The 72,089-nt window shown below is 42.7% G+C and overlaps 1 protein-coding gene across 3 annotated transcripts; it reads left to right on the top strand.

The window, feature by feature from the left end:
* The first annotated feature begins 12,531 nt into the window (after positions 1-12,531).
* On the top strand, positions 12,532-57,596 carry slc5a3b (solute carrier family 5 member 3b). Of its 3 annotated transcripts, none has more exons than XM_034186907.1 (2): positions 12,532-12,724; positions 53,830-57,596. In XM_034186907.1, the coding sequence occupies exon 2, from the start codon at positions 54,122-54,124 to the stop codon at positions 56,234-56,236; it is 2,115 nt and encodes a 704-aa protein (XP_034042798.1). In that variant the 5' UTR covers positions 12,532-12,724; positions 53,830-54,121; the 3' UTR covers positions 56,237-57,596. The 3 variants fall into 3 exon arrangements, with proteins under 3 accessions (XP_034042798.1, XP_034042800.1, XP_034042799.1); XM_034186909.1 differs by lacking the exon at positions 12,532-12,724 and adding an exon at positions 21,838-22,255; XM_034186908.1 differs by lacking the exon at positions 12,532-12,724 and adding an exon at positions 22,228-22,359.
* Positions 57,597-72,089: the final 14,493 nt, after the last annotated feature.

Below are 72,089 nucleotides of genomic sequence, written 5' to 3' on the forward strand. Positions count from 1 at the left end.
TCCGATTGAGGGAATCCAGATATAGTTTAAGAGGTTGTGCAATTTTTATGAAACCACCAGTAAGAACAAATGTAAAGGGTTTTTGTGTGTCTGTGGTTGGGGTGAGGAAATGGAACAAATGTTCAACAGAGGTTAGAATGAGTAGTACCTTAGTAAGATTTAAGAAACTACTCAAAAAGAACATTATGTCTAAGTATCATAAAGAAGCAAATATAATTTGATTTATATGGAATGTTCAATTTATAAGTGGGACTTATTGTATATTTGAATGTGTGGGTATGTATATGCGTATGTAGATATATAGATATGGGTAGGTGTATATGTATATGTATATAAGTGACTGTGTATATGTATGTATATATTTATGTTTGTAAAGTATATACGTATGTATATAGGTATATATGGCACAGCCCAAGTAGAGGGTCACCCCCAAGAGCCTGGTCTGCTTGAGGTTTCTTCCTTATAGGGAGTTTTTCCTCACCACAGTTGCCTAGTGCTCGCTCTGGGGGTTGGTAAGGTTAGTCCTTACTGGCGTAAAGTGCCTTGATTCGACTTTCTTGTGATCTGGTACTATATAAATATAATTATAAGTGAATAGTATATTGATGTGTATGTCTGTGTGTCGACATGTAGTAGTGAATTTATATTTATGTAAATATGACTGATTAGAATTGTTGGACTTGTACTAGAAGGGGTGGGCGCTAATAAGCTTTGCTTCAGCCCACACCCTTTCGGACTCACTAGTTTTGTCTGTGTTTGTTTGTCTGGAATTGTTCATTTGTTTCTATTTGAATATTTTGTGTGCCGAATAAAAAACTTTGTCACTTTGTCACTTTAAAAAAGATCTATGTTTAAATCCTGGAGGCAGAAATCTAGTTAAAACATGTCCATGCACCATGGCAACTTTAAAGGTAAAATAGATGGGTGGGCTGCCAAATGAATATAAACAAGGCCAAAAGGTATGGTTCGTATTAGCCATATCCAGCTAATGCCAGTTCCACATTTCAGTTGAATTATTTTAGCCATAGTGGAATAATCTGTATCGCTTCTGGGATACTTCATTATAAAGTGTGTTATTTACAAGGAATTACCTGCGCAAACTAATATTATTGACCCAAATTTATAAATAAAAAATTAAGATTATAACAAACAGCTGATTTATTATAATTAAACATGTGTAGATCTGTAACAGAACAAAACAGATTATTTAAAAAACACAATGCAAAAACTGGAGATTTTTACGCTATCTTTGTTACAGCAAACTTATATATTCAATTTTTTTTTTTTTTCCAAACAGAATGATTTAAAGTTACATCAGTAAATGATTAGTGCTTTAAAAACATATATGAACATTTTTGTCCATTTCAAATAGCCCAAGTGTGGGGAAATCTTACCCAGATGGTCAAATGTCCAGCAAGTTTATAATTAAAAGTTGCCCTGCTGGCATGTGTCTGATCAATGTCAGAAGCTTATCCATCGTAGCACTCCCCATTGCATTTGCATAGCTGGGTGCAAGTATTTTTAGTTTTGAATGTCTTAAAACATTTGCAATTGCCTGTGCAAGACTTTGTGCAGCCGCATGCAACAAGCTCCATGCATGCCTTCTGAGCCACTGGTAATGTGGTCCAAAATGGTTGATAACCTCCATTTGCAGATTTTTGCCAACCCCAGTCTGTTGGTTGTGGGAGTTTTTTTTTTTTTTTTTTTTTTTCTTGATTCAAAACCTGAAAACATAGAGAAAACATGAATACCCAGAAAATTATACTAATTCTTTCAAAAAGCCACAAAAACATTCAAAATTATAACATCACATGTGATAGATGACAAACACCATACTGGCTCAATTTGGCTCATATGGCACCCCTTATACTATGCTCATATGGCACCCCATATACCATGAAGCAGCTTGCCAAACATCATGAAATGCATTAAAGATAAGCATTATTAAGCAAACAAGAGATAAAGAATTTAAATAGGATTTTAAGTTGCACTTTTGCTTTGGAAATTTAGCACTGTCTTAACTGTAATCTCTGATGTATTGGGCAGCTTGGCAGCATAAAATAGTGCCATAGCATCCATATAGGTGTTTTTATTATTACATAACACTGGTATAAGAACCTCAAGACGCTTTGAGATTGACTTTCATTGATATTTACTGATTTTAGAACCAAAAATACTAAACTTTGATCAACTTCTTTCCCTGCATTACTGTCATTTTTAAGAAAAGCAAAGAAAAGTAAAAAACAAGGCAGCCATCTTGAAATCCAATATGGCTGCCACATGACTAGATTCAGAACTTCATTGAAATATACCCTGATATTGAAAACAGTGATAGATGCTGTAATTACTGTCCTTTGCATATCATAAATAAGCTAAGGCTTATAGTTAGGGCTGGATCGGGTGACCCTGGACCATCCCTTGGTTATGCTGCTTTAGACGTAGATTGTGGGGGGGTTCCCATGATGCACTGTTTCTTTCTCTTTTTGCTCCGTATGCATCACTCTGCATTTAATCATTAGTGATCGATCTCTGCCCCCCTTCACGGCATGTCTTTTTCCTGTTTTTTTCCCTCAGCCCCAACCAGTCTCAGCAGAAGACTGCCCCTCCCTGAGCCTGGTTCTGCTGGAGGTTTCTTCCTGTTAAAAGGGAGTTTTTCCTTCCCACTGTGGCCAAGTGCTTGCTCATAGGGGGTCGTTTTGACCGTTGGGGTTTTTCATAATTATTGTATGGCCTTGCCTTACAATATGGAGCGCCTTGGGGCAACTGTTTGTTGTGATTTGGCGCTATATAAGAAAAAAGTTGATTGATTGATAAATTGAAATAATATTAAAAATGGGTTAATTTCAGTGGCCATTTTAAAATTCAATATGGCAGCCAACAGGGGGCGCAATTTTTGGGGGTCTATTTTTTTCATGGTCCTTAGGTCCCATAGTATCCCTGTGCAAAGTTTCATGCTTTCTTCAAAAACTGAACGATTCTTGTGAAAAGTTGGCCTTAACTCTACTATCTTTTTTGAAATACGGACTTTGATTTTTTTTTTAGGAAAGACGTCTTTTTTCAGCCTAAACACCTCTCCTCTTTCTGTCAGATCCTCTTTGGGATGTGTGTGTGTGTGTGTGTGTGTGTGGCAGCGTGCCGCCTGTATGCCTGGACTAAGCTATTGTACAACTGTGCAGGGGTGGGAAGGGCCCTCAGAGATCTTTCAATATTATTGTTAGAAGCAGAATTATCTTTCGCAACATTTATACATTCATTCTAATTATATTCTTTTACAACATGAATTGTATGGACATTAATAACATGCAACACAAAAATGTATTTAATGCCAGTTTTTTATGGAGCTCCCCCATGCTCTGACCCCCCCCCCCCCCACGCCCATGCACCAGAACCAGGGCGTGGCCAGAGAGAAAGAGAGAAACACCCATCACCAAGAATCAAGAGAGAGACAAGAGCAACAGAGAGAGACAGACCCAAGCATAAAAAAAACAGCAAGAGAATAAACAAACCAAGACCAATGAAATGCAAAAATAACAGCGCAGTGAAGACATTAGTCAAATTTTCGTGTTTTTTTTAAAACTCACTATTACTAACCCTACTCCTACCCCCAACCCTAACCTTAACCATAACCTAATCCTACTCCTTCCCCCCATTCTAACCATAACCACCCCTGACCCCCCACCCCCGCTTCACTTTTAATTTCGTGCAGCCATCACGGAATGAATTAGAAAGAATTATTGCACTTTTCGTCACAATAGCACAAACCAATAGATTAATGTATATTTCGTGCTGCTGAATCATGACTTGCCATGAGACTGGGTTGAAAATAACTAACAGAACAAAATAAAACAGAAAACCAAACCAAAACTCAAACCCTGACAATGAAATTCAAAAGCAGTTTTTAAATAAGTTAACATTGTCATACTATTAAACTAATTATTTCTGTAGAATTTAAAAGCAGTTAGTTATTGTGCATTGTAAGTAAATCATATGCCCCAAGGCCCAAGGGGATGGTGCTTATCTCCAGTTTCTGTGGAGTGAAGCGGATGAGATTTTATGAATCCCCCTGGACGGGACGCCAGTCCATCACAGATTTCTTCCCAGCCAAGGGTGGTACCTATTTTACAACTGGATAGACTGAGATAATGCAAATTAAGTGCCTTGTCCAAGGACATAAATAGGTAGCACCAGTGAGATTTTAACCCAGGTCTACGGTAGGTTTGCTCCTGATCCACTCCACTACCTGTTCTTCTGTACACAGGGTCCCACTTAATAAGAATTTGTAGTGTTCCTCCTGGAATGAGTTTAGGAAGAGCCCTGGTGGATCTGAACATCTTCCATTTAAGGATGGTGGAGGCCACTGTGCTCAATGGGACCTTCAAAGCAGCAAAAATGGTAATTGTACTGCAATTATATAGCGCTTTTCCATCTGCATCAGATGCTCAAAGCGCTTTACAACAATAATGCCTCACATTCACCTTGATGTGAGGCTGCTGCCATGCAAAGTGCCCACAACACACCAGGAGCAACTAGGGGATTAAGGACCTTGCCCAAGGGCCCTTAGTGATTTTCCAGTCAGGCTGGGCAGAAATATTTCTGCACCCATCCCCAGATTTGTGCCTTGTCTCAGAGGTATACAGACAATTCTTTTGACTTGATGCTTGGTTTGTGCTCTGACATGCACTGTCAACTGTGGGACCTTATATGTAGACAGGTGTCTGCCTTTACAAATCATGTCCAATCAAGTGAATTTACCCCAAGTGGACTCCAGTTAAGCTGTAGAAACATCTCAAGGATAATTAGTGGAAACAGGATGCACCTGAGCTCAATTTAGAACTTCATAGCAAAGACCGTGAATACTTATGTACATGTGATTTCTCAGGTTTTTAAAATATTTTTAATACATTTGCAAAAATCTCAAAAACAAAAAACAAACCTTTTCAGATTGTCATTGTGGAGTATTGTGTGTACAATTTTGAGGAAAAAAAATGATTTCATCCATTTTGGAATAAGGCTGTAACATAATAAAATGTGGAAAAAGTGCAGTGCTGTGGATACTTTCTGGATGCACTGTATGTGTGTGTATATGTGTGGAAAAGCTATACATCTCCATGCACAGTAAGGTAGTGTGGAGGTGGAAGGATTTTCAGGCTGTCTGTGGAAAGAAACAGTCAAGACATTGACTGTTTCTCAAATAACAGGCTCTTTAATACGAAGCTTCGGATACTGTGTCACTCAGGGTGTTCTGATTGGAACAGTGTAAAGTGTGGCTTTCTGAGCTCTGCTTTTATCCATGTGTCAAGGCAGGGGGCATGTGGGCAGTTACAGTGTCTAAAGAATGCATTTGTCAAACATAAAAAAATAAAACACAGGTTGTTAAAACAGAGTACAAGAATGAGGGATTTTATTACAGTGTTTGAGGTTCACAGTGCTATGATAATCAAAGAGTCCCTTTCATCTGAGAGAATGTCTTTTCCATCATGGTGAGGATCAGAGGTCACTTGGAGGTTGTGAACAATATCCCACTGTGAAAGCTGTCTTTATTTAAGACAGAGTCTTTTCTTGCAATGTAATTGATCAGAGTTGCTTGCAGTGTCACTCAGAGGTCATTGTGTGATAAGGCTCAAGGAATGTTTTAGCAGATGTGCTGCAAGGCTGAAGGAATGTCTTATCAGATGCCTTTCACAGTGAGCATGAGGTTACAGTGGTCAAACTGAACATTTGGTTAACGGAAAGGTTACAAGCGGTCACACAGAACATTTAGTTAACAGAAAAGCAATATTTATCATTTTGGTTTCACAGTAGGTATAATGAGGTGTATGATATCATGAGTCCAGCCTGGAAAGGTTGCTAAATGCACTGGGAAGATGCTGTGATCGACTTTACAACTGCACAGACGGACTGCAGTCAGTAGCATTTGGGTAACATTTTGTGTGGATCCTCGGAAGTGAGTGACCACAATTATTACGTGTGCAGGTTAATGGAAAGAGGCCTTAGGTACACTGTGTGGATTTTTGAGATCAAATTGTGGATGTGGATTTTTAATATTTCTAGCTTGTATTTTGTGTGGATACAGATTTTTCAGTTGTGCAGAAGCATATATACATTTACACAGATGCAGATTTTGTGGTACACGGAACTTCTCCACGTACAACAAACTTCCCAATCTGGTCATGAGCCATGAATGATTATGAAGAGTTGCTTTTGCCATATAGACTCCAAACTTCCACTACAGGCCTATGGGCGTGTAGGGGACCCCAGAGCCACACCAGTGCCACAGGGTGCAAACGCTCCTGTCACAGTGGGAGGTGAGACAACAAGTGACAACATGGATTACAGAGCAGTTCCTCAACAAGAGGGAGCGATATAGGACACAACCCCCAGCTCCACAAACCCACAAACAAGGTGTGAACTCCTCCTCCTGCACCGGGGTTGACCAATCAAGGTGTGAGCTGGCATTACCCTGAAGCACCGCTGCACCACCTGGGACAGAGCCCCCTGCTCCGGTGATAGAATACGCCTTAGGGAGGTATCTAACTCTCCAAGATTCTGTGCTGCTGTCTTTACATATTAACTGATGTCTGTGTTGAATTGCCATGGTGTCATGCTCCAAGGCCTCCTGTAATGCAAGTTCAGTCTTGTGCAGGTAAATGTTGCTGAGCAACCGCTCTGTGCAAGTCAGGAAAACTCTGTGTCCATTAAAAAGTTGTTAAACTGTATGTCTATCTACATACATACTGTGTATACATATAAGCAAGAGGCTTTATCACAAAAAAAGGTTAAAAATTATGCTCTTTAGTCTCACATGTAAAACAAATCTCAAAAATAAGATGATTTAAAATAAATAAGAACATAAAATACAAACTAATGGATTCACCTCGCTCTCACCTTCTCCCTTATTTTTCTACTTGGGGTCATTACAGCAGATCGGAGGTGGATCTGCATGTTGATTTGTTGCAAGTTTTACATCAGATGCCCTTCCTGATGCAACTTCACAGATATTTATAAGTATGTGAATTCTTCAATATGAGGACAAATATATTATCACATTTTTACGCCTGTTTTAGACAACTTACAGGATGAATACCTTACCATTAATCATTAAAAAATACAAACAATAAAATCTGTCTAGAACATACTGGCCACAAAAATCAAGTGAGCAAGCATGAAGGAAAATAGAGAAGGAATCCACCAAGATACCTGTGAGAACAAGAAATAAGTTAAAAAAGACTTTTGAAACTTGTAGCTTTCATGTATTGATTCACTAGTCACAGCTATTAAAATAAACAAACAAAAAAGTTAAAACCTAGACCTATTAATCAATCCCATGTGCCTTCTGGCAAACTGCAGCTAAAACTTCACAAATTATTTTAAATGGTCAAATGCAAAATATGCAGTGACTTTGATCTCGATAAAGCCCCTAGGCAACTTATTCAAAGTTTTGCCTGGTTATAACTGTAGCTATTTGCTAAACTGGCAACAACAAACCTTAATCCAAAACATCATACTCAAGGGAGGAGTTTATAATTCATGTGATAAAAAAGTGGTAAATTGTGAGATCTTATCACAGTCAGTGTAGATTTGTTCTGAGTTCCTGCAGCTATATTTTAAACTAGCTGGTGTACCCGGCGCTGCCCGGGTTAAGCTGTTTTAGACATAAGCCAGATGCCAATCATTTTAAACAAAACAATTGCCCAACATTTGTTTTTGTAATGCTGATGTCTTATAAATATAATAGTTAATGGGCTAAAGTTTGTCCAGCAGAACTATAAGAGGTGGACTCCCCAAACTAAGTGGAAATACTTGGTTAAAAGACAAACACATTTGAAGTCCTTCATGCAGACTTTGTTTTGCAATCAAATTTATAACAAAATTACACACAAAAGGTAGGTAACAGTAAATGTACGAGGGCTGTCAATAAAGTATAGGTCCTTTTTATTTTTTTCAAAAACTATATGGATTTCATTCATATGTTTTTATGTCAGACATGCTTGAACCCTCGTGCGCATGCGTGAGTTTTTCCACGCCTGTCGGTGACGTCATTCGCCTGTGAGCACTCCTTGTGGGAGGAGTCGTCCAGCCCCTCGTCGGAATTCCTTTGTCTGAGAAGTTGCTGAGAGACTGGCGCTTTGTTTGATCAAAATGTTTTCTAAACCTGTGAGACACATCGAAGTGGACATGGTTCGAAAAATTAAGCTGGTTTTCAGTGAAAATTTTAACGGCTGATGAGAGATTTTGAGGTGATACTGTTGCTTTAAGGACTTCCCACGGAGCGAGACGTCGCGCAGTGCTCTCAGGCGCCGTCGTCAGCCTGTTTCAAGCTGAAAACCTCCACATTTCAGGCTCTATTGATCCAGGACGTCGTGAGAGAACAGAGAAGTTTCAGAAGAAGTCGGTTTCAGCATTTTATCCAGATATTCCACTGTTAAAGGAGATTTGTTTTAATGAAAGACGTGCGGACGGGTCAGAGCGTCGGGACTCAGGAAAAACACCTCCGTGTTGATAATCATTTGTAAAATCCAGGTGGCTTTTGATGGCTTTCAGTGGAGTGAGTATATGAGAAATTGTTTAACAGCTGGACATGTTCCAACTTGTCCTTAAGGCTTCCAATGGAGGTGTTTTTCCTGTGGCGGAGCGTCGCGGCGGCTGCGAGCTGACGCTGCAATCCGTCCTTTAACAGTGGAATATCCGGATAAAATGCTGAAACCGACTTCTTCTGAAACTTCTCTGTTCTCTCACGACGTCCTGGATCAATAGAGCCTGAAATGTGGAGGTTTTCAGCTTGAAACAGGCTGACGACGGCGCCTGAGAGCGCTGCACGATGTCTCGCACCGTGGGAAGTCCTTAAAGCGACAGAATCACCTCAAAATCTCTCATCAGCTGTTAAAATTTTCACCGAAAACCAGCTTAATTTTTCGAACCGTGTCCACTTCGATGTGTCTCACAGGTTTAGAAAAAATTTTGATCAAACAAAGCGCCAGTCTCTCAGCAACTTCTCAGACAAAGGAATTCCGACAAGGGGCTGGACGACTCCTCCCACAAGGAGTGCTCAAAGGCAAATGACGTCACCGACAGGCGTGGAAAAACTCACGCATGCGCACGAGGGTTCAAGCATGTCTGACATAAAAACATATGAATGAAATCCATATAGTTTTTGAAAAAAATAAAAAGGACCTATACTTTATTGACAGACAACGTAAATATCAATGAATCAAAACTGAGGTGGTGTATTTCACAGTTTTTACATTGCAATTTTACATACATAAAATGAATGTATTCAGACAGGAAGGCAAACTGGGTTGTGCAGGACAGTCAGGTGCTTAACAGGTGAGAACATAAAGTAGCTGAAGAAAGGGATTAAATAAACAGAGATGGCCAACACATATACAGGGCTGGAAATTTGAATCTGCTTGGTCATACCCACAGCCAGCTATTTTGGGGGTAATTTTCAGTTCAACTTTTAAAAAAAAAGTACCAGTTTGTTCCCCATGTCACAAGGATTCAGAATATATATAGTTTTTAGGGCTACATATTATAGCTTGGGAGTTTATGAAAGTGAAATGTTGCATATTGACTTATTTCATGCAGAGTGAAGTCTCACCCACTGGCTGCACTATGGGGGCGGGGGGAGTAATACGTCAAGATGCCAGCTCTGTTCCTTTAATTTGAAAGAGTGATGTACTATGTGTTGTCGCTCACATGCAGGTCGCTTGCTCTCAGTCGCTCAACAACACATGCATGTGAGGGTGTTGCTGGGAAATGTAGTTTCTTTTGTGAAATGGAATTTTCCAACCTGTCCAGAAGAGAGAGTGGAAATTTACTAAGTTGCCCTCCCCCTCTAATACGCACAACTGTGCCTGCATGCAGGATGTTTTTGTCGAATGTCAGTACTCTGTTAACCTTTTTTTTTTTTACTCCTCTCTCCTCTCTTACATATACGAGGTATGATTGTGGTGGATAATGATAGTAATATTGTTGTTATTAATGCATATCTGTAGGAGTAGACGTAATAACATGGGGAGGAGTGCTTGGTGAAGAAATTATGCTCTGTGTGTCTCTCTTCCACCAATACACAAAAACAAAAGCTCAAATGAAATGAATAAATCAGTCTGTTATTAAGTCTAATGGTCTGATAGTTTGCACATGCAAACTTAAAGCTGCAAATGCAAAGTGCCCAAAGAAGCCAGGAAGCAGCTGGTTTAATATATTTCATGGTGTGATGAAATGAACATTCTGAGGTTACAAAGCAGCTTTGGTGCAGGATACTATGAAGCAACATTATCTATATAAGCCAATATGTGATAAGATAAAATGCTTCGTGAGGGTCTGAATGTGAAGTCACACCTGCAGCATAGAGAAATACATGTGCTTATTTTACAGTGCACACATTTATAGTTCAATAGGTCAATTAGTATTAAAGCAGAGATATAATAATGTGGAGCGATGGCATCATATACATTTTGTGTTGTATATGATACAAGACTTTAGGTGCTGTTGGGGTTTGTTTTCTGTTGCTTTTGAATGATGGCTATTTCCTCTTGATCTCGAGCCCGATGCTTTTTGATGAATAGCGTCTTCTGTGCCAGGTCTGTTGTAAAATGAAAACATGTGTTTCTTGCAGTAGTGAGTACCCTTAACTTAATGCTTAAGGCTATTATTGGCCAATGGGGTAAGATTCCATGGATGTTGTCCAGAAAAAATGTGAAGCAATAAAATCTAAATTAAAAACTTGAAAATTCCCAGATTTTTATTGAAGCTTGCCTCATTTTAGTGATTTCCACATTATTCTAGCCCTTCACTTTTTCCACATTTTATGTTACAGCGTTATTCCAAAATGGATGAAATTATTTTTTTTCCTCAAGATTCTACACACATTACCCCATAATGACATAATGATGAAAAAGATTTTTTTTTTTACATTTCTGTAAATTTATTAAAAAACAAAGAATGCCCCCCCCCCCAAGAAATCACTTGCACATAAGTATTCACAGCCTTTGGCATGAAGCCCAAAAGTGAGACCTCTCAGACAGGATTGTCTTGAGGCACAAATCTGGGGAAGGGTACAGAAACATTCTGCTGCTTTGAAGGTCCCAATAAGCACAGCGGCCTCCATCATCTATAAATTGAAGAGTTCGGATCCACCAGGACTCTTCCTAGAGCTGCCCACCCGTCTAAACTGAGTGATCAAGGGAGAAGGCCTTAGTCAGGGAGGTGACCAAGAACTCAATGGTCACTCTGTCAAAGCTACAGCATTCCTCTGTGGAGAGAGGAGAACCTTCCAGAAGAACAACCATCTCTGCAGCAATCCACCAATCAGTCCTGTATGGTACAGTGGCCAGACAGAAGCCACTCCTTAGTAAAAGGCACATAGCAGCCCACCTGGAATTTGCCAAAAGGCACCTGAAAGACTCTCAGACCATCAGAAACAAAATTCTCTGGTCTGATGAGACAAAGATTGAACTCTTTGGCATGAATGCCAGGTGTCATGTTTGAAGGAAACCAGGCACCATCCCTACAGTGAAGCATGGTGGTGGCAGCATCATGCTGTGGGGATGTTTTTCAGTGGTAGGAACTGGGAGACTAGTCAGGATTGAGGGAAAGATGAATGCAGCAATGTACAGAGACATCCTGGATGAAAACCTGCTCCAGAGTGCTCTTGACCTCGGACTGGGGCTACGGTTCATCTTTCAGCAGGACAATGACCCTAAGCACACAGCCAAGATATCAAAGGAGTGGCTTCAGGACAACTCTGTGAATGTCCTTGAGTGGCCCAGCCAGAGCCCAGACCTGAATCTGATTGAACATCTCTGGAGAGATGTGAAAATGGCTGTGCACTGACGCTCCCCATCCAACCTGATGGAGCTTGAGAGGTGCTGCAAAGAGGAATGGGCAAAAGCTTGTGGCAACCTATTCAAGAAGACTTGAGGCTGTCATTGCTGCCAAAGGTGCATCAACAAAGTATTGAGCAAACCGTATGAATACTTATGTACAGGTGATGTCTTAGTTTTTTATTTTTAACAAATTTGCAAAAATTTCACAAAAACCTTTTTCATGTTGTCATTATGGATGTTGAATGTTGAGCAAAAAAATGAATTTACTCCATTGTGGAATAAAGCTGTAACATAATGCGATAAAGTGAAGCGCTGTGAAAACTTGCCAGATGCATCATATAATAGTATATTCTGGTCACATTTTGTGGAAACGACACAGATCAGTTCAGCAAATTTAGGTAGTTATCCATATTTGTGTCATAGTTTTTCTTTGCATGAACTTAAACAGGTTTTCCTTTCATCTAATTCCTCAGCGTTTTTGTATGACATTTTTTAACAGCTTTATGACATCTCAAAACGCAACAGCATAGACTATGCACGACTTATACTCTGTGTTAAATGCATAACAAAAACATCTGGGGTCATTTCTGAAAGAAGACAGTCTAATTATTGATTATTGTAAACGTTTAAGTCGCGTCGTGGCTTATTAAGTATAATTTCCGTTTAGAGTTTTTGCACCCAAACGCGTCACGGGTGTAATCCACGTGTGGGGCGTGGAGCCGAGCTGATGCTTATAAAGGAGGAGAAGCAACATTGTCTATCGTGCATGTGCGTGGATCACAGCTCCTTTGAAAAATATCTATACTGGCGAAACGGACACAAAAAGCGGCAACTAACATCTAATTAACGGACTGGAGGAAAAACGCAACGCCGAATAAGGAAACATCGAACCGCGGGTACGAGCCCCCCGGGAGCCACATTTCATCTTCAGTTTTTGTCTCATTTCTTTGCTAACATTTTCTGAGAACTGCACAATGTATGTGTGTGTGTGTTTAACGGTGAGTCATGGGTCGTTTTTGTTTTGGAAATGCCCGTTGTTGTCAGTGTGCGGACGCCGAAGCTGCGTTTTCAGTAATGTCCGTGAGTCTCTCACGACTCCTCTTTGTCAAACGTTAAAAAGGCTTCGCGGTGACGTCACACGGCCACCAAAACACGGTCCTGTTTGAAGTTTCAAATGTGATAACTTGGTGTTTAAACGCCGATGTCGAGATGTGGATGAATAATTCAGGGCGTGCAGGATGACAGGAGCCCTTGAAAATGCGTATTTATCGCCGGCGGATGAATGAATGAATGAAAGGTCTGTTCTAGAAACTTCCTGCGTGTCTTCACAGAGCGTGGCATCGTTGCTCGTGAACGTGCTGATTATTTTCAACGGCTTTTTCGTGTGACTCCTGCTAGGAAGCTAGTCTTATTATTATTTATCTTATTATTATTATTAGTCTTATCAGTGTACGAAAATTTCATTGCCCACCTTCAGTTCAATCCAGGGGCGGCACAGAGCATAGGTGGTACAGGCGGTTGCCTAGGAGGCCAAACGCAAGGGGGCGTCAGAGACGTAACTTAAATTTTTTTTTTTTAACAAACCGCCTTTCTAATGGTGCACGTTTTTCTGATTTGAGCAAACTTTACTGCAGTGTATTGTGTATTTTGCAGTTAGCAGGGGTATGAATCTTTCAGTATCTCACAATTCGATTCTGATTCAAGGGGTCATGTCTCGATTCAAAATTGACTTTCGATTCTAAATTAATTGAGTACATTGAGCTGCTAATTTCAGGAGTAACTCGAGTGTGCTAAGAAAGATGGTATGGTAAATGAAACCTTGAAAGCAAAGTGCGATTAAGAATGCATAGTTTTATATTTGAAAAATGCTGTATAATGAAAAGCAAATCTATGAATAAAGGTAGAGCCCGACCGATATGGATTTTTTGAGGCTGATGCCGATAACATTTGGATGAAAAAAATGCCGATAATTGATAAATCAGCTGATTTGCCGATAGCCGATAAATCAGCCCATAGTATTATTTTTTTTTAAATGAATAAAATGTTCTTTTTTGGACTCTTAACAGAAAAGGTATGGGCTAAAAGCTGAAGCTTGTCCTCATATTGATTATAACAGAGAAGAATTTTCAAGTTCAAAAAATGCAATAAAGAATTAACCCCTTAAAGCCCATCATCGCATATATGCTACAGTCTCTTTGTCTCATTGTTGCAAATTTGCAACATACCATCATTATTATTATAACATTATAACATAAAGTCATTATCAGAATACCCAATATTACTATCTAGTTTTTGTGCAAAAGTGAAATTAATAATCTCAACATTATTTACCATCTACTTAAAGGCAAAAACACACACAAAACATTTTTTTTATATACAGCTATATAAATTCGGGCGTTAAGGGGTTAAACCTTTGTGAAATTAGCAAATACATATCCTTAAAAAGAGTTGTGAAATACATCTGATCTTGTACCTCTTGTTGTTGCAACTTAGATATAGGTTCAGGATAAGGATATAGATCTTTATAAACTTACTTGTATGCTTTTGTCAGCCGATCAGTGCAGTGTGATGCGAACTACGGGGGCCGGTTGAACACATTTAAGCAGGGGTGTAAGCAGCTCTCAGTTGAATGGATTCAGAGCTCCATCTACTGGACAAATGGTGCAAGGACATTTTACATTGCCGACACAAACATTATTTCAGTAACTGTTCTGTTTATGAGAAATTATTGGCGTTCTGTCGGCAAAATTTCGGCCGATAGTGAGTACTTTGAAAAGGGCTTATATCGGCCGATAATATCGGCCGGCCGATAAATTGGTTGGGCTCTAAGTTCACTTTCCACGATGCTGTAGGGATGCAGGTCTTTTCAAATGAAATAGGTGTTGGATCTAGTTATTTTTTTAGCATGTTCAGAATAGGCTGGAAAGTTGTTAAAGCGAAGCAGAATAAATTAAATAATTTGTGATTTGTAATTTTTTAAAATCTTTTGTAAGAGCCACAACATGAATTTAATTTAAAGTTAAATATGCAAGCCTTATATTTCATTATTTTGTCATATTTCACGTCATTTGATGTTATATATTAGTCATAAGCAATGTTTTGCTGCAGTGTTCAAAAACCATAGCTTTAATCTGTGGGCAGCAAATGTGTCATAGACATAGAGTAAATGTATATTTCTTTTTGAAGTGGCTACTGCCATGGTACTGTGTCAAAAGGAGCTCAGTTTGTCTGTTGACACAAAGCCAATTACGTTCCACGTTTGGCATAGACTGTAATTTATTCTAATCCGGTTACTCCACTGCCACAGCACTGTGTCAATAAGTAGCACGCGCCACAATGTGTCAAATCTGAAAATGGATTTATGAATTAATGTTAAAAAATTTAACCTATTCTCTGTTCTTAACCTATTTTCAAACTTTAGATGGGTAAGAAGTCAATAACAGATAGAACGGGCAGAATTGTTTATGTACCAGAGTCACTCATTGGTACAGAACGAATGGGGGCATCTGATTGGTGGTGTATCAATAGACAAATGGAGCTCCTATTGACACAGCACTTTGGCAGTAGCCACTTCCAATTTTTTTTCTTTAAATGTTACTGAATTGGATTACAGCTCTTGTCATTAGCGTTGGATGAATTTACTCTGCAGCGCGCTGTTTTTAACTATTATTTTTTTGAGTAGTTGCATGACGTGTCACGCTAGACAGCCTTCACAGTGTTGTCAATATTCAATTTTTGCACAATTATTGTTATAATTAATCACTCTGTGCAGATGAAAAATCATCGTAGGTGAGCATCCCATCTGTAAAATCTCACACCAATTCATATAAAATGTTGACTTTGTAATAAATTGGCCACATTGTCTAAACGCGCATGCAACGCAGTCTGAGTTAATACAGAGATGGTGATTCAACACAAATGTGGGTCGGTGCGTCTTTGCTAATTTGGAAGAAAACAATAAGTAAACGCATTTTCCAAACATTCCAGAAGGTAGTAATGCACAGTGTCTGCTTTACTTCTCCTTCAGTTTATGCGTGCACACATAGCACGCCAAGTCTGCCACCTGCACACAACAGCAGGAAACACGGACAAAAGCAACTCGCTGAACGGCAGTGAGGAGAAGCAAACAAAACTGAAATGTTAGTTAAAAAATCAATTATTCAACATTTTGAATCAGTTTGTAATAAAATTAGAGATTTTGACAGAATTCATTTTTTTCAACACCCCCAGCAGTTAGTAGCATTAGAATTCTTTATAGTTTTTAAGGCCCTTGCATTAAAGAGTTTTTCTGTTGAAGTATTCTGTTTCTATTTAATAATTTTTTTAATTTATTGCATTAAATTGTTTAGTTAAGAAAAATGGAAATGTGCATGTGTGGCAGATATTCAGGGGGGTGAAGTGCCTGGTAGAGATGGCTAATCCTTTTAAATCAGATGAAGGCTTTTTTTTTTTTTCCATTGACGTACATGGGCCAATTGGAAAAAAAAGTGTGTTTGGTGAAGCCTCACCTGGGACACCGTCATTGCTTTTTTTTTTGCTTTCTTTGTGATAAACCATGACCCTGTTGGCATCTTAACATGCACAGTAAAATAAAGACAGGCCTATCGAGCATCTTATGAAAATAATATTGAAAATGGTGCAGTGCGGTATTCTGAGCTGAGAACATCTCTATTATCATTGGGTACTTTTACTGGTACATTGACCAGTGCATTTTACATCTGTGTTTCATGGAGAAACATTGGTGTAACCCTTTCAATTTTTTTTTTTTTCTGGGCGGGGGACTCTAGTCCCAACTCCGAGCCACCAATGGCAAATGATAATGATGCCTCCTTCAACAGTCCGCGTTTGTACCAGACAAACTTTTATCAAATACAATGTCCAAAAGCAGACTAAAGAAGTTGATTACAAAAGCTGTTAAAAATCTTTGTTTTAATGATCGCTCAGCCTTGCCTCTGCTAGTAAGACTGAATGCTCCATTTCATGAGAAAGTTTGTTTACTGTGTGCAGCCTCCAGTGGTTTGACGTTAAAATGACTTTATTGTGAAGATTAAAGGAGAAGTTAGGCTTTTTCAATCTAAGAGCCCTGTCACATCTTGGCAGTTTAGCCAGCATATGCCAACCGTAGTAAAAACACTGGCATACATGGGCGTACATCTGCTAAATTATGCAGCTGTCACCAAATGACGATTTTAGCCCGCATATGCTGACAGCCCCGTTTCCACCAAGTGGTCTGGGTCAGTACTGCAAGGTATGATACGTGTAGGACCAGTTAAGTCTGGCTTGGTTTGTATTTCCACCATCGACTGAACCCTTTTGTTTGGGAGGTGGAACACTTAAATATTGACAAGCATGTCATCGAGCATGCGTCTGCTGTCGCGCTGTGTCTCTTCTCCACACAGAGGCAAAATAGAGTAACATTATTTTATTTGTAATTGGTGGATCATGGCTTTATTTTCATCACATGTACAATGCTGAAGAGTTGATTGATGCCTTTGGTAAATGCTGACATGAATGAATGAAGCCCTGTGACTCTTTAAACTTTTAAAATAAGTTAGTTGTCTTGTTGTGTCTATGGTTCATGCTGAGAAATTCCCTGCAGCAGAAAAACCACAGAGGGTCTTCTTTAAAAACGCTGCGTTTCTTCAGCCATGACAATAATTTAAAGTATTTTCAGACATTGTTTTCCAAAATCCAGACACTTTATGTGGATATGTTTTTGTCAGGCTGTGATGATGAATCCGACTGAAATGAACAGGAAAGATCAAGCCTTCCATGTGTGAATGGTTTCAATATTTGAAACAGTCTGTTTGCATGAGGACTGCAGCTTTCAGCCAATCAGTGGACAGCATTAATGGATGTATTTCAACTTATGAGTAACTTACAAGAAATGTGTGTCAACAATTGCATATCTTACCTACAACTTATGTCCTGCATATGTGGAAAAGGTGAAAATGTTAATCATGTCCCATTGCATGGATAGCTTAAATGCAGAGCTAAAGCTGCACACATTTACCTCTCTAAATGTAAATCAACTTTTTTAAATGACCATTTATCAAGTTAGCTTTACTTCAGTCTAGCCTTCCTCTATTGCGGATGATCAGAGTGTGAACAAGTTGAGTGCTGAGTAGGAGCTCATTCTGTAAGATCCAGTTCCTCAACAATTGACTTGTATTCACTCACATTGGAGAGCCACAGCAAAAGAGGATGGCTAGGCTAAAGTAAGGCTAACTGTATAATAGGCTGTTTTTAAAATATTTCTTTAGGTAAATGTGCACATTGACTATTGACGTTCGTGCCTGTTCAGTTGTGAAAAGAAGCGGTATACTTCAAGTTGTTACCGCCCCGGCCAACATCATTAATTTGACAATTAGCTTCTGCTTGCTAACACAGTGTTTGTGTTCCACGTAAGTAATGCGGATTAAATTTATGTGTGTTTCAAGTGAAAAGATGACTCCCAAAACATTAAAAATAAAGCCTAGGTTGTAATTTTTCAGAATTATCCTTGAAAGGATAAGAATGTCACATACATAGCAGATACGCAAAATGTATGTATTTTAAGTGGGTGTAGGGGAAATCCTGGAGTTTTAGTGATTAGAATATGATTTTGAATGGCAAAATTTAAATATGCAGTGAACTCATGGTGTGGCCACAAGGTTTTTTTGGTGGGGTGTTGCCAGATGCTTCTTTGATTGACTCAAACTGGTTAAACAAAATCACTCACTTTGACTACAGATGATGAGGAAGTGAGAAGCACGAAGAAGTCAGCTGCTGCTGCAATTTTTTTCCAAAGATAATTTTTTTTTCCCTTTAATTTTGTAGGGCACAAATGAAACGTGTCAGTAGCGATGCATTTATCCCAGCAGTGACATTCATGTCAGCCTTTGAGGTTGAGGGACACCTGGGAAGAGCTTGTGGAATCATGAGGATGCTGGACAGAGGTGTTTGTAGATGCCAGTATATTTACAGGCAGTGCTTTTGGTGCTTCTTGTCTTATTGAATGGTTGTAAAGTTTTGACACTAACTAGTGACCTAAGAGGATGCCTTGAGTGCTTTGGTTGGATGTCTCTTCAGAAAATCCTTGGTTACTGCTTGAATGACTTTGTGTCAAACAAATGATTGCTTGGTCAAAGACAAATAAGGAGATCATTTGCATTGAGGGAGCATCAGCTGCAACATTTTGGCCATGTGGTGTGTTTCTCTGAACATGATCCAGCACACAGGCGCCTCAGTGTTGAGGATCCACCAAATAATAAAGGTCTTGTGGATGCCTGTGTTTCACTTGGCTGCACCATATCTTTGGCTACTTTTGAGAGGTGGGACACCTGGGTATTTGCTATCGAGGACTAAAGTCAAATCCATATCAAGCATGACCTTGAGGATTCACAGTTGCCACCTTTTAAGATTTGTGACTCTGTACAGCAAATAAAAAGGACTTAAGTTGTAGTCTGCACACTGTTGCATGTGATCATTTTTGTGGCGATTCTGTGGTTTCAGTTCCTTAAAAAATTCTCTGTTTTGTGTTGTTTCATAACTGAATATGTTTAGAGATATAAGTGTGTGCCACCTTTGGTCCCAATCTGGTTGAGAATCAAATATGTTGACCCTTGCAAAAATGAATATGTTCAGGGCAATTTCAGGGTCAGCCTTCATTGACAAACTAAGTTTGGTAGAAATAATCAAAAGGACCTCTGAGGAGCAGGCAGGCATGTTCTTGGCCCCAGTGATTGACCTTTGGCAAATTTGACTTTCTGGGAGCTGTTCCAGAACCTCCCTCCATATGTGTAAAATATTTTTACCTTTGAGTCCAATGGCCTTGACCTTTTTGCCGAAACAAACCCTTTAAGGGAAGTTCCAGGCTTGACCTTAATCCACATACAGAAATCAGGCCAAGGACCTGTGAGGAGTAGAGGAACGGCAGACAGCCAAACAAACAGTCTTCATATTATAGCAATCTACAGTTACAGCTTAGTGACAAGTAGTGACAGTTACAGTTAAGTGCCAATGTGCTGTTTAATGGTCATATGTTTGTGGTTCACATCTTTGTTTTGGTTTTGAATTGTCAAAGAGAGACACCACTTGAAGACTGAGTTTCGGTTGTGCAAGAACACGTGACATTTTCCTGTCAGTTGCTGTAATTGTATTGATTTTGCTGTATTGGGTGTTGTACTTGGTTGAACTCCCCATTACTTTTCAGGGCCTGGTCTTTGTCCTTTTTGAATATCTTGGAAACCATTTAATTACCTGAAACTGTTATTTTGATTCTCTAGTAGCAAAGATTCTCTATTGAGATCATTGCTGCTTTTGCTAATGGCAGTATCCTGTGGTTGGAGGCGAGAATACTAGTACTGAAGGACCTGAGGTATATTGAGCAAAACGTACCCCCAGCAACAGTGGGTACTCCTGGTTATTTTTAGAAAGATTTGTCTTAGGGTGCTTGTAAAACCATCATCAGTTCAAGAGCAGGCAGAATCATACCTTTGATAGAAGATTTGATAATCTCTTTCTGCACTGGGCAATTTTCATCATCATGTGTTTAAAGTAGCATCTGAAAGTTTATATGTTAAGGAAATATCACTGTTGAATAGAAAATCAAGCATCAGGTTTGACCTTTCAGCATAAACGTGAGATGACTGGAAAATGTGCCATACACATTCCAAGTGACATTCAAGTGTTATACCACAGTAATATCTGAAGTGTAGCACCTTGTGGAATCTGGCATGTCACTGATGTAACTCTTCTGTCACATCATGTTGCATGACATCTTGATGAATCTTGACCTTTATACTGGGATATCTTGCATCCTCCACAAATGCTAGATGATTACGGAATATTCCGACGCACTGAACGTAACAAATGTGGACACATCACCACACAAGAAATGGTAACATACTACAACATACTCAACAATCATTGGCATATCAGGCAGTACCAAAGAAACATTTAGAAAACTGCAATCTGAAAGAGGTACCACAATGAAAAAACAAAACACTATTTGGTTATTAGTCAAGTAATATGGAGGTTTTCATGGTGGCACCCTAACAAAGTTCACAGTTTTCAGTCAGATTAAAACATTGTAGTCAAGTCTCACATGATCTGTTCACCTTTGCCCAGAGTGCAAATTTGAGGGGGTCCATACCTGATATTAATTAGTTAATGCTAAGTCAGATTACTATTATCTTTCTCTAGTTTAATTAATGTTAGTTCAACTGTAACATAAGGCAAAATTTAGAAACTATCATTAGCATTTATCTGTAGGGAGTTGACACTGTAATTCAGAAACAGAAGATCAGAAAGCAAAAAATGTTTTGAACAAGCTAGATAGCTACTTACGTTAACTTACTATAGTATCCTTAGTTATGGTCCACTCACAAGATTCTTCTAGCCATGAATATAGAGAATGTATTGTGATATTTAGCATTACAACTAAGAAGGACAGAAGGTGTTTTAATTGTGGGCTTCAGACCCCTCTACGCCCTGTAATTCAAACCATGCCTTTGACAGTTGTGTCGTAGGAGAGAAATCCAATTTTAAACAAATTGCTGAAAAGAGAATGTATAACAGGACACCAGTATTAGAGCTCTCAATGAAATCAAAGTGCTTTCCCATGTTATCAAAGTGCATAAAATTTCAATAGACTGTTTAGTAGGGATGGGCCCGATTCGATCCATTATTGGTATCGGGTCTGATATTAACGTTATTCACGTATCAGATATCGGAGGGACAGGACCGATCCACTTATCTATCCAAACCCTTGGCACATTGTCAAATGAGTATGTGATGTGGTGAGCCTATTTTACTTCTGAATTGTCAGGGTGGCGAATATAAAAAAAATCTTAAAAATTTTAGTCGCACTACTGGCAAACCCGTAATTTCTGTCCTCTTTTGAAGAGTATAAAATCCCATTACGCGCTTTACAAAAAGAGCCTCAATTCCGATGCTGCTGCCTCACAGCAGTAAAACATCAAGTGTATTTAATGAATTATCAGTTGGCAAAGAAAGGTAAAATGTCTCAGACTCCATGTGTAAAGGTGAACCGCAATTCTTCGCATTTTTTGCACTGCGCACAAAGGAGTTTTTACTGATCATTACTGTCTGTCATTTAGGGTAAAGTCATTTTCATGTACAGGCAGAAAGAAATTGAATGAAAAATGCTGTAAAACTTTGTATTTCTATGTTGTGAACTGCGTCAGTGTTTTGTGTCAGTTGGTTGAAACCCAACACTAATGTTCAATTAATTACTTCTTCACGCACCGCATGTGACACTGCCTTCATCCACAACAACCACGCACACATACACAAACAGAAAAACACTCCTGCACACGTCATTGTGGTGACTGGGATTTGTTTTCATGGGGGCTGTAGACACACGCGTACTGTCACATTTTCAGCTTGGGAAACTCCAGGAGCAGATCTAGCTTGATGTGAAGGTGGGGCCGTGTCTTGTGACTTTGCCTGTCTCCGTTTTAGAACAGGCTTGCCACAGCAGATCCAGTACAGATCCACACAGGGATTTGGCACAAGTTTTATGCTGGTAAGATCCTTTACACAATGATGTCGGTTTTTAATGCGGTGCTGCCTTGCTGCTTACGTGTAGAAAGTTCAGATTCTCTGAATCTTCTGATTATATTATGGGCTGTAGATAATGAAATCCCTAAATTCCTTGCAATTGAATATTGAGAAACATTGTTCTTAAACTGCTGGACTATTTTTTTCACGCAGTTGTTTACAAAGTGGTGATCCTCACCCCATCTTTGCTTGTCAACGGCTGAGCCTTTTGGGGATGCTCACTCATTTGTTTCCAATTAACCTGTTTACCTGTGGAATGTTCCAATCAGGTGTTCTTTGAGCATTCATCAACTTTCCCAGTCTTTTGTTGCCCCTGTCCTAGCTTTTTTGAAATTTGTTGCAGGCATCCATTTCAAAATGAGCAAATATTTGCACAAAAACAAAAAAGTCAGTTTGAACATTAAATGTCTTTGTGGTGTATTCAATTTAATACGAGGTCTATTAGATAATAAACCGACCCTTTTATTTATTTTTTTAACTATATGGATTTGAATGACTTGCGATTACACCAATCATGCTTGAACCCTCGTGCGCATGCGTGAGTTTTTTCACGCGTGTCGGTGACGTCATTTCCCTGTGGGCAGGCCTTGAGTGAGATGTGGTCCCGCCCTCTTGGCTGAATTCCTTTGTGTCACGCTGCGCGCGTTGCTTTATCAAAATTTTTTCTGGACCTGTGAGGAATATCCGAGTGGACACTATTCGAGAAATTAAGCTGGTTTTCGGTGAAAAGTTTAACGGCTGATGAGAGATTATGGGGTGTTTCTGTCGCTGTAAATGGTTAATGTTAAAACATTGCTGTTTGGTGTTGAACCCTGGCATGGTGTGTGCGTGTGTTTCAGAAGCAGAGCATGCAGGTGGAACTGAGTGCATTAGGCATGTGATTCTCATCACTGACAACAATTCGATACGCACCTCGATACGATACATGTGGCGATACATGACGATACTGATGATACCATGCGATACGATTCACCCCAGTTCCTGATTTTATATGTATTTGATGGCGATTCAATTCCTCACAATACGATATAATGCAGTTTGGTGCATTACGATGCGATTCAACATGATGCAAAGAAATTATGCCAAAAATTTAAATAGAGAATAAGAAGCTGCAATTCAGTATGGTACTATGGTATTCTTCTTCTTCTGATTCTGCTAGAGGCAGAGGATTTGTTTTACTCCTTATCAGCAGCAGATTTACCAGATTCAACATTAAGGAACAGGAATCGGTTCCCTCATATTTGGAACCTGTTTGATCACACTGTCAGAACTTAAACAGTAATACAACATCATTCTCAGTGTGTGACTTAAAGTGAATCACTCATTGACAGAGTGCTGCCTTGGCAAAAGTAATTTGAGATGCTTTCTTACCAGTTTTGCTGGGGTTCAGTTTATAATCTGCGGCTGTGTGGATACTGTTTAGCAGTTGTTCTTTACAGCGACCTAAATCTTGTCAAGTTTGCCATCTTTTTTAAAAAAGCCAAACTATCTCCAAACGCCTGATTTAAATGTTTTAGGTGCGTCAAAAATCCCTTCCAACTGCTTGCTGCGGTTCTCGCGGACCTGCATGTTTGTTGCGGTAGAAATGTGCTTTCTGGCTTCTGTCTGTGGTGCATTCAATGTGCCTCGGAAAAAAATCATGCAAGCAGGCAGCGAGCAATGCGATCATGATTTCACCCGTCAGTTGAATTGATGCACAGTGAATGAATCGATGCACTCACATCACGCATGTTTGCATCTAGATACTGATTCATACTGATTAATCTCCACATGGCTAGAGTGCACGTACTGCAGCTAGACCTTCCTCCAACAATTTGCTGATCACTTGTTCTTTGTCATCTTCTAATTGGGGTGTTGCATACCCGCCATATTGGATTTTGGTCATGCAGGGGATTTTGGGAAATGTGTACCTGTTGCAGACGCACAGACGGGCTCAGAAAGTACACAAAAGGCTCAAAATGCCGAGGATTACTTGTTGTGTCCCTGGATGCTTCAATAACCATCTCAGGGATAAATATGTGAACTTCTATGTATTTCCTAAGAACACAACCCTTAGAAACAAGTAGATTTACAGTATTGGATGTACTGGAAATAAGAGAAAGTTTAGTAAGTTCAAGTCGACATTAACCCACTGAGTCTGCAGCAGCCAGAAAATGTACATGGTAGACAAACCAATGGTTTTTCCACTCAAATCACTTCCATCAAAACCGCCAATATAGTAGTCTTGTCCACTACTTGCGGCAAAATCGTGACTGCCATTTGATGCGTAACTTAGTACGTAAATCTGTCCCCAAATTCCCCCCCGCCTTCGCTCAGAGCAGCTGTCTTCTGCTTCAGTTTAGTGCAAAAACAATGCTCTCTTGCTTTCTTGTTTGCTTTTGTTCTCTCTCTGGAGGTTCGCGGTCCCATCCACGAAGAAATGCGTGTGCTTAGCCCAGCACAGAGATGATGCAGCGCACACTTACTGATCTGAATGATCTAAAAAATGCATAGCAAAGATTCTCTCTATTACAACAGCGCCCCCCCGGCCGAGTATTAAACATTTTATGAACATTTGATATATAACCTTTAACCCTTTATCTACGGCGATGGCGCCCACGCCATATTTTCCATATGCGTATTTATTTTACCGTAACTCCGCCATAGTTTGTCCATTCCGAATGATTCAAAGTGCATTGTTAAGCTAACACCAAGGGATTTCCAATGATATATGGTGTATTATGGTAAACATAAGCCTGTGACTTCAAAACGCAGAGGAAAAACACGGACGTTTCACACTCCTGCGCCGCTAATTCTCATTACCGTACGTTCTCATGTAAGCCCTCAATCTGAAAAATTTAAACACAGACAGCAAGCCAAGAACCCGTGCTTTCCAACAGTGTGCTATATGTTGCATATATTACGGTAAAGTGAGTTTGGTGACTTTTGAAACGAGGGAAAAGTATGAAAAAGAGCGCAAAAGTGACAGAAAAGTACAGAGACAGACAGCAAACATAAATGTAGTAATTTTTGAGGAAAAGGCAGGGTGTTAGTGTCATTTGTGAAGGTGTGTGTGCGTGTTTGTGTGGGTGTGATGGCTCCATCAGCCACAAGCCACTGCCTGGTGCCAACAAGCAGTGGAAACCCAACTTGCCAGCGATCCACAAAGGGACGGCGTTCTTGCAAGGTTTGCAAGAGGTCAACCTGCTGGATGTGCAAACTTTGTAAAATTGGCCTCTGTCTTCAGCCAGACAGAAACTGTTACAAACAGTACCACACTGACTAATGTAGTTTAGATCTAATTTTGATTCTTGGTTATATATTTGTATATAGTTTGACACTTTATTGTTTTATTCATATTGTATAATTTTTCACAAAATGAGTGATCAAATCAATCAATCAATCAACTTTTTTCTTATATAGCGCCAAATCACAACAAACAGTTGCCCCAAGGCGCTCCATATTGCAAGGCAAGGCCATACAATAACCATGAAAAACCCCAACGGTCAAAACGACCCCCTATGAGCAAGCACTTGGCCACAGTGGGAAGGAAAAACTCCCTTTTAACAGGAAGAAACCTCCAGCAGAACCAGGCTCAGGGAGGGGCAGTCTTCTGCTGAGACTGGTTGGGGCTGAGGGAAAGAACCAGGAAAAAGACATGCCGAGAAGGGGGGCAGAGATCGATCACTAATGATTAAATGCAGAGTGATGCATACGGAGCAAAAAAAGAAAGAAACAGTGCATCATGGGAACCCCCCACAGTCTACGTCTAAAGCAACATAACCAAGGGATGGTCCAGGGTCACCCGATCCAGCCCTAACTATAAGCCTTAGCGAAAAGGAAAGTTTTAAGCCTAATCTTAAAAGTAGAGAGGGTATCTGTCTCCCTGATCTGAATTGGGAGCTGGTTCCACAGGAGAGGAGCCTGAAAGCTGAAGGCTCTGCCTCCCATTCTACTCTTACAAACCCTAGGAACCACAAGTAAGCCCGCAGTCTGAGAGCGAAGCGCTCTAATGGGGTAATATGGTACTACGAGGTCCCTAAGATAAGATGGGACCTGATTATTCAAAACCTTATAAGTAAGAAGAAGAATTTTAAATTCTATTCTAGAATTAACAGGAAGCCAATGAAGAGAGGCCAACACGGGTGAGATATGCTCTCTCCTGCTAGTCCCCGTCAGTACTCTAGCTGCAGCATTCTGAACCAACTGAAGGCTTTTTAGGGAACTTTTAGGACAACCTGATAATAATGAATTACAATAGTCCAGCCTAGAGGAAATAAATGCATGAATTAGTTTTTCAGCATCACTCTGAGACAAGACCTTTCTGATTTTAGAGATATTGCGTAAATGCAAAAAGGCAGTCCTACATATTTGTTTAATATGCGCTTTGAATGACATATCCTGATCAAAAATAACTCCAAGATTTCTCACAGTATTACTAGAGATCAGGGAAATGCCATCCAGAGTAACGATCTGGTTAGACACCATGCTTCTAAGATTTGTGGGGCCAAGTACAATAACTTCAGTTTTATCTGAGTTTAAAAGCAGGAAATTAGAGGTCATCCATGTCTTTATGTCTGTAAGACAATCCTGCAGTTTAGCTAATTGGTGTGTATCCTCTGGCTTCATGGATAGATAAAGCTGGGTATCATCTGCGTAACAATGAAAATTTAAGCAATACCGTCTAATAATACTGCCCAAGGGAAGCATGTATAAAGTGAATAAAATTGGTCCTAGCACAGAACCTTGTGGAACTCCATAATTAACTTTAGTCTGTGAAGAAGATTCCCCATTTACATGAACAAACTGTAATCTATTAGACAAATATGATTCAAACCACCGCAGCGCAGTGCCTTTAATACCTATGACATTCTCTAATCTCTGTAATAAAATTTTATGGTCAACAGTATCAAAAGCAGCACTGAGGTCCAACAGAACAAGCACAGAGATAAGTCCACTGTCCGAAGCCATAAGAAGATCATTTGTAACCTTCACTAATGCTGTTTCTGTACTATGATGAATTCTAAAACCTGACTGAAACTCTTCAAATAGACCATTCCTCTGCAGGTGATCAGTTAGCTGTTTTACAACTACCCTCTCAAGAATCTTTGAGAGAAAAGGAAGGTTGGAGATTGGCCTATAATTAGCTAAGATAGCTGGGTCAAGTGATGGCTTTTCAAGTAATGGTTTAATTACTGCCACCTTAAAGGCCTGTGGTACATAACCAACTAACAAAGATAGATTGATCATATTTAAGATTGAAGCATTAAATAATGGTAGGACTTCCTTGAGCAGCCTGGCAGGAATGGGGTCTAATAAGCATGTTGATGGTTTGGATGAAGTAACTAATGAAAATAACTCAGGCAGAACAATCGGAGAGAAAGAGTCTAACCAAATACCGGCATCACTGAAAGCAGCCAAAGATAACGATACATCTTTGGGATGGTTATGAGTAATTTTTTCTCTAATAGTCAAAATTTTGTTAGCAAAGAAAGTCATGAAGTCATCACTAGTTAAAGTTAATGGAATACTCAGCTCAATAGAGCTCTGACTCTTTGTCAGCCTGGCTACAATGCTGAAAAGAAACCTGGGGTTGTTCTTATTTTCTTCAATTAGTGATGAGTAGAAAGATGTCCTAGCTTCACGGAGGGCTTTCTTATAGAGCAACAAACTCTTTTTCCAGGCTAAGTGAAGATCTTCTAAATTAGTGAGACGCCATTTCCTCTCCAACTTACGGGTTATCTGCTTTAAGCTACGAGTTTGTGAGTTATACCACGGAGTCAGACACTTCTGATTTAAAGCTCTCTTTTTCAGAGGAGCTACAGCATCCAAAGTTGTCTTCAATGAGGATGTAAAACTATTGACGAGATACTCTAGCTCCCTTACAGAGTTTAGGTAGCTACTCTGCTCTGTGTTGGTATATGACATTAGAGAACATAAAGAAGGAATCATATCCTTAAACCTAGTTACAGCGCTTTCTGAAAGACTTCTAGTGTAATGAAACTTATTCCCCACTGCAGGGTAGTCCATCAGGGTAAATGTAAATGTTATTAAAAAATGATCAGACAGAAGGGAGTTTTCAGGGAATACTGTTAAGTCTTCTATTTCCATACCATAAGTCAGAACAAGATCTAAAATATGATTAAAGTGGTGGGTGGACTCATTTACTTTTTGAGCAAAGCCGATAGAGTCTAATAATAGATTAAATGCAGTGTTGAGGCTGTCATTCTCAGCATCTGTGTGGATGTTAAAATCGCCCACTATAATTATCTTATCTGAGCTAAGCACTAAGTCAGACAAAAGGTCTGAAAATTCACAGAGAAACTCACAGTAACGACCAGGTGGACGATAGATAATAACAAATAAAACTGGTTTTTGGGACTTCCAATTTGGATGGACAAGACTAAGAGACAAGCTTTCAAATGAATTAAAGCTCTGTCTAGGTTTTTGATTAATTAATAAGCTGGAATGGAAGATTGCTGCTAATCCTCCGCCCCGGCCCGTGCTACGAGCATTCTGACAGTTAGTGTGACTCGGGGGTGTTGACTCATTTAAACTAACATATTCATCCTGCTGTAACCAAGTTTCTGTTAGGCAGAATAAATCAATATGTTGATCAATTATTATATCATTTACCAACAGGGACTTAGAAGAAAGAGACCTAATGTTTAATAGACCACATTTAACTGTTTTAGTCTGTGGTGCAATTGAAGGTGCTATATTATTTTTTCTTTTTGAATTTTTATGCTTAAATAGATTTTTGCTAGTTATTGGTGGTCTGGGAGCAGGCACCGTCTCTACGGGGATGGGGTAATAAGGGGATGGCAGGGGGAGAGAAGCTGCAGAGAGGTGTGTAAGACCACAGCTCTGCCTCCTGGTCCCAACGCTAGACAGTCACAGTTTGGAGGATCCAAAAAAATTGGCCAGATTTCTAGAAATGAGAGCTGCTCCCTCTAAAGTGGGATGGATGCCGTCTCTCCTAACAAGACCAGGTTTTCCCCAGAAGCTTTGCCAATTATCAATGAAGCCCACCTCATTTTTTGGACACCACCCAGACAGCCAGCAATTCAAGGAGAACATGCGGCTAAACATGTCACTCCCGGTCCGATTGGGGAGGGGTCCAGAGAAAACAACAGAGTCCGACATTGTTTTTGCAAAGTTACACACCGATTTAATGTTAATTTTAGTGACCTCCGATTGGCGTAACCGAGTGTCATTACTGCCGACGTGAATTGCAATCTTACCAAATTTACGCTTAGCCTTGGCCAGCAATTTCAAATGTCCTTCGATGTCGCCTGCTCTGGCCCCCGGAAGACAATTGACAATGGTTGCTGGTGTCGCTAACTTCACATTTCTCAAAACAGAGTCGCCAATAACCAGAGTTTGATCCTCGGCGGGTGTGTCGTCGAGTGGGGAAAAACGGTTAGAGATGTGAACGGGTTGACGGTGTACACGGTTCTTCTGTTTAGGGCTACGCTTCCTCCTCACAGTCACCCAGTCAGCCTGCTTTCCCGACTGCCCGGGATCTGCCAGGGGGGAACTAACGGCGGCTAAGCTACCTTGGTCCGCACCGACTACAGGGGCCTGGCTAGCTGTAGAATTTTCCACGGTGCGGAGCCGAGCCTCCACTTCGCCCAGCCTGGCCTCCAAAGCTACGAATAAGCTGCACTTATTACAAGTACCGTTACTGCTAAAGGAGGCCGAGGAATAACTAAACATTTCACACCCAGAGCAGAAAAGTGCGGGAGAGACAGGAGAAGCCGCCATGCTAAATCGGCTAAGAGCTAGTAGCTACGCTAAGCTAGCGGATTCCCAAAAACACACAAAGTAAATAATGTGCAAATAATCCAAAGGTGATTCAGCAGAAGGATTGCCCCAGTCAAGGCACCAAACAGGCCATGAAGCAGCACCGGCAACGCACGACAACGGTGCTAAAATAAAATAAAAATAAAAAAAAATAAAAACGAAAGCGTTAGCAAGCTAGTTAGCCTGCCAACGCTAATAAAAGTTAGCTGATAAAAGTGCTCCGTCGCGATGTTTCGACCGTTAGAGGTCTTCCTTAGGCGTTGGAGCACAGTAAAAAAGTAAAAAAAAAAATTAAAAAGTAAAAAAGTTAAAAAAAAAGTAAAAAAGTCTTGAAAAAGACTGTTAGTTCAAGTCCAAAGCAGCAGGTAGCAGTCTCTGTGTAAACAGTCCCAACAGAGAGCCCTCCAAATCCAAATGAATGATTTATTACACATTTTAATAATATAGATAATAATTGATATATTTATATATAGTTTTGCACTTTGTTGTTATTCATATTGTTTTGTTCTGCACTTTAAAATTGGTTTCTTTTTGCATATTTTCGCCTTGCAAAATGTTTACTTTTGCACTGTTTCTGCGCTGTTTCTGAGTTCTAGACACACAAAATTAATTATTTTGATTGTAAACACTTACAGCTTCCTGTTAAAAATGTGAAATCCAAAGTTCCTTTACATAACAATCATTTTTCACTAAAAAATTGAAAATAAAATCAAGTTCGTTTTTGTGTTTTTTCTTATTTTAAATGCTAAAACTTACAAATAATGTGTATAAATAGTTAATCAGGTGTAATATAATTGAAATTCAGGTACTCTTGGAAAAGGGTGCCAAAGCACACAAACATAGAACATTATTTCTTAATTTTATTGCTATAATAAAAAATTATAACCAATCGTCCATTTATAGCCTCAGTAGGTAAAGGGTTAAATATGTGCAATTTACCCCACCACTCGCAAGGTAATAACTCGTAGAAGCAAATTAATTGGAACTCACCTCTCTTACATCTTTTTTCTTGCCTTTTAAACTTGTAATTCTGTACTTTAATCATGTTTTTAGTTTCACTATTGTTGCTGCCTTGAATGGTGAGTTAATAACAGCTCCAGGTACACCTTCTGGGTCCAAAATTGGCTTAAAAGTACCGCATCTGTCTTTGTTTGCATCCATGGACACCGGCTGTACATACAGACTATTCCATGATGCATTGTGCGAGGGCTACTTCTGGGCATGCGTACTGACACATGCAATCCCCCAACTCTCTGAGGTGCTCCCGTTAGGGGTCACCACAGCAGAACAGTCCTTTCCTTCCTCTGTCACACCAACCAACTGCATGTACTTCTTCAAAATGATCATAAACCTCCTCTTTGGCCTCCCACTTCCTGCCTGGTGGCTCCATCCTCAGCATCGTTCTCCCTATATACCCTGCATCCTTCCTCTGCACATGTCCAAACCATGTCAATCTCACCTCTCTCATTTTGTCTCCAAACCACCCTACCTGTGCTGTCTTGATATGTTCATTGCTAATCCTGTCCAATCTCGTCATTTCCAAAGAAAATCATAGCATTTTCAGAAATGTCTCCTGCCTTTTTGTTTGTGCCACCATGTCTAAGCTGTACAACATAGCTGGTCTCATTGCAATCTTCTAAATGTTCCCCTGTACCCTTGTGGGTACTCTTGTCACAAATCACTCCTGCTACCTTTTTTTTTTTTACCCACTCCTCCCTGCCTCCACTCACTTCCTTACCACTCTACCATACTTTGGATTGTTCACCCCAAGTATTTAAACTTATCTACCTTTACCACTTCTATTCCTTACAACCTAACTATCCCACTGTGCTCCCTCTCATTCGCACACATTTCTACTGATGTTCATTCTCCTTCTCCCCAGGCTAGTCTCAACCTGCTAGCCACACTAGAGATTACATTGACTACGTTTACATGGATAGCAATAATCCGATTATTGACCTTATTCTGAATAAGACCATATTTTGATTATGGTGTTTACATGAGTTGATTTAAAGACTATTACAGTCATATTCTTAGTTGTATATAACACATCATAGTCTGATTAATGACGCACAGCGTCTTACTGCTTTATGTCTTGTGTGTTGCAATAGGTCATATTCTTATTAAGACGTTTACCTGTTTTTAAAAGATCAGAATACTCCACATCTTAATCAGATTATTGCTTACTCTGATTATGGCCATAATCAGATTATTGCTTACTCTGATTATGGCCATAATCAGATTATTGCTTACTCTGATTATGGCCATAATCAGATTATTGCTTACTCTGATTATGGCCATATTCAGGTTAAGGTACAACCCCTGGCAAAAATTATGGAATCACCGGCCTCGGAGGATGTTCATTCAGTTGTTTAATTTTGTAGAAAAAAAGCAGATCACAGACATGACACAAAACTAAAGTCATTTCAAACGGCAACTTTCTGGCTTTAAGAAACACTATAAGAAATCAGGGAAAAAAATTGTGGCAGTCAGTAACGGTAACTTTTTTAGACCAAGCAGAGGGAAAAAATATGGAATCACTCAATTCTGAGGAAAAAATTATGGAATCATGAAAAACAAAAGAACGCTCCAACACATCACTAGTATTTTGTTGCACCACCTCTGGCTTTTATAACAGCTTGCAGTCTCTGAGGCATGGACTTAATGAGTGACAAACAGTACTCTTCATCAATCTGGCTCCAACTTTCTCTGATTGCTGTTGCCAGATCAGCTTTGCAGGTTGGAGCCTTGTCATTGACCATTTTCAATTGGATTAAGATCTGGACTATTTGCAGGCCATGACATTGACCCTATGTGTCTTTTTGCAAGAAATGTTTTCACAGTTTTTGCTCTATGGCAAGATGCATTATCATCTTGAAAAATGATTTCATCATCCCCAAACATCCTTTCAATTGATGGAATAAGAAAAGTGTCTAAAATATCAACGTAAACTTGTGCATTTTTTGATGATGTAATGACAGCCATCTCCCCAGTGCCTTTACCTGACATGCAGCCCCATATCATCAGTGACTGTGGAAATTTACATGTTCTCTTCAAGCACTCATTTTTATAAATCTCATTGGAACGGCACCAAACAAAAGTTCCAGCATCATCACCTTGCCCAATGCAGATTCGAGATTCATCACTGAATATGACTTTCATCTAGTCATCCACAGTCCACAATTGCTTTTCCTTAGCCCATTGTAACCTTGTTTTTTTCTGTTTAGGTGTTAATGATGGCTTTCAGTTACCTTTTCTGTATGTAAATCCCATTTCCTTTAGGCGGTTTCTTACAGTTCGGTCACAGACGTTGACTCCAGTTCCCTCCCATTCATTCCTCATTTGTTTTGTTGTGCATTTTCGATTTTTGGCTCATATTGCTTTAAGTTTTCTGTCTTGGCGCTTTGATGTCTTCCTTGGTCTACCAGTATGTTTGCCTTTAACAACCTTCCCATGTTTGTATTTGGTCCAGAGTTTAGACACAGCTGACTGTGAACAACCAACATCTTTTGCAACATTGCGTGATGATTTACCCTCTTTTAAGAGTTTGATAATCCTCTCCTTTGTTTCAACTGACATCTCTCGTGTTGGAGCCATGATTCATGTCAGTCCACTTGGTGCAACAGCTCTCCAAGGTGTGATCACTCCTTTTTAGATGCAGACTAATGAGCAGATCTGATTTGATGCAGGTGTTAGTTTTGGGGATGAAAATTTACAGGGTGATTCCATAATTTATTCCTCAGAATTGAGTGAGTCCATATTTTTTTCCCTCTGCTTGGTCTAAAAAAGTAACTGTTACTGACTGCCACAATTTTTTTTTCTTGATTTCTTATAGTGTTTCTTAAAGCCAGAAAGTTGCCATTTGAAATGACTTTAGTTTTGTGTCATGTCTGTGATCTGCTTTTTTTCTACAAAATTAAACAACTGAATGAACATCCTCCAAGGCCAGTGATTCCATAATTTTTGCCAGGGGTTGTAATCAGAAAATATTACAACCCCTGGCAAAAATTAGAGGGAAAAAAATATGGAATCACTCAATTCTGAGGAAAAAATGATGGAATCATGAAAAACAAAAGAACGCTCAAACACATCACTAGTATTTTGTTGCACCACCTCTGGCTTTTATAACAGCTTGCAGTCTCTGAGGCATGGACTTAATGAGTGACAAACAGTACTCTTCATCAATCTGGCTCCAGCTTTCTCTGATTGCTGTTGCCAGATCAGCTTTGCAGGTTGGAGCCTTGTCATGGACCATTTTCTTCAACTTCCACCAAAGATTTTCAATTGGATTAAGATCCGGACTGTTTGCAGACTATGACATTGACCCTATGTGTCTTTTTGCAAGGAATGTTTTCACAGTTTTTGCTCTATGGCAAGATGCATTATCATCTTGAAAAATGATTTCATCATCCCCAAACATCCTTTCAACCCCCTGCTGCGCCTTTTCCACTCACATCTCGCTGCAGCAGGTGTTTGTTTCCGTGTGACAAACACAGTTATGAGTAGTTGTTGGCGCTCTTTTCTCTTCTGGGCAACAAGATTCTTATAAACAGATACGCAGAACACAACACTGTAAAAAAAAAAAAAGGCATGCAAAATTGGACTAAATACTCCGCGAGACTCCGAGGCCACGACAGGTGAACGGTGTTATAGCGAGGGACCACTGTATTCTCTTTTCACATGTCAATAATTCTTGATGTGGATATTTTCTCACTCAATTAATAAGACACGCCTAATCTGTCAGATTTCTTTATTTTTTAAATGTATTTCTGTATTTATTTTATTGTGACAACCGAATGGAGATGACAAAACCTGGTTGCAGCACAGGTGAATTAAGGGAATGACGAAACTACAGTTGTTATTATCAATTTCATTGCCTAAAATGATCACACCACATGAAGTTAAGATCAGCGCTGCTCTGGCTCCAGGCTCGAAGTCTGGAGAAAAAGGCGAGCAGCGCTGTCTTTGCAGTCAGCGCTGTGGCCACGGATCGTGCTCCATAACAGTCCCGCAAAGGCGGGATTTGTATTGATTATTATGTAGTATAATCAGCTAGATGAATTGTTTTCGGTTTAGATTGAGTCAGATTTATTTTCAGTCAGTTTTAGATTGTTTCAGGTAGGTTTTCCTGGAGCTGCACTCACTTTGTTTTGACTAGGTTGGCTTTGTGTTTTTGTTGTTGTTGTTTTACAACACAGATATTGTTTATTCAAGTATGGCAGTGGTAGGTCCATGACCTATACGGGATCTAGGCGCTCCCGCCATCACGAGCCTCCCAGCTGACTGGGTTATAGCAGTGGGTAGATGGGACTCATTAGCCCTGTTAAGGCGGTCCACCTAGGGGAAGGAAAACCCTGATGTTAAACCCCCAGCCTGGGTTACTGCCCCCGTGCCTCCGAGGAAGGTTCTTTAGCCAGAGGCTAGGAGAAGGTCACTCTGATGTAAAACCTACAGCCTGGTGGTCGCCACAGCTGTCTCAGCTTGTCTGTGCCACTGTGGAGTGCCACCTTGCCTAAAGAGTGGAATTGGTGTGCGCGAGCTGATCCCCACTTTAAGCAACGAGCGCAGGCAGGAAGGAAATCCCTACAGCGATGGGAAGAGGCGAAAACAGCAGGTGCATGATGGCACTGGGAGCTGCAGTCTCAATCCTGCATGCAGGCGGCTCAGGAGCTGGGTCGTTTGATTGCTGACCCGAGACAACAGCATCATCCGGCAGGGCCCTGGGTGACCAAGCAGCCCTGTTTAGGGATAGCCCTGCTTGCTCCACATGGAGACAGACCTAGAAAAGGTGGTCTAAACATGGCTTGTCTCACTAGACCTGGTTGGCTCACCGCTGCCAATGGACATCACTACACGCGGTGCGAAAAGAAAAACAAAGAACCTGAAAATTGCGTGCTGGAATGTACGCACAATGATGGACTCAGACAATAGCGATCGTCCTCGAAGACGCTCAGCCTTAGTCGCCAAAGAGCTAGCAAGGCTTGACATAGACATTGCTGCACTCAGCGAGGTGCGCTTTGCAGACCAAGGGTCACTCACCGAGGAAGGCACAGGCTACACACTGTTCTGGTCAGGGAAGGCTAAAGAAGATCGTCGACTCTCAGGGGTTGGGTTCATGATTAAGAGTGCCATAGCACATAGGTTACACAGTTTGCCAGTTGGACATTCTGACCGACTCATGTCACTCCGGCTCTCCATCAACAACAAGGATTTTGCCACTATTGTTAGTGTGTATGCCCCAACCATGCAGGCCGACATCGGAGTTAAGGAGGCTTTCTATAAAGATCTGCACAACCTTCTACAGCGCGTCGACACCCAGGACAAGCTCCTCATCATGGGAGATTTCAACGCCAGAGTGGGCCGCGACTCTGATGTATGAAAGGACGTGCTAGGGAAACATGGCATAGGCAACTGTAATGACAATGGCCACCTGCTGCTGGAGTTCTGCTCTGCACATGACTTGACGATCACCAACAGCCTGTTCCAACAGAAAGAGAGATTTAAAGCAACCTGGAGACACCCACGCTCCAAACACTGGCACCTTCTGGACTACGTTCTGACGCGACAGTGTGATAGAAGAGACGTACTACATACCAGGGTGATGCCTAGTGCGGATTGCTATATGGATCATCGCTTGGTCCGTTCCAAGATTGCTTTCACTTTCAAGCCCCCTCCTAAGAAGAAAGGCCCACAGTTTAAGAAGCTACAAGTCCACAAGCTGCAAGACATAGACACAAAAAATGGCGTTCCAGGCCAAACTAGAGGAGAGACTGGGTGGAGAAGAAGGCCTGCCTGACGACCCTGAACAACAGTGGATGAGATTAAAGACCATCCTTCAGGAGACAGCAGCAGAAGTAGTGGGCTTCTCAGCCAGGAAAAATAAAGACTGGTTTGATGAGTCTGATGCACAGATCCAGGAACTACTGGAAAAGAAACGTGCATGCCACAAGACTCTTTTAGCTAAACCTGATGACCACTCTGCCAAGACAGCTTACAGAAATGCCTGCTCCACACTGCAAAGCAAGCTCCTCATACTGCAGAACGACTGGTGGCTAGCTTTTGCGCAGAAGACACAACAACATGCTGATGCCGGAGACATGCGCTCCTTTTATGAAGCCCTTAAGACCATCCATGGGCCAGCACATCAAGTGCAAGCACCCCTGCACTCCTCAGATGGCTCCACCCTTCTGACGGACAAGGAAACCATTATGCAGCGTTGGTCAGAACACTTTGAAAACCTCTTCAGTGACAAGCGCACTGTGCAAGAGTCATCAATCGAGAAGATTCCCCAGGTGGAGGTGAAATGGGAACTTGATGACCCCCCAACACTTGAAGAGATCCAAAAGGCCACCACGCAGCTGAATCCAGGGAGGTCTCCTGGCATAGATGGCATCCCAGCAGAGGTGTACCAAAATGGAGGTGAGGCAGTCCTCGACAAGCTTCAGATTCACTTCTCCAGTTGCTGGGAAAAGGAAATGGTTCCACATGACCTTCGGGATGCAGTCATTGTCTCCCTGTACAAGAACAAGGACGACAAGTCCAACTGTTCTAATTACCGGGGTATCACTCTCCTCTCAATAGCAGGTAAGATTTTGGCTCGAGTACTGCTCAACAGGCTTACCCCTACCATAGCGCATGAAAATACGCTATGGTAGGTACAGAGCCATTGTGGTCCCTACCTTCCTGTATGGAGCTGAAACCTGGGTTCTGTATTGCCAGCAGATCAGATTACTGGAACGCTTTCATCAGCGTTGTCTCCGAAACATCTTCGGGATCAAGTGGCAGGACTACGTCTCAAATGAGGACATCCTTACCAGAGCCAAATTGCCCAGCATGGAGTCTATTATACTCAAACAACAGCTTCGTTGGGCAGGTCACGTAGCCAGGATGGATGATACACGCATGCCGAAATGAATTCTCTTTGGCGAGCTCAAGGAAGGGAGATGAAACCAAGGGGCCCCCAAAAAGCGCTATAAGGACCAGCTGAAGAAACAGCTCTCCCTTGCAGGCATTCAGCATCAGTCATGGCAGCATCTAGCTACAGATAGACTCAGCTGGCGTTCCAGCATCAAATCCGCCAGCCTGAAGTTTGAGGCAGAAAGAAGTGAGGCCTCACGCCAGAAGCGTCAAAGACAGAAAGAGCGGGCGGCAGCACAAGCCCAGCCTACTCAAGTGTTCATTTGCCCCAAGTGTAACAGGTCTTGTGCATCCCGCATCGGACTTTTCAGCCACCAGAGGGCTTGTAGAAAATAAACTTAAAAAAAAAACAAAAAAGGCCTTCCCACTATCCTCGCAAGCGAGGAAACTGCCAACAACAACAATAATCAGGAAAGTGTTATTTATGTAACATATGCATTGATTTGTATAATGGCACTGTTTATCATGTTGATCATCTTCATTTTTATGTGGATTCCAGCGCTGGTTCATTTTGGTGTATAATTTACGCCACCTCTCAACCTGGTGTATATTTTCAGCGCAGTGTACGCCAACGACCACATTGATAAATGCCAAGTAGCGCAGCCGTTTTGGCGTACACCCCATATATGCTCAAATATCGCTGTACGCAACGTTGATACATGAGGCCCAGTGTGTAAAACGGATATTTTGCATCCCCATCATGTCTACATCACGGGCTAAAATAAGTTGTAGTGACTGCATACAGACTGGCCACGAATAAAGCATTTTTATTACGTCTGCTTTGCGGCTGATGCAAATCAGGTGCGCTGTGTTCACAGCTGGATGCCGTTCTTTGTTCTACCGGCTGCCACGCTCTCTGCGCTGGACGCTGAGTATATAAAATAATTATTTTGTGGTGGATGAATCGGTTTATTCTGCAAATTACCTGTTGAAAATGGCTCTAATCTCCTCCTGAACTAAAGCTCCAGCTGCAGAAAGCATTTTGAGCCATCTAAAAAGGTAATTATTTGACTTGTTTACATTGTCAAGGCTTGATAAAACAGTTGCATGTTTTTTCCTTCTTGTCTGCAGCTGTTACACTATTTATTCCTATGTTTATAATAGATTTAACTTAGTGCGTGATGCATCATAATACACCCGTAATACTGCCGTGATAATCGCAGTGCGTCTGAACCGTTTCCTCACTACATGCGTTATACAACTGTCATTGTTCATCATATATTTGCTATATACAGTGATGCCGGTAACACGTTACTTAGTAACGCGTTACTCTAATCTGACCACTTTTTTTAGTAACGAGTAATCTAACGCGTTAATCTTTCCAAATCAGTAATCAGATTAAAGTTACTTCTCCATGTCACTGTGCGTTACTATTATTTTTCATTGTGGGTCGATAGCAGCATTAAACTTGGTCTGTGGGCAGGAGGTCGGGGTTCGCCTGAACTGCCCACTTTAAGTGAGCTGTGAGCTTTTCATCCACGGTTTTTTGCAGCTGCTCGACTCGTCGTCTCCTCTGAAAGCACGGTGATCAGCACACCTGCACTGAGCTTTACAAAGACATTTTTATACTTTTTTCCTCCTTTATTTAGAATTCTGAGCTGAGCCGCTCCATATCTGCACGTTAAAACAGCTGATCCTCCGCGACGCGTCAACAACTAACACTATTTTCCACTCAAATGCACCTAAACTCTCTTTCTGAGGACCACATGATGTGAAAACACAATAAAACTTTCTTACCTGTAAATCTGGTCACGTTTTCTGCATCAATCAATCAATCAGTTTTTTTATATAGCGCCAAATCACAACAAACAGTTGCCCCAAGGCGCTTTATATTGTAAGGCAAGGCCATACAATAATTATGTAAAACCCCAATGGTCAAAACGACCCCCTGTGAGCAAGCACTTGGCTACAGTGGGAAGGAAAAACTCCCTTTTAACAGGAAGAAACCTCCAGCAGAACCAGGCTCAGGGAGGGGCAGTCTTCTGCTGGGACTGGTTGGGGCTGCGGGAGAGAACCAGGAAAAAGACATGCTGTGGAGGGGAGCAGAGATCGATCACTAATGATTAAATGCAGAGTGGTGCATACAGAGCAAAAAGAGAAAGAAACAGTGCATCATGGGAACCCCCCAGCAGTCTACGTCTATAGCAGCATAACTAAGGGATGGTTCAGGGTCACCTGATCCAGCCCTAACTATAAGCTTTAGCAAAAAGGAAAGTTTTAAGACTAATCTTAAAAGTAGAGAGGGTGTCTGTCTCCCTGATCTGAATTGGGAGCTGGTTCCACAGGAGAGGAGCCTGAAAGCTGAAGGCTCTGCCTCCCATTCTACTCTTACAAACCCTAGGAACTACAAGTAAGCCTGCAGTCTGAGAGCGAAGCGCTCTATTGGGGTGATATGGTACTACGAGGTCCCTAAGATAAGATGGGACCTGATTATTCAAAACCTTATAAGTAAGAAGAAGAATTTTAAATTCTATTCTAGAATTAACAGGAAGCCAATGAAGAGAGGCCAATATGGGTGAGATATGCTCTCTCCTTCTAGTCCCCGTCAGTACTCTAGCTGCAGCATTTTTAATTAACTGAAGGCTTTTTAGGGAACTTTTAGGACAACCTGATAATAATGAATTACAATAGTCCAGCCTAGAGGAAATAAATGCATGAATTAGTTTTTCAGCATCACTCTGAGACAAGACCTTTCTGATTTTAGAGATATTGCGTAAATGCAAAAAAGCAGTCCTACATATTTGTTTAATATGCGCTTTGAATTACATATCCTGATCAAAAATGACTCCAAGATTTCTCACAGTATTACTAGAGGTCAGGGTAATGCCATCCAGAGTAAGGATCTGGTTAGACACCATGTTTCTAAGATTTGTGGGGCCAAGTACAATAACTTCAGTTTTATCTGAGTTTAAAAGCAGGAAATTAGAGGTCATCCATGTCTTTATGTCTGTAAGACAATCCTGCAGTTTAGTTAATTGGTGTGTGTCCTCTGGCTTCATGGATAGATAAAGCTGGGTATCATCTGCGTAACAATGAAAATTTAAGCAATACCGTCTAATAATACTGCCTAAGGGAAGCATGTATAAAGTGAATAAAATTGGTCCTAGCACAGAACCTTGTGGAACTCCATAATTAACTTTAGTCTGTGAAGAAGATTCCCCATTTACATGAACAAATTGTAATCTATTAGACAAATATGATTCAAACCACTGCAGCGCAGTGCCTTTAATACCTATGGCATGCTCTAATCTCTGTAATAAAATTTTATGGTCAACAGTATCAAAGGCAGCACTGAGGTCCAACAGAACAAGCACAGAGACGAGTCCACTGTCCGAGGCCATAAGAAGATCATTTGTAACCTTCACTAATGCTGTTTCTGTACTATGATGAATTCTAAAACCTGACTGAAACTCTTCAAATAGACCATTCCTCTGCAGATGATCAGTTAGCTGTTTTACAACTACCCTTTCAAGAATTTTTGAGAGAAAAGGAAGGTTGGAGATTGGCCTATAATTAGCTAAGATAGCTGGGTCAAGTGATGGCTTTTTAAGTAATGGTTTAATTACTGCCACCTTAAAAGCCTGTGGTACATAGCCAACTAACAAAGATAGATTGATCATATTTAAGATCGAAGCATTAAATAATGGTAGGGCTTCCTTGAGCAGCCTGGTAGGAATGGGGTCTAATAAACATGTTGATGGTTTGGATGAAGTAACTAATGAAAATAACTCAGACAGAACAATCGGATAGAAAGAGTCTAACCAAATACCGGCATCACTGAAAGCAGCCAAAGATAACGATACGTCTTTGGGATGGTTATGAGTAATTTTTTCTCTAATAGTTAAAATTTTGTTAGCAAAGAAAGTCATGAAGTCATTACTAGTTAAAGTTAATGGAATACTCAGCTCAATAGAGCTCTGTCTCTTTGTCAGCCTGGCTACAGTGCTGAAAAGAAACCTGGGGTTGTTCTTATTTTCTTCAATTAGTGATGAGTAGAAAGATGTCATTGCTTTACGGAGGGCTTTTTTTATAGAGCAACAGACTCTTTTTCCATGCTAAGTGAAGATCTTCTAAATTAGTGAGACGCCATTTCTGTTGTGAAAGTGTAGGAACACGGACCCACAACAGGGGGCGCAATGAACAGACAATGGAGAAGGTAAATAACAAGATTTACTTCTGTGAAACAAGCACAATTAATATAACAAACACAATTTGGGGTCGAATCCGCTGGTGTCGTGTGGGCAGGCTCGAAGGTAGGAGACGTCCGTCTCAGTCGAACCGGAACCACCCAGATCTCCTCTGCCACCGAACCCTGGAAATACTGGAACCGCCAAGTCCCGAATTCCCAGGTGGCCACTGCCTCCGCTCGTCGGATCCGGTACTGCTGGCAGGAGAGAGCAACAACACACAGGCGTGGATGACCGCACCCAGTAACGGAGAGGGGAGAAGCCGCCTCCACCTCTTGTCAAAGAACAGCAGGAAGGTGAGTACTTATCCAAACAATGAAGCTATCTGTAGTCACCAGTCCTGAAAAGGTTTAACGGGTTTAGCTGGTTATGCGATATATAAATGCAGAGAATACTACCTTAGTCTTAGGCGATATCTCGGCACTGAGGTGGAGACGCCGTCCTCCTGATATACCTCTGTGCTGAGTGGAACAGCTGTGTCTGGTGATGGGTGACAGCTGTCACCCAGGCTACTCCCATGATGCGGCAGCGCCCTCTGGTGCCTGGAGCCCGCACTCCAGGCAGGGCGCCCTCTGGTGGTGGTGGGCCAGCAGTACCTCCTCTTCAGCGGCCCACACAACAGGACCCCCCCCTCAACGGGCGCCTCCTGGCGCACGACCGGGCTTGTCCGGATGGCGACGGTAGAAGTCGGCCAGGAGGGCCGGGTCCAGGATGAAACCCTTCTTCACCCAGGAGCGCTCCTCGGGTCCGTACCCCTCCCAGTCCACCAGATACTGAAAACCCCGGCCCATCCGACGGACATCAAGGAGCCGGCGGACAGTCCAAGCCGGCGCTCCATCAATGATCCGGGCAGGAGGCGGCGCCGGACCCGGGGTGCAGAGGGGTGAGGTGTGAAGGGGCTTAATCCGGGAAACATGAAAAACTGGATGTATCCGCAGTGAGGCCGGAAGCTGGAGCCTCACTGCGGCGGGGTTGACGACCTTGAGGATCTTATACGGTCCGATGTACCGTTCCTGGAGTTTTGGTGAGTCGACCTGTAGAGGAATGTCCTTGGTGGACAACCAGACCTCCTGCCCAGGACGATACTTGGGGGCCGGGGCTCGCCGCCGGTCTGCATGTTTCTTCGCCCTCGTCCGGGCCTGCAACAAGGCAGAGCGGGCGGCACGCCACACCCGACGGCACTTCCGTAGGTGGGCCTGGACCGAGGGCACACCGACCTCTCCCTCAACCACCGGAAACAAGGGGGGCTGATACCCCAAGCACACCTCAAACGGGGAGAGGCCGGTGGCTGATGACACTTGGCTGTTGTGGGCGTACTCGATCCAGGCCAGGTGGGTACTCCAGGCCGTCGGGTGCGCGGCTGTCACACAGCGAAGTGTCTGCTCCAGTTCTTGATTCGCCCGCTCTGCCTGCCCGTTGGTCTGGGGGTGGTACCCAGACGAGAGGCTGACCGTGGCCCCCAGTTCCCGGCAGAAGCTCCTCCAGACGTGTGAGGTGAACTGGGGACCGCGATCGGAGACGATGTCTGATGGTATGCCATGCAGACGGACGACGTGGTGGACCAGGAGGTCCGCTGTCTCCTGGGCCGTAGGGAGCTTCGGGAGGGCCACGAAGTGGGCCGCCTTGGAGAAACGGTCCACTATCGTGAAGATGACGGTGTTTCCCTGGGACGGCGGAAGACCCGTGACGAAGTCCAGGCCGATGTTGGACCAGGGGCGATGAGGCACGGGCAGTGGCTGTAGCTGCCCTGAGGTCTTCCTGTGGTCGGCCTTGCCCCTGGCGCAGGTGGTACAGGCCTGGACGTAGTCCCGGACGTCGGCCTCCAGGGATGCCCACCAGAAGCGTTGCCGGACGACTGCCACGGTCCTTCGCACCCCTGGGTGACAGGAGAGCTTAGAACCGTGACAGAAGTCCAGGACTGCAGCCCTAGCCTCTGGTGGGACGTATAGTCTGTTTTTTGGTCCGTTTCCGGGGTCCGGGACACGGGTCAGGGCCTCCCGGACGGTCTTCTCTACGTCCCAGGTGAGGGCGGCCACGATAGCGGACTCCGGGATGATGGGATCCGGGGGATCCGACGGTTCCGTTTTGACCTCATCTTCGTGCACCCGGGACAATGCATCCGATCTCTGATTCTTGGTCCTGGGACGGTAGGTAATCCGGAAGTCAAAACGGCCAAAGAACAGTGACCAGCGGGCTTGCCTGGGGTTCAGCCGCTTGGCGGTCCTGATATACTCCAGGTTCCGATGGTCAGTGAAAACCGTGAATGGCACGACTGTTCCCTCCAACAGATGTCTCCACTCTTCGAGGGCCTCTTTCACAGCAAGGAGTTCCCGATTGCCGACGTCATAGTTCCGTTCAGCGGGGGTCAACCTGCGAGAAAAATAGGCACACGGGTGAAGGACCTTATCGGTCTTCCCGCTCTGGGAGAGCACCGCTCCTATCCCTGAGTCCGAGGCATCCACTTCAACCACTAACTGGCGGCTAGGATCGGGCTGCACCAGAACTGGTGCAGATGAGAAGCGCCGTTTCAACTCCTTGAACGCGGCCTCCCACCGATCCGACCAGGTGAAGGGAACTTTTGGAGAGGTCAGGGCTGTCAGGGAGCTAACTACCTGACTATAGCCCTTGATGAACCTCCTGTAGAAATGAGCAAAACCGAGGAACTGTTGCAGCTTCCTACGGCTTGTAGGTTGGGGCCAATCTCTCACCGCCGCAACCTTGGCCGGATCCGGGGCGACGGAGTTAGAGGCGATTATAAACCCCAGGAAGGACAAAGAAGTGCGGTGGAACTCACACTTCTCGCCCTTCACAAACAGGCGGTTCTCCAACAACCGCTGCAGAACCTGACGGACATGCCGGACATGAGTCTCAGGATCCGGGGAAAAGATGAGTATATCGTCCAGATACACGAAGACGAACCGGTGCAGGAAGTCCCGCAGGACATCGTTTACCAACGCTTGGAAGGTCGCAGGAGCGTTAGTGAGACCGAACGGCATGACCAGGTACTCAAAATGACCCAACGGGGTGTTAAATGCCGTCTTCCATTCGTCTCCCTTCCGGATCCGAACCAAATGATACGCATTCCTAAGATCAAGTTTGGTGAAGATATTGGCTCCATGCAAGGGGGTGAACACCGAATCCAACAGGGGCAACGGGTATCGATTGCGAACCGTGATTTCGTTCAACCCCCTATAGTCAATGCATGGACGAAGCCCGCCATCCTTTTTACCCACAAAAAAGAAACCAGCACCCATCGGAGAGGTGGAATTCCGGATCAACCCGGCAGCTAATGAGTCCCGGATGTAGGTCTCCATTGATTCACGCTCCGGCCGTGAGAGGTTGTACAGCCTACTGGACGGAAACTCACTGCCTGGAACCAAATCAATGGCACAATCGTACGGGCGGTGGGGAGGAAGCGTGAGAGCCAGATCCTTGCTGAACACGTCAGCGAGGTCATGGTACTCCGCTGGCACCGCCTTCAGATTGGGCGGGACTCGGACCTCCTCCTTAGCTTGGGAGCCGGGAGGAACCTAGACACTCCCGATGGCAGGTTTCGCTCCACTGAACCACTACCCCGGACGGCCAATCGATCCGGGGATTGTGCTTTAGCATCCATGGAAACCCCAAAACCACACGGGAGGTGGCCTGAGTCACGAAGAACTCGATCACCTCCCGGTGGTTACCTGACACCACCAGAGTTACTGGAGGTGTCTTATGTGTGATTGGTGGGAGTAGGGAGCCATCTAGCGCCCGAACCTGCACAGGCGAGGTAAGAGCCACCAGAGGGAGCCCTATCTCCCTGGCCCATCTACTGTCAAGCGGATTCCCCTCAGAGCCCGTGTCCACCAGTGCTGGGGCCTTCAGGGTTGAATCCTCATAAAGGATCGTGACTGGGAGTCGTGTAGCAATGTGGGTGTGTCCCACGTGAATGTTTTGGCCCACCCCTGGCCCAGTCTCTAGGGGCGGGCGTTGGAGTTTAACCGCTCGGGGCAGTCGTTTGCGAGATGCTCACTCGAGCCACAAACATAACAAGCTCCGTGGGCCCGCCTCCTTTGTGCTCCAGGTGCCCTAAATGTTGCCCTGCTCGTGTCCATAGCTTCGTCAGCAGGGGGAGCCATAGGCGCACGGAGCGCAGAGACAGAGGAACGTGGGGAGGGCGGAGCTCGGTCGGACCCGGAAGGGAGAGGGACGACGCGTGCCTGGCCACGCCCTTCGCCTCGTTCCCGACGGCGTTCTTCTAACCGGTTGTCGAGTCGTATGACTAGATCGATGAGCCCATCTAAATCCCGCGGTTCGTCCTTAGCCACCAGGTGCTCTTTTAGGACCAGAGACAGTCCGTTTACAAAGGCAGCGCGGAGGGCAGTGCTATTCCAGCCGGATCTCGCCGCCGCGATGCGGAAGGCGACTGCATAGGCAGCTGCGCTCCGACGCCCCTGTCGTATGGACAGTAGTGCGGTTGAAGCGGACTCTCCTCTGTTGGGATGATCGAACACCGTTCTGAGCTCCCGTACAAACCCATCGTATGTATGAAGGAGCCGTGAGTTCTGCTCCCAGAGCGCTGTAGCCCAAGCGCGTGCCTCCCCGTGAAGCAGATTTATCACATAAGCTACTTTGCTAGCATCAGTCGCGTACATCACGGGACGCTGAGCGAAGACGAGCGAACACTGCATAAGAAAGTCCGCGCACGTCTCCACACAGCCTCCGTACGGTTCTGGAGGGCTTATGTATGCTTCAGGGGACGGAGGGAGGGACCGTTGAACGACCAGTGGAACGTCATTTTCGCGCGCAGGGTCCTCGGGAGGGAGAGCCGCAGCGGCGCCCGAAGGGCGTGCCTCCACTTGTGCGGCGAGAGCCTCCACCCTGCGGTTTAGGAGAACGTGCTGCTCGGTCATTAAATCGATCCGAGAGGTGAAAGCGGTGAGGATCCGCTGCAACTCACCGATTACCCCTCCCGAAGCCTCCGCCGCGCCTTGGTCTTCCATTGGCCGTTCAACAGCCGGTTGACGCCCCTCGGGATCCATGACGCTGGCCGAGATATCCTGTTGTGAAAGTGTAGGAACACGGACCCACAACAGGGGGCGCAATGAACGGACAATGGAGAAGGTAAATAACAAGATTTACTTCTGTGAAACAAGCACAATTAATATAACAAACACAATTTGGGGTCGAATCCGCTGGTGTCGTGTGGGCAGGCTCGAAGGTAGGAGACGTCCGTCTCAGTCGAACCGGAACCACCCAGATCTCCTCTGCCACCGAACCCTGGAAATACTGGAACCGCCAAGTCCCGAATTCCCAGGTGGCCACTGCCTCCGCTCGTCGGATCCGGTACTGCTGGCAGGAGAGAGCAACAACACACAGGCGTGGATGACCGCACCCAGTAACGGAGAGGGGAGAAGCCGCCTCCACCTCTTGTCAAAGAACAGCAGGAAGGTGAGTACTTATCCAAACAATGAAGCTATCTGTAGTCACCAGTCCTGAAAAGGTTTAACGGGTTTAGCTGGTTATGCGATATATAAATGCAGAGAATACTACCTTAGTCTTAGGCGATATCTCGGCACTGAGGTGGAGACGCCGTCCTCTTGATATACCTCTGTGCTGAGTGGAACAGCTGTGTCTGGTGATGGGTGACAGCTGTCACCCAGGCTACTCCCATGATGCGGCAGCGCCCTCTGGTGCCTGGAGCCCGCACTCCAGGCAGGGCGCTCTCTGGTGGTGGTGGGCCAGCAGTACCTCCTCTTCAGCGGCCCACACAACAATTTCCTCTCCAACTTACGGGTTATCTGCTTTAAGCTGCGAGTTTGTGAGTTATACCATGGAGTCAGGCACTTCTGATTTAAAGCTCTCTTTTTCAGAGGAGCTACAGCATCCAAAGTTGTCTTCAATGAGGATGTAAAACTATTGATGAGATACTCTATCTCCCTTACAGAGTTTAGGTAGCTACTCTGCACTGTGTTGGTATATGGCATTAGAGAACATAAAGAAGGAATCATATCCTTAAACCTAGTTACAGCGCTTTCTGAAAGACTTCTAGTGTAATGAAACTTATTCCCCACTGCAGGGTAGTCCATCAGAGTAAATGTAAATGTTATTAAGAAATGATCAGACAGAAGGGAGTTTTCAGGGAATACTGTTAAGTCTTCTATTTCCATACCATAAGTCAGAACAAGATCTAAGATATGATTAAAGTGGTGGGTGGACTCATTTACTTTTTGAGCAAAGCCAATAGAGTCTAATAATAGATTAAATGCAGTGTTGAGGCTGTCATTCTCAGCATCTGTGTGGATGTTAAAATCGCCCACTATAATTATCTTATCTGAGCTAAGCACTAAGACAAAAGGTCTGAAAATTCACAGAGAAACTCACAGTAACGACCAGGTGGACGATAGATAATAACAAATAAAACTGGTTTTTGGGACTTCCAATTTGGATGGACAAGACTAAGAGACAAGCTTTCAAATGAATTAAAGCTCTGTCTGGGGTTTTGATTAATTAATAAGCTGGAATGGAAGATTGCTGCTAATCCTCCTCCTCGGCCCGTGCTACGAGCATTCTGACAGTTAGTGTGACTCGGGGGTGTTGACTCATTTAAACTAACATATTCATCCTGCTGTAACCAGGTTTCTGTTAGGCAGAATAAATCAATATGTTGATCAATTATTATATCATTTACCAACAGGGACTTAGAAGAGAGAGACCTAATGTTTAATAGACCACATTTAACTGTTTTAGTCTGTGGTGCAGTTGAAGGTGCTATATTATTTTTTCTTTTTGAATTTTTATGCTTAAATAGATTTTTGCTGGTTGTTGGTGGTCTGGGAGCAGGCACCGTCTCTACGGGGATGGGGTAATGAGGGGATGGCAGGGGGAGAGAAGCTGCAGAGAGGTGTGTAAGACTACAACTCTGCTTCCTGGTCCCAACCCTGGATAGTCACGGTTTGGAGGATTTAAGAAAATTGGCCAGATTTCTAGAAATGAGAGCTGCTCCATCCAAAGTGGGATGGATGCCGTCTCTCCTAACAAGACCAGGTTTTCCCCAGAAGCTTTGCCAATTATCTATGAAGCCCACCTCATTTTTTGGACACCACTCAGACAGCCAGCAATTCAAGGAGAACAGGCGGCTAAACATGTCACTCCCGGTCCGATTGGGGAGGGGCCCAGAGAAAACTACAGAGTCCGACATTGTTTTTGCAAAGTTACACACCGATTTAATGTTAATTTTAGTGACCTCCGATTGGCGTAACCGGGTGTCATTACTGCCGACGTGAATTACAATCTTACCAAATTTACACTTAGCCTTAGCCAGCAGTTTCAAATTTCCTTCAGTGTCGCCTGCTCTGGCCCCCGGAAGACAATTGACTATGGTTGCTGGTGTCGCTAACTTCACATTTCTCAAAATAGAGTCGCCAATAACCAGAGTTTGATCCTCGGCGGGTGTGTCGTCGAGTGGGGAAAAACGGTTAGAAATGTGAACGGGTTGGCGGTGTACATGGGGCTTCTGTTTAGAACTACGCTTCCTCCTCACAGTCACCCAGTCAGCCTGCTTGGGATCTGCCAGGGGGGAACTAACGGCGGCTAAGCTACCTTGGTCCGCACCGACTACAGGGGCCTGGCTAGCTGTAGAATTTTCCATGGTGCGGAGCCGAGTCTCCAATTCGCCCAGCCTGGCCTCCAAAGCTACGAATAAGCTACACTTATTACAAGTACCGTTACTGCTAAAGGAGGCCGAGGAATAACTAAACATTTCACACCCAGAGCAGAAAAGTGTGGGAGAGACAGGAGAAGCCGCCATGCTAAATCGGCTAAGAGCTAGTAGCTACGCTAAGCTAGCGGATTACTAAAAACACGCAAAGTGAATAATTTAGAGGTGATTCAGCAGAAGGAGTGCTTTAGTTAAGGCACGTAAAGATTACACTGGGAAACAAATCGTAATCTAGATAACTAGATCAATCTAACTGTGCAGATTAAACAGCTAACAGATACAGAAAAACACCGCTGTGCTCCGGAACAGGAAGTGATACAATACCGCAGTGAGAGCCAACCACCAGCATAAATAAATGTTATCCATTCTTTGTGCTCAAACGCCAAAGTAGGGGCGAGTCCAGATGGAATGGGGGCGTGGGGGAGGGATGTGCCCCCCACAACACCCCTAGATTAAAGGTCCAGTTTTGAAGCCTTTTTTTTTACTACAACTACTAATACTACTTAAAATAATATTAATTTCGACAAGTAAAATATTTAGAGAGAATTTAAATGTTAGAAAAATGCTAGAATGAATTTAATAGTTACATTTATAAACAATGTAGGTTCGAAATTGCAAGTTTTACTGTTACAGTGCTGTCAACAGTTAAATATGAGGTCAAGAAAGAGGTCTTTATTTTACTTTTTATAAAACAAGTATTTATTTTCATTGAAGTCAAGAAAGGGTGACTATAAAGTAAGTTTTGGCAAAACAGGTATCATTGTCATGTTGAGGTGGCAGAGGGTTGTTGTCAGCAGCTGGGAAAAGTAACTAAAACAGTAACTAGTAATCTAACTTAGTTACTTTTACAATTGAGTAATCAGTAAAGTAACTAAGTTACTTTTTCAAGGAGTAATCAGTAATCAGTAATTGGATTACTTTTTCAAAGTAACTGTGGCAACACTGGCTATATATTATTAATATATCCGTAATTCATACTTGGACATTTGTCATTTTTGGCCATTTTGTTGCGGACGACAACGAACGCCCGTACTTTGTATACTCAATTCATGCGCAATTCATCCTCTCCCCAGTGCGACAGGGCCCTAAAAATGCCCTATTTCCCAGATATGGGGGCCATTTGCATGTATATTTCTGCATATGTAGCTTTGGGCATTTCTGTGTATGTGTTTTTTATCTTAACTCAGGAAAGTAGCCTCTTGGCCTGTTCAGATGTTAGTGATTATAGCTAAATCCCACATTATATCATTTTGCAAATAAAATTTAATCCATTGATTGAAGAGTGCTCCGTTTTGGAGCCAGGCTCTCTTGGACAGTTTATGGCGAGCGCACTGATTGGAGCGCTTACTGTTTAGATGACAAAATTAAAACAATGGCTTTCTTTTATTGAGAGGAGTGGTAATGCATGAGGCCTGGTTGTGAATTTGTGGTTGTGGGTTGTTGTTTTTTTTTTTTTCCACTATCCACAGCAGCCTGAAACCTCAAGGGTGAATTTAAGTGTGTGTGACGTTGACTTAAAACAGATGTGCTCACACAGTTACCATGCATAAGGCCTTTTACTAATGTACGGTTGAGTGAGTTTTTGTAATTATGCTCATGTCTGTGTAAATGGGGAGAGCATGATGATTTTTTAAAAATTAGTTAGTAGTTTTGAAAGCATTAAATAAAAAAAGTAGCAGGCATTTTAGACAATTGGTTAATGAGCTTGGCTCCAGATCACAAGCTTCCAACTTCAAGACCACCGCTGCCCATGCTCCACATAAGAGGGAGTTGCATCAGCAAGGTCACCTGGAATAAAACTTGTGCCAAATCAAAAATGCGGAGCTATCTTGGATCTGCTGTGAGGGGGTGGAAGGAGAAGCTGAACGGACTTTATAGGGCACTGCAGTCTCGTTTGAGGATGGGCACTAAAGAGGTAAAATATGACGCATACCGCAGCATTTTCAATGGTTTTTTTGGCAAATTACACTCAAACAAAGTGATAATGCAAAGAAAAAGTGACGATGTGGTGGAAAAGTGGACATGTGTTGCGGTTTGTTTATGACCCGGAGCACAAATGTGTTGAGGCGGTTTTGCAGGCGAGAGAACGTAGCTACTCTGGTTAGCTGTGTAGGCTAACGCTTACCAACACAACCTCTCCCATTCACCTCGTCTTCTCTTCTCCACTGGGAACTGAAAAAAAAACCCCAAAACTTTTCGGAACTGCTTCGGTGATTGCAGCCGAAAACAAAACAGTACAGTATGTTTCCGTGTGAAGTTATGCTATATATATTGCAAAAACGGAGTGCAGATCCCCATAAGTGGTCAAATCCTGCAATATCACACAGGGTTCAAATGAGACTGCGGTGCCCTATACTTCTGAAGGCATGCACAATAAAATATGCAAAAGGTTTTATTTTCACTTTTTGACTCCAGATACTCAGTTGTTTTACTTCACGTTAGGCTTTAGGCTCTTTCGATCTATGTGCACATATGGGTTGTTGGCATTTATTATAAAAATAATAATGATTTTTGCCATTTGCTTTTGATTTAGTGTCAGTAGGTACTGTATTTTCTGGATACATATTGATTGGTCAAAGACAAGGAACTGATTTCCTTCTTAGACTGTTCTCGTGAAGCATTCATAGTTAAACATACAAAAAGTAATGCACAATAATTTGTATATATAATCCACGTAATTCTCAGACTGGAAGGTGTGATCATGCAACCCCCCCCCCCCCCCCCCCCACCTCTTGGGGAAAAAACAAAACTGGTTCTTGTGACCTTATTCTAACCCACCCTCAATTCTGAATGCTTACTGCCAAATGTCTGTTTCACATGCAGATGGACATTCAGAGGATTACGCACTATGCATTCCTGCACAGTATTGCAAAATGAATATTGAAAATTTGTAAGAGTTTAATAGTGATGTGGACAACCCAATCTCACGCCAATTCGTGATGGCATCACCAAAAGTGAATTAATCTATTAGGTCATGATACTGTGAGGAAAATGTGGTGCATTTTGTGACTGTATCAGGAAATGTGGGGTGATGCATCTGTGGGGTTAGGGGAAGGGGTAGATTGGGGTAGGGTTAGGGTTTGGGGAAAGGGTAGGGTTAAGTTAGGGGAAGGGTAGGGTTAGGGATCAAGGTAAGGTTAGGGGTAGGGTTAAGATAGGGGAAGGGTAGGGTTAGGGATCAGGGTAGGGTTAGGTTAGGGGTAGGGTCAGGATTTGGGGAAGGGGTAGGATTAAGTTAGGGGAAAGCTAGTGTTAGGGATCGGGGTAGGGTTAGGTTAGGGGTAGGATTAGGGTTTGGGGAAGGGGTGTGGTTAAGTTAGGGGACGGGTTGGGTTAGGGATCGGGTTAGGGTAGGGTTAGATGCAGATTGAGTCCCACTTATTTCCTAATGTGGGAACCACTGGATCTTAAGATACATATTTTCAACTCTTCTTGATTTCTTACATAAGGTTATTAAGCGTCCTTTAAACTACTTACTGTGTGGTTGCTTGTACTTTTGTGTTAAAGAGATTAAGCTGGAAAGTCAAAGGCAACAGGTTCTGGAGAATTACTGGAGTTGAATTAAGGACAGCAATCTTATTTGTCGTCATGTGGTTTTGTGTTATGCCCTCTTTATGCCGTTCTTACATTTGATGATCTTATTCCGTTGGTATTGTGGGCATTAAACGTGATGTGTCACGTTCAGTTTTGGCTTTTGCAGAAGCCTTTCTTAAATGATTCGTTACCACTTGTTGATGGGCTGCTTTTAAGTAGTTTAGCATTTGTGTTGGGTGTTTTTTTGTTGTTTGTTTTAAACACTCAGAGTAAGGCTCTAATGAGGTCTTTTTCTTTCTTTGCTGTCTTACAGGAATGTTAATTCTAGGCTAAAAAGACCAGAGGCCTGCAGCATCCTCCGCTATAACTAGATCGACCTCAGTGCCGGTGGATAATCCCTCCCCAAAGCACACCCTAGTGAATTTGACCTAACGCTGGATACTACAGATTTCCATCCAGACAGCAAACGAAAGCAGAGCATATCCAGTCCACCTATATTGAAATTATTAAGCATTTATAACATCAAGCATTTATAGTTGTTTTTGGGAGGATTCATATACCTGTTGGTTAGTTTTTAAGAGAGGCATTTAAAATAATTACTAAAAATGGGTCCTGGAATGGAAGCAGCTGACATTGCTGTGGTTGCACTGTACTTTGTCCTGGTGGTAGTCATTGGGTTTTTTGCCATGTGGAAAGCCAATCGCAGCACAGTAAATGGCTACTTCCTGGCTGGACGCTCCATGACATGGATAGTGATTGGCGCATCGCTCTTCGTCAGCAACATTGGCAGTGAGCATTTTATAGGCCTGGCTGGATCAGGGGCAGCGAGCGGCTTGGCTGTAGCAGCATGGGAATTTAACGCACTTCTGCTGTTGCAGCTGCTCGGCTGGGTGTTTGTCCCTGTCTATATCCACTCGGGAGTCTACACCATGCCTGAGTACCTGTCGAAACGCTATGGTGGCAACAGGCTCAAGGTTTACTTTGCTTTCCTCTCGATAATGCTTTACATTTTTACCAAGCTCTCTGTAGACTTGTATGCTGGTGCTCTTTTCATTCAAGAGTCTCTGGGGTGGAACCTTTATCTCTCCATTTTCCTGCTCATCAGCATGACTGCATTGCTGACCATCACTGGCGGATTGATGGCAGTGTTATACACTGATGCACTTCAGGCAGTGTTGATGATTGGGGGAGCCCTCACCTTAACCACAATCAGCCTTGTAAAAGTTGGAGGGTTGGAGGGTGTCAGGACAAAGTACATGCAAGCCATTCCAAATGTTTCTGCAATAGTGGCCAGTGGAAACTTTTCCTATTCTAATTCCTGTAGCATTGAGCCCAAGCCGGACTCGCTGCGTATGCTTCGAGGTCCTCTGGATGAAGACATCCCCTGGCCAGGCTTCCTTTTTGGCCAAACCCCTGCATCCATTTGGTACTGGTGTGCGGACCAGGTCATTGTTCAGAGGGTGTTAGCAGCAAAGAACATTGCACATGCAAAGTGCTCAACATTGATGGCAGGACTTCTCAAGATCCTGCCCATGTTTATAATTGTCATTCCTGGTATGATCTCCCGCATTCTTTTTGCAGACGAGGTAGCCTGCATTGGGCCGGAACACTGCATGTCTGTATGTGGTTCTCAGGCTGGCTGCTCCAACATTGCCTACCCACGTCTTGTCATGGCCGTGATGCCTGTTGGACTCAGGGGTCTGATGATGGCAGTCATGATCGCCGCCCTGATGAGTGATCTTGACTCGATATTTAACAGTGCAAGCACCATCTTCACGTTGGACATCTACCAGAGCATTCGCCGGAAGGCCTCTCAGTGCGAGCTGCTCATTGTGGGCCGCATGTTTGTTGTGCTCATGGTGGGGATTAGTATCGCCTGGGTTCCGGTCATCGTTGACATGCAAGGTGGACAGACATACCTGTACATCCAGGAAGTTGCTGGTTACCTCACGCCCCCGATTGCCGCCCTCTTTCTGCTTGGAGTGTTCTGTAAACGCTGCAATGAGAAGGGTGCATTTTGGGGAGGTATGACTGGTTTTACACTCGGCACCGTGAGACTTATCCTTGCATTTGTCTACAGACAGCCACGCTGTGACCAACCAGATAACAGGCCTGTCTTCATCAGTCATGTGCACTACATGTATGTGGCTGCTGGGCTCTTCTGGAGTTCAGGCTTGGTGGCGGTTGTGGTCAGTCTCTGCACCTCTCCACCAAATGAGGAGCAAGTTTCCACCACCACAATATGGGGGCTCCATAACGTCAAAAAGGTCCCCGTTAAAGGCAGAGAGGAAACGAACAAGCTAACTGATAAGGGCTGCTGTAAGAGCAATGGAAGCTTACACAAAGAAATGCCTCCAGATGTTCGAAGCAACAGGTGTCTGGATGGAGCCGACATCAAACTCCTCGTGCCGTCCACCGACCTTGACCTAGGGACCCCAAGCACAGAAACATCCTCTGCATCCACCCCTGTGGACCAATTTGGCAGGAAGGAAAGCTGCCATGACAACAGGGGGAATGGGAGGTGCATGCGCTTCTTGGACTGGTTCTGTGGCTATAAGGAGGAAGCTCAGACCTCCCAGCAGAAAGTGGTGGTGGTGGATGATCCAAGAGTTGTTGCAGAGATGCTCTACGAGCCCCCGAGAGTTAAACTTTTCCTCAATGTGGCATTACTGTGTATCTGCTCAGTGGATATCTTCTTCTTTGTTTATTTCTCACTGTAGTCATACCTGACACTGAATTGATGGGGACTGGTGTGTGTGTGTGTGTGTGTTTGAGGTGTTTGGGACTGTTATGTACAGTTTGAATTTCAGAGACTTGGTGAACGCTGTAATATTTACAGTTGTCTTTTCTGTAACAGGGATCAAAGGTTATTCTAATCATTTTTAAAAAATGATTAAAGCTTCTTCACAAAAAAAAAAAAAAAAAAAAATACAAATTGACTCCATGGCTTCAAAGTTTCTCTGGCCACGTGCCAGTTTTGTACAGCGCTTCTTGTTAAAACTGCATTCAAAATATCGACTGGAATTTTTAGAATGGCTGTTAGAAGTGAATTTAATTCGCCTTATTTGACTTATGCACTTGTCTTGGTTTTTTTCTTCTGTATAGTGAAAAATGTGGTTAAAAACCATTTTCCCAACGATTTGGCAGTGAGTAGGTTTTGTTGCAGCACTTATCCTCTCTGTAAAATTAAGTTACAGGCTTTGACAGTTCTTTCTGTTGAACAGATGTTACTACATTTTATCATTAGTCCTTCAAATATCTAAAATTTTTATTTCATTTGATGCTTGGGAAAACCTAATAAGTAACCAATATTTTGTCAAAGAATGTACCCTGTTTTGTTTTGTTTTTTAAAATATGGTTACAAATATGAGCTTTGTAAGTACTTGAAAGCATTTACTTCTCTGCTGCTGTTGCATTACTTTTATGATGGTTGTTGGTATTATTACATTTTATTTTTTTAAACCACAAGTATTTAATCAAAAGTGGACATTGCCTGTTTTACAGCACAGAAAATGGAACAGAAGATACTGACGTTCTTCGTTTCAAATTGATTTCCCACCCCATACTTAGAGGGGGAAAAAAATCATTGATATAGTACGGTACTCACAATTCTAATTGGCTGTTTGGTTTATTGTCAGTGTCGATCAAACCTGTCTGCACCTATACAATTTTTCTTTAAATGTAATTTTTTTTTGTGTGCATGGTTTATATGTAAAATTTTCTCCTGTTTTTTTTTTTTTTGGGGGGGGGGGGGGGGTTGCCAGTTTGAGTGTTATTCAAAATCAGATTTTTAAGCACTATGATTCTATCATAACAAAAAGCCACACACACCAATGGTGATTTTTGAATTGACATTTAATGCATATCTTATATTTTATGTTTTGAATTGTGTGAGACGTTTATTGAATTATGTCAATTTGTTGTTGAGTATAAAATAGGGCTTACCTGATTTACCCACATAATTTTCTTTTTTTAAACAGTAGTCTCTCATATACAGTATGTGTCAGTGTCATTTTATCTGTTTTTCAAGTGCATCTTTATGATGACCTCTTCCAACCAAATGTGTCTTAGTGTGCAAAGGTTTAATAAATAATAATAGTTAAAAAAGCTTCAGTTTTACATACTGATATCATATGTTTTAAACTGTGATTAAAGGCTATGTAATATATTTTCAGTTTGCTGCATTTTAAGAAGATGCCACAGCAATGTAGAACTGATAAGTATGGTTGTTTCAAGTTGAAAGATTGTGGTTGTAATTTAATCACAACACTGATTGTAAAGAGTCGAGACTTCTACACGCCGACCACTTGCCTCCCCCCCCCCCCCCCCCCAAAAAAAATGGAAGAGAAAACTTTGTGCTTTCATGGTTTTGTGGATTTTAGTTGAATGGCTACAGTGCAAAAAGCCATAATATGACGGGTCCATTCTTTATGATGTGGGACACAAATGACACTACATGTGGAGAATTGATAATGATTGCTGTATGAAGAAGAGCTTTAATTTTTTTTCCTTTTTCAAAGAAATATACATTGCTATTTTTATGAATTTTATTTTTGGAGATTAAAAATAAAGTTTCTGTGGAGACAAGTCTTTTTTTTTTAATTTGTATTTTTTTTTTTAACTAGGATATAATTACTCAACACTAGCTTTCATCTGGTAAAGCTCATGTTTTCTCAGAATTATTCACATGTATTTAATTGAAATGTCATTTCGTGACTTGCAGTGTAGCATTTGCAACTTTATAAAATATGTACCCGGCATGATTCATGGTGGCTTGGCTCTGAAGGTTGTAGGAGGCATATGCAGACTCACAGACACAGGTGTAGGATTAAGAAAAAGGGCTTTATCTGGTAAGCAGGCAACAGGTTCAGTACACGGTATCAATCAACGTAGTGGAGGTACAGGCAGGTAGCAAGCTGAGGCAAAGTTCCAAATACACGGTGTCAAGGAGTTCACAGGGCTGAGGCAAAGGCAAAATGAGCAGAGTTCAGGGATGAGACAAGGCGGAGATCAATAACACAAGCAAGGCTGGAAAGTGCAAAAATACAAAACAATCTGGCAGTGAGCTGTGAGACTGAGGGCTTAAATAAGGAGCAAACAAATCAAGGTGATGTGAAGCAGGTGTGTGGAAGGTTCTGGAAAGAGGTGTGGTTTTGTGAATCAAAAGAGTGAAGAAAGGCAAGAGCGTGCGGGAAGGCGAAACAAAGCGGTGCAAAGCAAGAGCAAAAAAAAAGAAGAATGTGGAGTGCTCAAGACTAATAATTAACGTGAACAAAACTAAGAAATACCGTGACAAGTCAAAAATGGGAAAACAAGAAACTATTTATGACAACCAAAACTAGAATGGAACTAATACTGACTGGTACAGAAAAGTGAATACAATAAAAGTGGCAAAACAAATTATTGGTAGACGGAGAATAAATGCTGAGCAGAAAACAAAACTGGTGACTACTGAATAAAGCAATGAATAAAACAAGATACTGATAAACCGAGAATGCAATAAATAACAAATGGAACATAATCTGATGAGCAACACTGAAGATAAAGAAAAACCAGACAATACATAACTACTACAGAAAATACTGAATAAATGAATGACTGCAAAACTAAATGATAACACATGAACTGGAACAGTATACACAAAGGAAAGCAATAAAACTGAACAAAGACTTAAAAGACAAAGTATGAACATACCAGAAATAAAACTAGAGAACCACTGAGGAATTAAATCAATGAACTATACCTAAACCCAGAGCTGGGGCCGAGCATGACAGTACCGGTATCTATCAATGTTTATAACATGGATTTCTCAAAAAAAAAAAAAAGAAGTAACTGTTAGGTGACTTCCGTCATGCTGCAAATCAGCACCCTGAAATCTTGAGTTTTTAGACCCATGTCATGTTGAAAAAAAGGGGAGAACCTCCTCCAGCCAAAGATGGAAACAAAGGAAAGCAATCAGAGATTTCTGACATCCACCAATCTAGATCCGGATCACATCACCTCCAAAATTGACTGGAGTCTTCCATGTCCTAATATCTATCCGTGGTGCTAATTTGGTGAGGACCTATGAAGTACTTTATTTGATGTTATACTTCAAAGCCTATATAAAGTGAAATTTTGATCCAGAATCTGGATCCTAAGCCCTCCAAAATTTAATGGAGCCTTCCATGGACTAATATCTATCGGTGAAAATGTCAAAATCCTTGCAGTAGTTTTGACGTAATCCTGCTAAAAGAAAGACAAATAAATTAATGCACATGATTTTATTACATCCTTGGCGGATGTAAAAAAATGAACAAAAGACTTCATCAGATGAATTCGGTTAAATCAAGTTAATAAATTAGCATAGATATTACTTAAATTAATTTGAATCAACTAATTAATGTAATGTAACAAATTTTAATAATAATAATTTTAATAAAATTTAAGTTTTTTTTATTGCTGGTCCAGTTTTTTTTTGTTTTTTTTTTGTGTAACTGGGAACTTGAGAAAGTTATTTTTCACCTGTCTGATAATGAAGCATTGTTTTAAATCACCGCTGTAGTCTTTAATACAACTTGGATTAGTGTAGTTATTAATGTCATATGTCTGTAGTAACAACAGAATGTGGATTTGAGATACATGATGGTGACAGAGAAAACAAAAAGGGCCTGGGCTGTACTCATAAAAATACACTACTGTTCAATGTTTCCTTGTATGTTTTGGGGCTTTCTGTTATTGTTGACCTGTACTGTAAACCCTACCAAGGAGCGGATTGGGTGATTCAAGGTTGCTTTGCACAGCATTTAGCCAATGAGAAAGCCTGGATCAGTAGCACACAAATCTCTATTTCAAACCACGGTAACTTCATGCTTTCATTTTCCCTGTGAACAACAATCCTTACAACCACAAAGCCTCCCAAAAGGAAATCAAGACACAGAAAACACTGACATTATTTGACATTGCTTTATTTTAAAAATAAATAGATTTGTTAATAGATTTTTTTTTTTAAAAAGTGAAGCACAAGCACCAATATTCCATCCATATAACGCATTTACTTTATGATATGTAATTTTGTATGGTTAGAACCCAGTCAGGTAAGTTTGACATTTTTCAACCTGGGTCCTTGTGTGCGTGTGTGTGTATGTGTATTTGTGTGGGTGTGTGTTTTGAGGTCATCTTGCACTTTGGACAAACAATAATCACTGCCGTATTGATTTAGAATACAAAACCCATTACGGGCTAACAGGCTACATAATGTAATTGCACAGTGTACGCTAACAACGCTAACGCTAAACTGCCTCTTGACACTGAACAGTCAAAATTGTCAGAAGTGTGCAGTAGCATGGACAGAATCCTAATGTAAAGACACACATACACACACATGCAAAAAAAGAAGCTGGTTAGCTTATATTCTCCTACTAAACTACTGACTGCTGAGTCATTATGAGTCGATTTCCAATGGAGCGCTAAACCTGTGACTGTGTTTGCATTCTAAATCAACATGCCACAGATTAAAGATGAACGCCCAGAACACATAGCGCAAGTAAGTCCCTTCGGCTGCTCTCGTTTTCACCTGGGGTCGCCACAGCAGATCCAAAGTGGGTCTGCATGTTGATTTTGCACAAGTTATACACCAGATGCCCTTCCTGACACAACGCCACATTGCATAGAGAAATGTGGCAGGGGTGGGGTTTGAACCAGGAACCTTCCACACCAAAACCAAGTGCACTAACCACTTGGCCAACCCTACCCAGAACACATAGATTCCCAGTTGAATAAAGTTGAACTTCCGCTAATTCAAGACCAGGCCCAGATCAGTGCAAGTCCAACAAATGCATGACTGATTTACATCCAGGGTTTTCATGTATCCTATAATCCCTTGCACCCCAGAGAGTCGCTGCAGTCAAAACAATATAGAGAATCCACATGATGACAATTGTAAATTAATATTATACTACAAAAATGCATTTTTTATGCTTTTCATCATGTTAATAAGAGACTGCATGATACCCTGAAAACTTTCTAGAACAATTATAACGAATAATCCATGTCTACTACGTTTAATCTGCGTGCAATTTAATAAACGCAAACCGAATTTCAGACATATTGGCTTGGCTTCGTCAAATCAGGACCTTCAGCGTGCACTGGGGCGGTTTGCAGCCGAATGTGAAGCGTCCGGGATGAAAGTCAGCACCTCCAAATCCGAGGCCATGGTTCTTGACCGGAAAAAGGTGCTTTGCCCTCTTCAGGTCAGTGGAGTGTCCTTGCCTCAAGTGGAGGAGTTTAAGTATCTCGGGGTCTTGTTCACGAGTGAGGGACGGATGGAGCGTGAGATCGATAGACGGATCGGTGCAGCGTCTGCAGTGATGCGGTCGCTGTATCGGACCGTCGTGGTGAAGAGAGAGCTGAGTAGGGGGGCAAAGCTCTCGATTCACCGATCGATCTACGTTCCGATCCTCACCTATGGTCATGAGATTTGACTCATGACCAAAAGAACGAGATCGCGTGTACAAGCGGCAGAGATGAGTTTCTTCTGCAGGGTGGCTGGGCGCTCCCTTAGAGATAGGGTGAGGAGCTCAGTCACTCGGGAGGAGCTCGGAGTCAAGCCACTGCTCCTCCATGTCGAAAGGAGCCAGTTGAGGTGGCTCGGGCATCTTTTTCGGATGCCCCCTGGACGCCTCACTGGAGAGGTGTTCCCGGCACGTCCCATCGGGAGGAGGCCCCGGAGAAGACCCAGGACATGCTGGAGGGACTACATCCCTCGGCTGGCTTGGGAATGCCTTGGGGTTCCCCCGGAGGAGCTGGGGGAGGTGTGTGTGGATCGGGAGGTCTGGGCGGCTTTGCTTGAGCTGCTGCCCCCGCGACCCGACTCCGGATAAAGCGGTAGAAAATGGATGGATGGATGTATTATATATATTAGTCTGGAACAAAGAGGACAAACAGTGTTGTAAAGAACAATAATCAAGACGTTAAAGAACAAACGTCACTTTCCCCAGAACTACATGATCAGGAAGCGAGCGTAGCTCACAGCATCTCCCATTGAAAATAATGGCCTGTGATTCTCGCATGTTTACATAAAACAAACGCAGTAACAACATCTATAAACCCAGAGAATATATTCATGAGAGTTTTAGGCACAATCTAAAAATAGTTTTTTGTTGCGATGTTAATGCTGTTGTCCGTGTGCAGCGGTTAAAGTGCAGCGTGATCAGAGCGTCTCAATGCAGTTGTTAATGTTACTGAGATCTCGCAGCGCGGCAACCTCTTCGAAGTTTTACGGGATTTGAAACCTGAAAAGGGTGGATACAATAAAATGTAAAACATGCAACCCATAGACCCAACTGGTCTGAAAGATCTAAATTCCCATCAAACACCCCCATGCAAACAAACACTAACAGCTGAAATCTACTAAACCATCTTTACACTGTTTTTCCATGTTACCATCCAGTAACAAAAAGGTTATGGGCTGCATTTGAACCAAGGAATTCAATTTTCCATTTTATTCATTTATATAGTGCAGTCACACAACACACAAATCATAGCAGCACAAAATTAATTAAAATCGAAAAGGGCACAATAAAAACGAAAAAACATAGTAGAATAAAAAGAAATTACAACGCAAACATAAAAACAATAAATTAATGATAAGACAGTATGAAAAAATACGTCTTCAAAGAGTTTCAGATCCAGTCACAGCAATGAAGTTAATAAAATAAATCAGGCGATGCACAGGATATTTAATGACATTCCCACAGCTGTTGGCTAATCTTTAAATAAAATCCTGATTCCTCTATTTATAGTACTCTGAGACACAGACAGTGTTGTATGGCTGGGGGGGCCTGGCTGCCTTTTTGTTTCTGTCTTTTGTCCTGTCTTTTGTTTTTCCTTCCAGGTGGCTTGCATTTGGGACTGAGTGGCTGTGTAGCTGAGTTTATCAGGACCTCGCCCTGATCACCTGAGGCTGATCACCTGCGGCTCGTCAGGACTCACAGCTGTGGTGCATCTATATGGATTGGAACATGGTGGCATTTAAGACTGGAGTACACAGTGTGTATTTGCCAGAGACTCGACCTTGTGACCAGACGGGTGAGATCGTCGTCTTGAGAGCCATCTCATCATCAGTGGATGCAGAGAACGTCCAGGTTTGATGCATGGTCTGTGAAAGAGGAGGGGGTGAGGTCTCACGCTCGTCAGCACACTTCCTGAGGTACGTTAGATTTTGTGACTAACATTATACAGTCAGTAAATGTGGTGTCCCTCACACCTTATTATATTGAGCTGTATGTAGTCGTTTAATCAGCTTCCACTGCTGTGGAGTTTTGTGAACAGGGTGTTCTATGCCTGCAGGGTGGGAAGCTGATTAGTAATTAAGCCAGGAAGTGTTTGCTGTTTGTACACCTTTGAGCGGTCCCTCTGTGTGTGGAGTGTGGACTCACATGATGATTTCTTCTTTCACAGACTCGGTTTGTCGCGGCCACCTGGGGGGTGTCGGCGAGGTCCTTGGGTCCGAACTGGTTCTGGCTCTGGACCGTTTTGTGCTGCTGGGAGCACACCGCAAATCCACCACGCCAGACCGCGCACTTATTTGTTTGTATTTTTTCACATCACTGTTATGTTTATTAAACCCTGTTATCCTTTGTACCGTGCTCTGCTTATTTTATACTGGGTCCTTCAAACGATGGTCGGTTCTCCGGGCTGCGTCCGACTCATAACAGTAGTCTCTGGCCACACATCATGGACCCAGCGGTAGCAGAGACAGTAACGCGCCGGGAAGGCGGCAGCAGACGTTCAGAAGTTATCCGGATCAGTTGCGGGTGCTCTCCGCCCGGATGGTGCGCGTTGGAGAACCCATTACTGAATACTGATTTGAGCGCTCGTGCAGCTGTGTTCCTGTGTTTGTGCCTTATCCGTGGGTCGTGGTGGAGTGTGACTGGCGACGGCTTCGCGCCGCACTTCGACCGGATAAGAGGTTTGAACGGGAGCTGCAGGAGTGGGTCTGTAATGGGTGAACGCGCACGGCGGAGCTCTGTGGCACGGGTCGTGGTGCTTCCTGTGTTACAGTCGTAGCCCCGTTTCCCTGGGTAATGATAGCTACTGCGTCTGTTGTGTCAGCTCCGGTGTTATTTAGTTGAATCACATTTTTGGTTGTGTGTTGCTCACAGCTGCGCACAGAAAAGCAGCTCGTTTGTTTCTCTGTCACCAAAGAGGGTTTTTCATTTTTAGCACTCTGGCTCCCTCTTGTGGTGACTGAGTCACATTACCGTTAAGCTCTTAAGTTGGAACAGGTGTGTTCGATTTGTTTGAGCTTGACGGTATAAACCACTGATTAGTTTTGTGTTGGTTCGTTTCTTGTGGGTGTTTTTTGAGTTGGTTTTTGTGTGGGATTTTATTTTTTGTTTTCCACTATTAGTGTCTGGGGTTGTGACCCTGCAGCCTGTTTGGAGCAACAAAAAAGGACCCAAGCAACTTTATGTTAGTCTGTTAGTCTTTCTTTTTATTTCTTTTAGTTTCACCTCCCCAGGGTTTGATGGGACGGTCCCCTGGGGGGTGATGGGGGGTAATTGGGTTGTTTTTTCTTTTTTCTTTTTTTTTGTTGTTTTGTTTTTTGTTATGCCCTCTCTTCTCCTCTGACTCCAGCCGGGTGAGCCGTAGAGTCGGCGTTGCTGGAGTGGTGCAGTTTGGTTATGCTGGGCGTTTCCCAGGTAACCTCTGCACCCGGGAGGGGAGGGGGGGGAGTTTGGGGTATTTTCTTTTTGTTCCCTCTCTTCTCCTCTGGCTCCAGCCGTGTGAGCCGTAGTGTCGGCGTTGCTGGAGTGGTGCAGTTTGGTTATGCTGGGCATTTCCCAGGTAACCTCTGCACCTGGGGGGGGGGGGGGGGGTGTTTTTGTTTGTTGATTCCCTGTTCCACCTCCGGCTTCAGCACGCCTTTGAGCCGTCTGCCATCGGCGTGGCTGAGGTTTGGGGCAGTGGGATATACCCGCAGCTGGTGGCTGGTTTGGAAGTCGGAGGAGTGGCGCCGTTTTGTGCCGTTTGCCATAACCGCTGTTCCACTCCTCCCGGTTGGCTTCTGGGGTATAGTCACGGTTGGTGACACTGGACGTGCTTCCAGTTTCCACTGCGCCAAGGGGGTGGGGTTGGGGTTGTTTTGTTTGTATGTTTTTTTTTTTCTCCTTTTGTTTTTCCCCCCAGTTTCCGCCCTCAGGGTTTGACTGTGGTGTCCTCTGGGGGGGAAAGGGCTGTGGGTCCATCTAGCCATAGACGGCCGGGGCTGGGTCCGTTGGTCATGAGGGGAGGCGTCTCCTGGGGTTGATGGAATGGTCCTCTGGGAGGCGCTGGAGTCCCCGTGGGTGACATTGGATCCCAGAGGGACCTCGGCTGTGGTTATTACTCCTGGAGCTGGCGGGATGTCCTCTGGGGGGTGTTGGTCCCTACATGTCGTTAGGGGAGGGGGTGTTAGTGTTTTTATTTGTTAGCTTAAGTTTGGGTTGTTTTTCTTTTCTCCCCTTCCCGGGGTTTGATGGAACGGTCCTCTGGGGAGGGGGGGGTGGGTGTTAGCATTTTTATTTGTAAGCTTAAGTTTGGGTTGTGTTTTTCTTTTCTCCTCTTCCCGGGGTTTGATGGGACGGTCCCCTGGGGGGGGGGGGGGGGGTGTTTTGGTGTTTGTGTTTGTCTTTTTTGTTTTATGACTAATCAGACTGTGAACATGGTTGGACAAAGGCTGACCGCACAGGTTCAAGAACTCCTGGCCACACCTGTGCTAATTGACTGATAGAAACAAGGGCAAAGATGCAGCCAGAGGAGAAGACATCAACCGTTCTGTTAGATGAAGCTTCTGTTGGAAGATGAATGCGGATACGGTTTCCAGCCATGGTCCCTGGAGGGGGGTGTTTCTCCTGGGCCAGGTTTGTGTGGTCGCCGGGAGGCTTCCCGTGAGGGTGGGGTACTGTTTTATCGCTGGGGGGGCCTGGCTGCCTTTTTGTTTCTGTCTTTTGTCCTGTCTTTTGTTTTTCCTTCCAGGTGGCTTGCATTTGGGACTGAGTGGCTGTGTAGCTGAGTTTATCAGGACCTCACCCTGATCACCTGCGGCTCGTCAGGACTCACAGCTGTGGTGCATCTACATGGATTGGAACATGGTGGCATTTAAGACTGGAGTACACAGTGTGTATTTGCCAGAGACTCGACCTTGTGACCAGATGGGTGAGATCGTCGTCTTGAGAGCCATCTCATCATCAGTGGATGCAGAGAACGTCCAGGTTTGATGCATGGTCTGTGAAAGAGGAGGGGGTGAGGTCTCACGCTCGTCAGCACACTTCCTGAAGTACGTTAGATTTTGTGACTAACATTTATACAGTCAGTAAATGTGGTGTCCCTCACACCTTATTATATTGAGCTGTATGTAGTCGTTTAATCAGCTTCCACTGCTGTGGAGTTTTGTGAACAGGGTGTTCTATGCCTGCAGGGTGGGAAGCTGATTAGTAATTAAGCCAGGAAGTGTTTGCTGTTTGTACACCTTTGAGCGGTCCCTCTGTGTGTGGAGTGTGGACTCACATGATGATTTCTTCTTTCACAGACTCGGTTTGTCGCGGCCACCTGGGGGGTGTCGGCGGGGTCCTTGGGTCCGAACTGGTTCTGGCTCTGGACCGTTTTGTGCTGCTGGGAGCACACCGCAAATCCGCCACGCCAGACCGCGCACTTATTTGTTTGTATTTTTTCACATCACTGTTATGTTTATTAAACCCTGTTATCCTTTGTACCGTGCTCTGCTTATTTTATACTGGCTCCCTCAAACGCTGGTCAGTTCTCCGGGCTGCGTCCGACACATAACAGACAGTCTGGGTCTCAGAGTACTACAGTGCTTGCTGTAACCATTGTTACTTATATAAAAGTAGAGGTAACATTTTTGATGAATTCCATTGGCTATGGTGGCTATATTGTGATATTTTGGGGCACCCTCAGAATACCACAATATGGCCGCCATAACCAATGGTGTCCATTGCATAAACTATGGTACATTTGTCTTATGAAAACTGTTGTATTTTGAAAAATAGTAAGTCTCTTCAGCACCTCCATTGTTTTCACTCGGAGTTACCACAGCAGATTGGAGGTGGATCTGTATGTTGATTTGGGATATGTTTTACCCCAGATGCCCTTCCTGACACAATTCCATGTTGGAGAATTGGAGGGGTGTGTTTGAACCAGGAACCTTCCGCACTGGAAACAAGTGCATATAGCCGCTTGGCCACCATCCCTGCTGTATAATAATAATAATAATAATAAGAAGAAGAAGAATCAAGGTGCAACAATAAAATTCATCATCTATAAGAACAAATTAAAATTGAAGCATCAAGTCAAAACACAGAAAGCAACAGATGAGACAGCAAAATAAGATAAAACCACAAAGCTACTTCTCGACAGCAGATTATGAATATGTTTTAAGATTAGTCTTAAAAGATTCAATGGAAGTAGACTTGTGCAATGTCAGCAGGCAAATTGTTCTACAAAGTCACCGCCTGGTGACCTGCTCCGCAAAGAATGCACAAGAATGCAACACCTTGAGCACGTACGGACACATAAGTCTCAACTAGTTCTGATAAGGTGAGTTCAGCTTTTTAGTGCTGATAACAAAATCTTGAAATTGACTTGCACCTAAAGAGACAGCTAGAAAGGATAGGCTAGCACCAGAGTTAAATGATTGAATTTTCTAGTTCTAGTCAAAATTCTTGTTGGATGGAATGTTCCATGACACTTGTGCTCAAACCACTTAATGACACAGACTGCATTTGACCTGAATGTTTTGCGTACATACCCGAAAAATGTCATAATTTGCATACAGTCTAAACTGATAAAACTAAGGTCTTCATATCTCTGTCTGAGACAAGAGGCGCCATGAAATATTCTGTTCTTTGCTTATCATGCTGACACAAACACATGCAGCACAAAGATTTGCTAAAACACATACCGTTCAGAGATAACAACACAAGCATGTCACCCGCATACAATGTCAAATGCAACACCCTTAATCCAATCACATAACTGTACAGATCCACGCAGCAGGGCAAGGCCTGCCCACCAGGGGGTCGGCCGAGACCAGGCTTAAAACGCAGGCAGACATATTTTTGGGGACTGACATTAAAAGTTATGAGACCCTTATTTTTTTTTCAGTAACCATGTATTAATGGGAGCTAATGAATCTGGCTACCGATAGCTGCTAAAAGTACTGACACCATGAGCGTACAACATTAACTACCAGGAGAATTTCACTCAATGCAAATATTGCAGAAGAGACATCTTAGACAGACTCTCCAGGATGTTGCAATGCCATGATTTTTGAAAACAAACAAACCAAAAACAACAACAACAAACAAACACATGTAAACATGTTCATTCAGACACATGTTTGAGTTGTGAGTTTTGGTATCAACAGCCAAAAAAAGATTCACTCTTTAAATAATCTTAACATTCATGCTCACTCTCAGCTTTGAGCCAAGTTAGTTTCTTATTAACCTAATGGATGAAATCCAGATCACCTGCTGGAAACGTCAAACACAAAGCTTCTGCAAAGTCCCTGGCTGATCAGGGAATTCAAACCAGTGACATCGCTGCAGGTATGAAGGAAAGAATGGCCATGTGAATCATTTTCAAGGTCATAGTTTTTTTTTAACTGATACGTTGTTACAAAATGTGCTTGATTATATTTGTGCCTTTGGCTGTATCCTGCTGTATTTTAATCTTGCAGATAATTATAATGACAGTCCTACATTTAAACTGAGACAACCTGGCAAATTCCTCGTAGGTTAAAACCCAACTGACAGTAAAGCTGATTCTGACACTCAGCCCCTTTAGGAGGAGGGCATGCTTGGTGTTGTGTGTTTGTCTGGTGTCAGAAGAACTTATAAAATGATCAATGATCCCCTCATCCATTCTTCAGCATTATTATAAGAATACATTTCAAGCGTCCCTTCAGCTTTGATTCCAAAATGCTGTTTGTGTTGATTTTGAACCCCTTCCAAAATATTAAACATTTTTTCTATTCTTCAACAATAATGCTAAGACACAAAATAGAGAAGACACTGTTGCATAGATGATGAGACATTAAAAAAGCTGACATGATGATTGTTTTGGGTTAAGACGGTGTTCAGTTATAACCTACTGGCCACATTAAAATAAACTTACACCAGCTGAGGTGACGGTCCGCACAGATTGCAAAATACCAAATTCCACTATAAGAGAGACAATATAACTACATCAAGTAATATTTCTGTTTATATCATATTATAAACTTCCATATTATGTACTTCCAGAATGGCCAAAAGTCAATTAGTGGAGCCAAGGTCATAGGGGTCAAATCTCAAAATTGTATATTTTTCCACTCCGATTTGGACCAAACTTGGCATACATATGGAGGTGGGTTCCAGAATTGCCCAGAAAGGTCAAATGTACCAGAGGTCACTTAGTGGAGTGAAAATCATGTCTGTCTGTTTGTCTGTCTGTCTGCTGATTGCTGCTAAACCTGCTGTGTCAGTGATTCTGACCCTGAAATTAGCCTTAATAAATTAGATTAGATAGAACTTTATTGATATCTTGGGAAGACTCCCTCTGGGAAATTGAGGTTCCAGCAGTAATGTATAGCAGCACACAGGGTAAGACACACACAGAGTATCAAAAGTGAAAGTAAAAAACAAAAACAGTTTGCAAATATATACTCAACAAAAATATAAACGCAACACTTTTGGTTTTACTCCCATTTTGTATGAGATGAACTCAAAGATCTAAAACTTTTTCCACATACACAATATCACCATTTCCCTCAAATATTGTTCACAAACCAGTCTAAATCTGTGATAGTGAGCAGTTCTCCTTTGCTGAGATAATCCATCCCACCTCACAGGTGTGCCATATCAAGATGCTGATTAGACACCATGATTAGTGCACAGGTGTGCCTTAGACTGCCCACAATAAAAGGCCACTCTGAAAGGTGCAGTTTTGTTTTATTGGGGGGGGGGATACCAGTCAGTATCTGGTGTGACCACCATTTGCCTCATGCAGTGCAACACATCTCCTTCGCATAGAGTTGATCAAGTTGTCAATTGTGGCCTGTGGAATGTTGGTCCACTCCTCTTCAATGGCTGTGCAAAGTTGCGACGATGAACTGGAGTCAGGTCGAGACCCCGATGAGGACGACGAGCATGCAGATGAGCTTCCCTGAGACGGTTTCTGACAGTTTGTGCAGAAATTCTTTGCTTATGCAAACCGATTTTTTCAGCAGCTGTCCGAGTGGGTGGTCTCAGATGATCTTGGAGGTGAACATGCTGGATGTGGACGTCCTGGGCTGGTGTGGTTACACGTGGTCTGCGGTTGTGAGGCTGGTTGGATGTACTGCCAAATTCTCTGAAACGCCTTTGGAGACGGCTTATGGTAGAGAAATGAACATTCAATACACGAGCAACAGCTCTGGTTGACATTCCTGCTGTCAGCATGCCAATTGCACGCTCCCCCAAATCTTGCGACATCTGTGGCATTGTGCTGTGTGATAAAACTGCACCTTTCAGAGTGGCCTTTTATTGTGGGCAGTCTAAGGCACACCTGTGCACTAATCATGGTGTCTAATCAGCATCTTGATATGGCACACCTGTGAGGTGGGATGGATTATCTCAGCAAAGGAGATTTGCTCACTATCACAGATTTAGACTGGTTTGTGAACAGTATTTAAGGGAAATGATGATATTGTGTATGTGGAGAAAGTTTTAGGTCTTTGAGTTCATCTCATACAAAATGGGAGCAAAACCAAAAGTGTTGCGTTTATATTTTTGTTGAGTATAAATACACAATATAAATACCAGACGTACTGATCAGTGCTGGTTTACTGCACTGAAAAAAGAATGTTTGAACCAACTTAAAAAAGTTTTACAATTTGTAAAAACCTGACTGAATTAAGTTGTTTGAACTTAAGTTTGTAAGTTAGAGTTGATTTAACTTTCAGAGTTAAGTTCAAACAACTTAATTCATTCAGGTTTTTACAAATTGTAACACTTTTTTAAGTTGGTTCAAACATTCTCTTTTTTCAGTGTGGCTACTACTGTTCCTCTCCTTCCCGTCTCCTGTCTTCCTGTTACTCCTCCTCCCCCTGAGTGAGGAGTCGTACAGTCTGATGGCCTGAGTGACAAAGGAGTTTTTCAGTCTGTTGGCCCTGCACTTGGAAAGGAGCAGTCTGTGGCTGAAGAGGCTCCTCTGGTTGCTGATGACATGCAGAGAGTGACTGGCATCGTCCATAATGTCGAGCAGTTTGTACAGTGTCCATTAATTTGGGCAAAGGTCAAGTAATTTGATCTTCAACTTTATTTGTACCAGATGTGGCACACATTTAGATGGAGTCCAGAACTGTCCTGGAAAGGTCAGCCAAAGGTCAGTGAAGTCAGGCTGAAGGTCAAGATCACTGGGGTCAAATTGCATAGCCCTACTGTTTTCATGCCGATGTACAGCTACTGAGTTTATTAAACAAAACAAGAGTCGGCAGTGGTCTGAAATGCAAAATCCATTTAATACTGTTGAGTTAATGTCCTCTTTTTCAACCATAGTCTGGCATTCAGAGGC

Source organism: Thalassophryne amazonica, chromosome 14, assembly GCF_902500255.1.
Source record: "Thalassophryne amazonica chromosome 14, fThaAma1.1, whole genome shotgun sequence".
In the NCBI taxonomy this organism is placed as follows: domain Eukaryota; kingdom Metazoa; phylum Chordata; class Actinopteri; order Batrachoidiformes; family Batrachoididae; genus Thalassophryne; species Thalassophryne amazonica.

Bases quoted from the DNA above. Each gene is read 5' to 3' on its own strand.
- slc5a3b (XM_034186907.1), top strand. From the start codon at position 54,122: ATGGGTCCTGGAATGGAAGCAGCTGACATTGCTGTGGTTGCACTGTAC.